This window comes from Primulina tabacum, chromosome 1, assembly GCF_025594145.1.
Source record: "Primulina tabacum isolate GXHZ01 chromosome 1, ASM2559414v2, whole genome shotgun sequence".
NCBI lineage: Eukaryota > Viridiplantae > Streptophyta > Magnoliopsida > Lamiales > Gesneriaceae > Primulina > Primulina tabacum.
In genome coordinates, this window is record NC_134550.1 from 36,440,203 (window position 1) to 36,512,291 (window position 72,089).

The 72,089-nt window shown below is 36.0% G+C and overlaps 1 protein-coding gene and 3 long non-coding RNA genes across 5 annotated transcripts; all 4 read left to right on the top strand.

Annotated features, from left to right (window-relative positions):
• The first annotated feature begins 21,564 nt into the window (after positions 1-21,564).
• LOC142544022 (uncharacterized) lies at positions 21,565-28,247 on the top strand. Of its 2 annotated transcripts, XR_012820001.1 has the most exons (7): positions 21,565-22,394; positions 24,351-24,462; positions 26,153-26,241; positions 26,326-26,439; positions 27,158-27,250; positions 27,577-27,763; positions 27,867-28,247. It is a non-coding gene; the product is annotated as an uncharacterized LOC142544022 (long non-coding RNA). The 2 variants fall into 2 exon arrangements; XR_012819995.1 differs by lacking the exons at positions 21,565-22,394; positions 24,351-24,462; positions 26,153-26,241; positions 26,326-26,439 and having other exon boundaries at positions 26,902-27,250; positions 27,867-28,245.
• Positions 24,473-26,004, top strand: LOC142544049 (uncharacterized). Its single transcript, XR_012820021.1, has 3 exons — positions 24,473-25,066; positions 25,209-25,248; positions 25,786-26,004. It is a non-coding gene; the product is annotated as an uncharacterized LOC142544049 (long non-coding RNA).
• Positions 28,248-38,181: 9,934 nt separating the features above from the next.
• On the top strand, positions 38,182-44,169 carry LOC142544038 (uncharacterized). The gene is made up of 3 exons (XR_012820011.1): positions 38,182-38,299; positions 43,788-43,875; positions 43,974-44,169. It is a non-coding gene; the product is annotated as an uncharacterized LOC142544038 (long non-coding RNA).
• On the top strand, positions 39,515-40,898 carry LOC142520871 (uncharacterized). Its single transcript, XM_075624027.1, has 3 exons — positions 39,515-39,944; positions 40,052-40,235; positions 40,351-40,898. The coding sequence occupies exons 1-3, from the start codon at positions 39,867-39,869 to the stop codon at positions 40,896-40,898; spliced, it is 810 nt and encodes a 269-aa protein (XP_075480142.1). The 5' UTR covers positions 39,515-39,866.
• Positions 44,170-72,089: the final 27,920 nt, after the last annotated feature.

Below are 72,089 nucleotides of genomic sequence, written 5' to 3' on the forward strand. Positions count from 1 at the left end.
ACCCTGATCCTGCCCCACCTGTTGTTATGCACACATACAGACATAACAACAGCCGGAAACTCCGGTGAGAACAAATCCCAGTATAAAACATGTATGCATGGTGATACATAATCATAAATCATGAATGAAAACAATAACAATAGGTTCCATAGTCTATGAAACAAATCTATATAAGCATACAATTCAAATCAAATCATGTCTTGACTCGACTCAACTCTAACTCTAGGGATCCCGGTGTGAATAAGACGTCACTGTCTGTCACCTACCCTCCCAATCGGGGTAACTGTACGTCTTATTCCTAGACTTCGGTCATGTCTGTATCGAATGTCTACAATCGGAGGATATCTGCTCCTATGCGTCGATACACCGAACGTCTAGAAGTTTGGCAAATCTGCCAATGACTCTCCTATCTCAAAAGCATGAATATAAATCTATAAAATGCATAATCATATCAAAAGATTTGAATATAATCTATAAACAAATCATAATCATATCAAAAGACAAGCAACTAATCTAGTATGTGATTTTGTTGGGAAACTCAAATTGAATCTTATTTGAGTTGTGTCTTCCCCAAACAAAACATGCATTATACCTTTCGTCGCACAATGTCTGTCGATGTCGAAATCTCGATGACGAATCTGTCACTATCAAATCTGAAATGGAAATGTTGATACATATTCTATCAATCTCTAATCTCAATCAACACATATCCAATTCAATACTTGACCTCGGTACCATTTGACGGCATAACAACGTAATTTCTCAATACCGATCAATTCAAATCTCAACACAAATCTATATCAATTCTCAACAATGAATAATCAACATCATATATACATCATACTCTCAAAATCTGCATATTCTAAATCAAGATATGCTAAAATTCATAACAAATGCATACGGTACTATTTCTTCTATCCGGTTGCGAATATACGACATCTATAATCTCAAGAATCTCTAATAGTAACCATATCATAATTTCTCCAACACATAAAATCTGAATCATGTTGGAATTGAACAATATTTACCTCTTCTTGTAGCCTTGGTTGAGAAGATCACAAATCTGAACTCTAATTAAAATTCTGATGAAGATATCTTATACACTCAATTTCTAAAAGAAATAGCGCATGAAGGAATTCTTGAAGTCTCTCTCTCTCTCGTTCCATCTGCTGAAAATGAGCCAGTCGATATGCTCGATCGCCAATCTTCTCAAGAATCTCGTATGGACCGATGTATCTAGGAGACAATTTCCCACGCTTGCCAAATCTGACAATGCCTCTGAAGGGAGAAATCTTCAAGAATACTCTGTCCCCTTTTTCAAATACAAGCGGTCTACGTCTTATATTGGCATATTTGGCTTGTCTATCCTGTGTTGTTTTCATTCTCTTCTGGATTATCTTCACCTTCTCAGTCATCTCTCGAATCATATCAGGCCCAAGTTCTGGTACCTCAGATATATCATCCCAGTACAACGGAGATCTGCACTTCTTGCCATACAATGCTTCAAACGGTGCCATCTCTATGCTCGTTTGATAGCTGTTGTTGTACGAGAATTCACACAACGGTAGTGAATCTTGCCAACTAGTGCCAAAGTCTAGCACTACAGCTCTCAACATGTCCTCTAAAGTCTGGATAGTCCGCTCTGATTGTCCGTCTGTCTGGGGATGATAAGCAGTGCTCAGGTGCAATGTCGTACCTAAAGCCTGCTGCAGACTGTGCCAAAAGTGTGAAGTGAATCGTGGATCACGATCTGATACAATAGACTTCGGCACACTATGCAATCTGACTATCTCTCTGACATATATTTCAGCCATCTGATCATGTCGATATGTCATTCTGTATGGAATAAAACAAGCTGATTTGGTCAATCTGTCAATAATGACCCAAATCGCATCACAGCCCCTGGGATGATCGAGGTAATTTCGTCACGAAATCCATTGAAATGTGATCCCATTTCCACTCAGGAATAGATAAACTCTGAAGTAAACCTCCGGGCTTCTTTCTCTCGGCTTTCACCTGCTGGCAATTCAAGCACTTAGACACGAATTCTGCAATATCTGACTTTATCTGTTTCCACCAGAATTGTGTCTTCAAATCGTTGTACATTTTTCTGCCACCAGGATGAATGCTAAACTGACCACAGTGCGCTGCTGACAATATCTGTTGTTTCAACTCTGAAACATCTGGCACTACAATACGGTTATTCACATACAGGACAAAATCATGTACGTGATATTCAGACCGATGTCCTGATCTGACCATCTGAATTGACTTCTGTATATTCTGATATGTTCTTGGAGCTTCTTTGATTTTCATAATCAAATCTGGCTCAACTTGAATCGTGGCAAGTCTCAATGGTCTACTATCTGTGTCAAATGCTAAACCAGACAAATAGCAGTCCTCAACTAAATTCGAAACACCTATCGTCGATAAGGATAGGGCACATACCTTTCGACTCAAGGCATCTGCTGCTGCATTTGACTTCCCTGGGTAATATTTGATCTCGCAATCAAAATCTTTCAGAAGATCAAGCCATCTACGTTGCCTCATGTTCAACTCTGACTGAGAAAACAGATACTTCAGGCTTTTATGGTCAGAGTAAATCTCAAATTTCTCACCATAAAGATAATGACGCCAAATCTTTAATGCAAATACGATAGCCGCCAATTCAAGATCATGAATGGGGTATCGAATCTCGTGTGGCTTCAGCTGTCTAGAGGCATATGCGATCACGTGACCCCGTTGCATAAGAACACATCCCAGCCCTCTGTGAGATGCATCACAATATACAACGAAATCGCCAGTACCTGAAGGAATCATCAAGACAGGTGCACTGGTCAGCCTCTTCTTCAACTCTAGGAAGCTAGACTCGCAATCCTCCGACCACACAAATGGTGTATTCTTTTGCGTCAACTGGGTAATCGGCTTCGCAATGCTGGAGAAATCTTTAATGAATCGTCTATAGTACCCTGCTAGACCCATGAAACTGCGTATCTCAGGCACCGAAGTCGGTCTCGGCCAACTGATCACAGCTTCCACTTTACTCGGATCCACAGAAATACCATCTTCAGATATAATATGACCCAAGAAGACAACCTGTCTCAGCCAAAACTCACACTTTGACAGTTTCGCATATAATCCTTCATTTCTTAGTGTTTGCAACACAATTCTCAAATGATTGGCATGCTCATTCAGACTCTTAGAGTACACCAAAATATCATCAATAAAAACAATCACAAATTCATCTAAATACCTCTGAAAGATACGGTTCATCAATCCCATAAACACCGCTGGAGCATTCGTTAAACCAAAAGGCATGACAACAAACTCATAATGTCCATACCTGGTTCGGAATGTTGTCTTCGGTATATCAACATCTCTAACTCTCAGCTGGTGATATCCAGATCTCAGATCGATCTTGGAATAAATAGATGATACCTGAAACTGATCAAATAAGTCGTCGATACGAGGCAAAGGATATTTGTTCTTTATCGTTGCCTTGTTCAGTTGCCTGTAGTCGATACACAATCTCATTGAACCGTCTTTCTTTCGTACAAAAAGTACTGGAGCGCCCCAAGGAGACACACTGGGTTTGATATATCCCTTGGCTAGAAGATCTTCTAACTGTGCTTTCAATTCTTTCAATTCTATCGGCGCCATCCTATACGGAGCTCTCGAAATAGGAACGGTACCCGGAATGAGATCAATGCTAAAATCAACCTCTCGAACTGGAGGTAATCCTGGAATCTCGTCAGGAAATACATCTGCAAACTCCCGTACTACTGGCAAATCTGCCAATGCCGGGCTCGTTTTCTGTAGATCCACAGAATAAATAAGGAACCCCTATGCTCCTTTTTACAACAATCTACTCATAGTCAAAGCAGACACTAAGGGAATCCGAGATCTGGAACCCTTACCGTAGAATTTCCACTCTTCTGTCATTTCAGGTCTGAATCTGACAATCTTGTGAAAACAGTCTACGGTGGCTCTGCACTTGGTTAACATGTCAATCCCGAAAACACAATCAAAATCAGATAAGCCAAGTACAACACAGTCTAAATCAATCTCATGCCCTTCAAACTGTAGTATGCAATGTCTAACTGAAGTCACAGGTATCAGACCACTTCCCAACGGAGAAGAAATAGACACTACAGTGGACAATGACTCGACAGGCAATGAATGCAATAATACAAAACGCTCAGATATGAATGTATGGGATGCACCTGTATCTATCAATACATATGCAGGATAACCGCAAAGAAAACAGTTACCTGCAATCACATCGTCTGGCGCATCTTGGGCCTGCTCTTCCGTCAATGCAAACACTTGAGCCTGTTGTCTGGGAGGTTGGCTCACTGTCTGGCCACCTCTGTCTCTAGGCTGGGACTGTGTAGGCGTGGGCTGGAAGGAATGGACAGACGAAGCTTGCCTCTCAGGCTGAGTCACTGAGGTAGATGACCCTGCACTCTGAAATCTCGGTGCACCTCTCTGGGGACAAACTCTGGCAAAATGTCCCTGTTGCCTACATATGTTGCATCTGCCCATCACTCCCTGACACTGCTCAGTGGCATGCCTGCCACCACAAGAACCGCAATAAACACCAGTATATTGTGCACTCTGGCCAGGACCTCTCTGTCGTGACCCACTGGAGCTCGACGAACTGCTCCCTGACTTCTTAAACTGTCTGCTCTTTGCTTTTAGAAAATCCTTCTTGCCACTATTACTGCTTCCACTATCAAATCGAGGAGGAGGTGGTGGAAACTGGGCGGCAGGCTGTGGCGGTCTCTGACTCTGAGCACTATAGGAAGCCCCTCGCTGTCTAATCAAGCCATCCTCTGCTCCTTTCGCTCTATGCAGTGCATCAGAAAAAGTGTTAGGTCGTCCCGTGTTCACCAAAGTAAAGATGTCAGGGTTTAAGCCGTTGATGAACTGGTCCGCGATCGCTTCGTCATTTCCTGCCACGTGTGGCGCAAATCGGAGCAAAGAAGAAAACTTGGCAACATACTCTTCTATGTTCCACTGCCCCTGTCTCAAGTTGGCAAATTCGGCCCCTTTGTCTTTTCGATACGACACTGGAAAGAAACGTTGATAAAATTCATCTTTAAATACTTTCCAAGTAATATCAATACCTCGATGTTCTAAGGCTCGTTTCGCCGTTAGCCACCAACTCTTGGCCACTTCTTGCAATTGATGCCCAATCAGCTTCACTCTACGTTCATCTGTATAGGCCAGTGATTCAAATAACATCTCTATATCATCCAACCAGCTTTCGCAATCCGCTACATTCTCAGTGCCTTTCAAAGTCGGGGGTCGGAATGACTGAAACCGTTTCAACAAAGTCTCCATCGGGGTAGCGGTTACGTCCATCTGGGTACCTGACGTACTCCCTTGTTCTGGCACTTGTCTTGCAGCTGGTTGCGGTATCCTTCTGGGCGGCATATCTGGTTATCAAACAAATTAGTACACAGGCTATACAATCTGTCGCAGCCCTCCTCTGATCATATACCTTTAATCCAGAATCGGTTCTGATTCAATCTTGGCAATTATATGCTGTAAATCAACTCAGATACAATACAACATATAATAAGGAAAGCAATAAATCATGCTAGCACATCAAAAGCAAGGAAGGAGACTCGATCTACCCCGCTCATTCTATTCTATCTCAGTCTACAGAATCTACGGCTCTGATACCACCTGTGGTGGGGACCCGAGCTCTAACTCAATTCTTTTCGGGACTAATCGGATCCTTGTTCAAAAATACGGGTCAAAATTTTGCTTTTAACATTAAATCAAATGTTTACAACTCAAGCACATTATAATTCTATATTCATTTTATTACAACAAACATAATATACATGCCTCGTTTTATTCATATTCTACAAACCAGTATTTAAGTACAGTACATGTCAAAAGTACAACTACTAGTGCCTCTGCTACGCCCGTGATCACCACGCTATGTCCATCTCTCATCTTTGTCGCGACCCTGATCCTGCCCCACCTGTTGTTATGCACACATACAGACATAACAACAGCCGGAAACTCCGGTGAGAACAAATCCCAGTATAAAACATGTATGCATGCTGATACATAATCATAAATCATGAATGAAAACAATAACAATAGGTTCCATAGTCTATGAAACCAATCTATATAAGCATACAATTCAAATCAAATCATGTATTGACTCGACTCAACTCTAACTCTAAGGACCCGGTGTGAATAAGACGTCACTATCTGTCATCTACCCTCCCAATCGGGGTAACTGTACGTCTTATTCATAGACTTCGATCATGTCTGTATCGTATGTCTACAATCGAAGGATATCTACTCCTATGCGTCGATACACCGATCGTCTAGAAGTTTGGCAAATCTGCCAATGACTCTCCTATCTCAAAGGCATGAATATAAATCTATAAAATGCATAATCATATCAAAAGATTTGAATATAATCTATAAACAAGTCATAATCATATCAAAAGACAAGCAACTAATCTAGTATGTGATTTTGTTGGGAAACTCAAATTGAATCTTATTTGAGTTGTGTCTTCCCCAAACAAAACATGCATTATACCTTTCGTCGCACAATGTCTGTCGATGTCGAAATCTCGATGACGAATCTGTCACTATCAAATCTGAAATGGAAATGTTGATACATATTCTATCAATCTCTAATCTCAATCAACACATATCCAATTCAATACTTGACCTCGGTACCATTTGACGGCATAACAACGTAATTTCTCAATACCGATCAATTCAAATCTCAACACAAATCTATATCAATTCTCAACAATGAATAATCAACATCATATATACATCATACTCTCAAAATCTGCATATTCTAAATCAAGATATGCTAAAATTCATAACAAATGCATACGGTACTATTTCTTCGATCCGGTTGCGAATATACGACATCTATAATCTCAAGAATCTCTAATAGTAACCATATCATAATTTCTCCAACACATAAAATCTGAATCATGTTGGAATTGAACAATATTTACCTCTTCTTGTAGCCTTGGTTGAGAAGATCACAAATCTGAACTCTAATTAAAATTCTGATGAAGATATCTTATACACTCAATTTCTAAAAGAAATAGCGCATGAAGGAATTCTTGAAGTCCCTCTCTCTCGTTCCATCTGCTGAAAATGAGGAAGAAATGAATGACAAATCATATATATATCTTGCATGTTGAGGGGCAAGTGTCATATTTTTCAAGTAACACGTATGACCGCGGGTGCGGTAGTTCATGAACCGCGGCTGCGCTCAAGCTTCGGCGGTCCCTCCACATTTGCATAAACGTCGACCGCGGGTGCGATCAGTTCTGCACCGCGGGTGCGGTGTCATTTCTGTAAATAATCTCCAACTCTCTGTCCATCAACCGCGGGTGCACTCTCTCTTGGACTGCGGGTGCGGTGACCCTACTGTAAAATGGCCAACTTTCTGCCTATCCACCGCGGGTGCGGTGCTTCTCTAGGCGCGGGTGCGGTCTCTTTCTTCAAGCAACACTTCATCTTTTCATTTTATGCACATACAATCTAGGGCATTACAGAATCAGATTTGATCGAGGAACTGAATTCATCTATCAAACTCTTTTAAACTTCCTAGAAAATGCTGGAATTAAGCATGAGCTCTCAGCAACCAGAACTCCTCAGCAAAATGGTGTAGTTGAGAGGAGAAATCGGACCCTTAAAGAAGCTGCTAGAACGATGCTTGCTGATTCTGGTATTTCTCAAAGATTTTGGGCAGAGGCAGTAAACACTACGTGTTACACTCAGAACAGATCAATGATTAATAAAAATCATATGAAAACATCATATGAGATCTGGCATGGAAGAAAAATTATAATTACTTATTTCAAAATATTCGGCTGCAGATGTTTTATTCTTGATAATGGTAAAAATTATTTAAAGCGTTTGATGCTAAATCTGCAGAAGGAATATTTCTTGGATACTCATCAGTTAGCATAGCTTCTAGAGTCTTCAACAAGAAAACCCTAAATGTTGAGGAATCTGCTCATGTTGATTTCGATGAAACTGAACTAACTGATAAGCCAACTGATCAAGTTGAGCTAGTTGATCGATTTACAGATATCATTTTGGAAGATGATGACAAAAATGAAAGTCATGGCAATCAAAACATACTTCAAACACCTGAAACAGAAGTACTGGACCAATCAGATGTGTAGGAAGTCGTTGCTGATGATCAGTTGATAGAGCATAATGTTAACATTCAAATACCAATTGACGAAGCACCAACTGAGACTGAAAACTGTGTTCAGTTACCAACTGAAGAAATTGCTGATACAACAAATACTGAGTACAGATGGAGAAAATCACATCCACCTGAACTAGTAATAGGAAATCCATCTGATCCAGTAAGAACTCGCAATCAAATGCTAAATTTATTTATCTATTCAGCTTTTGTTTCACAACTAGAATCGAAGAAAACTGATGAAGCTCTTGCTGATCCTAACTGGGTAAATGCAATGCAAGAAGAGCTAAATCAGTTCACTTATAACAATGTCTGGAACTTAGTTCCAAGAAAAATTTCAAAAACTATTATAGGTACAAAATGGGTATACAGAAATAAACTGAACGAGGATGGTTCAGTTGTGCGCAATAAAGCAAGACTCGTAGCACAAGGATATAAGCAAGAGAAAGGAATTGATTACGATGAAACATCTGCACCAGTTGCAAGACTGGAGGCAATCAGAATATTCCTTGCCTATGCTTCATTCAAGAACTTCAAAGTCTACCAAATGGATGTAAAAAGTGCATTCCTAAATGGCCAGTTGCAAGAGGAAGTATATGTTGAACAACCTCCGGGTTTTGTCAATCACAACTTTCCTGATCATGTATATCATTTAAACAAAGCCTTATATGGTCTTAAACAAGCTCCCAGAGCTTGGTACGAAACTCTTTCAAAATTTCTAACTGATCATGATTTTTCTGTTGGATCAGTTGATAAGACCTTGTTCAAATTTTCCAAGAATGATCACATTTTATTAGTTCAAATTTATGTTGATGATATCATATTCGGGTCAACTAATCCCAAATTATGCGAAAAGTTTGCTAAGCTAATGCAGGATAAGTTTGAAATGAGTATGATGGGTGAACTGACATTCTTTCTTGGACTGCAAGTGAAGCAACTGGAGACTGGTATATTCATCAGTCAAACTAAATATACAAAGGAGCTGCTGAAGAAATTTGGCATGGAATCATGTTCAGTTGCAAATACTCCCATGAGCTCATCAGTAAAATTGGACACTGATCAAGGTAGAATATCAGTTGAGGCGACATTATATCGAGGTTTAATAGGTTCATTGTTGTACCTAATTGCCAGTCGTCCTGATATTGTATTTGTTGTCTGTATGTGTGCTAGATTTCAAAAAAATCCTAAGCAATCACATTTCTCAGCTGCTAAAAGAATTTTGAAATATCTTAAGGGTACACAAAATGTTGGGTTATGGTATTCTAAAGACTCTACTTTCAATTTAGTTTGATATTCAGATGCTGATTATGCAGGATGTAAGCTTGATCGTAAAAGAACAAGTGGATCTTGTCAGTTTCTAGGAGACAGATTGATCTCTTGGTTCAGCAAAAACCAGACATCCATAGCTACCTCAAAAACTGAAGCAGAATACCTTGCTGCTGGTAGTTGTGCACAACTGATTTGGATCCAGCAACAACCGAGAGATTATGGAGTAATTACAAATGAATCGCCCATATTTTGTGACAATACGAGCACAATTGCCATCACCTATAATCCAGTTCTTCACTCAAGGACCAAGCATATAGATGTCAGGCACCACTTCATTAGAGATAATGCTTTGAAGAAGGACATTAGACTGGAGTATATTTCAACTGAGCAACAAGCAGCTGACATCTTCACCAAACCATTACCCGAGACTAAGTTTTCTTACTTTTGCAATATTCTTGGTTTAATGGACTTGTCCTAAAAATTATTATTGATGTTTTTTTACTAATAAAATTCTTTGCAAAAAATAAGAACACAACAACAAATTGGAAATGATACTTTATTAAGAATAAAATCGATTCCATCTTACAGAAGATAACTTAGGACCAACTGAATCTTGCTATTCTGTGATCCAATTATTCAACTCATAAATTCGGATTCTAGAAAATGATTCAGTTGTAGAAATCTTCTCAATCACATGCCATTCCTTCCATAGCATTGCTTGTAACAGAACATTGTCATCAACCAGGTTTGTAACATGCCTGACTTCAAAACGATCAATGTATTTTCTTGTTGTTGCTCTTTGAGCACGAGAAGGAGCAGCACCACTACTACTTATCCTCTGCAAATCATGAATTTTGAACCATGTTGACATCACTTTCGTCAAGATATATTCCTCCATCGTGTTCTTCAACTCTTCTAAATAAGGACTTAATTGTTCAGTAACTTGAATATGCGTACTGCTGCATGCATCAGAATTACTTGAATCCGGCATATTGAACTGTTATTGTCTCACATTTTATCTCTCTCGTCTTGTTTATAGACAGATGACATTAAATGTTGAAGAAACCAAAGAGTCTCAAGTCAACCGAAGCATTTTTCTCATTTACCCAGCTTCTTATTTATCAGTTGTTCATTATCAACTGATATCAGTTTGTCATTTATTACTCAATGCTTAACTGATTTCAGTTCATAGTCAACTTATATAAGTTAGTCTTTCATCAGTTCATCTGCTTAAGTTCGCAATTCATATATAACAACTGATGAAATTTGTCATTTGCAAGAAAGAGAAAAACAAAATTAAGCTTATATAAATACATCATTCAACCATAAACGTTTGCACGGATTACATCATCATATTTTTTCTCTACAACAGTTATCCACATTTTCAACCAAGTGGATAAAGGTGCGGTAGATGTCTTGACAAAGCTCTGAGAAACAGCTATGCGCTTAAGGATTTTCAGTTCCTTTCGAAGCATTAGCTGATAGATATGACCATCCTTAAAGATGTCCACCCACACAGCTATGTTCAAGTGCTCCCGCACTCTTTTCAACTCTGCCACCAGTTCGGGAGTGGTAGCATCTCCAGTATTATACAGGAACTCAAACTTCTGTAACTTTTCCCAGTAGTGAAGACTCTTATAGAAGACTTCATGTTCTATAACAGCCTTCCTGGTCTCCAGAGCAAACGGCGAAGCACTCGAGCTACTCGTATCTGCCATTTTTTTTGTCTTGAATATCTTCACCAATATGACTGAAACTAACCGTGTTACTTCTATTTATAGACGAAAATCATGGAAGCTGAAGGGCCGTCAACGTTTCAGCAAACGATAATCTTTCTGACCTTTAAATTTATTTTATATCGTCACTTTAATTATTCTATGCACCGATTAAGGGGGAATAATGGTTTCAAGAGGTTAACTGAGAAGACAAATGTTAGTAAACTCTCAACGGAAAGGACACAGTCTTACAACTGATCGTTCAGTTGGGTATTTAACTAATCTTCTCATATAAGTTAACTAATTAACCATATTATATTCCAAATCAAGTGACGTGACTGTCTACTATCTAATGATGAATCTTATTTTAAAAACGTGGAAGCATTTGAACCGCTCACTTTTTGCACACACGCTTACATCACACGTACACATATTTTTATTCAAATTTTTTCATGGACTGACACGTGTCCCGAATTTTAACAGTCACGTACAAATGTACTATGCCCGCTTCAATTCAGTTTTCTTTCTTACGAATACAATCAGTTCCTAAGAGCATACTAATTCCAGAGCTTATCTTTTACGAATTTAAGAACATTTTATCTTTCGAAATGGCGAATCAAATCTCAGCTCACGTGTTGAACGCTATGGCCATTGATTTTGACTCAGTTTTATAAGTTCAAGAAGCTGAAGTTAAGAACGTCTTTCTGAAGATTGAATCTGCTGGTCTCAGGATGTTTTTGGGACAATCTTCGCAGGAGATATACCCCAAGGAAGTAAATGAATTCTATCTGAAGGGGTTTGTCACTACTGATGGAAGTATCTCTGTAACTGTCAATGATCAGCTGTTGATCCTATCTTAAGAGGCCTTCGGAGAAATTTTCATTTTGCCAACTGATGGGTACATCAACTTCTCTGAAGTCAAAACATCTTACATTGAGGAAATGCAATCTTTATTGTCTGCTGATAGGCGGAAAATCAAAGTTTCCGATCCAAAGAAAGAGCTGAAATCAGAAATTCAGTTATTAGCCGACATTGTGGCGAAGGGCATATTGGCTAAGGCCGGCTCTTATGCTGCCCTTACTCTTGAAAAATTCCAAGTGATGACCATCATCTTGGGAGAGAAGAAAGCTAACTGGAGGCATATTATTTTCAATATTCTGAAGAATATGCTTCAATCTACCAAACAATCAAGAGGATTTGCTATTCCAATCAGTTATCTTCTGAAACTAAAGAGATTGGTAGCTGACAATGCTGGAAAATCATCAAAGTTCAAGGTATTCACTGCCAAGAACATCTTGCCGCCAAAGACCACTCTGGACATTTCTCCCAAACAGTTTTGAAAACCAAACAGGAGGTTAGGACGCAACCACTTGCTCCAACACCAGTCAAGAAGGCCAAAACTTTGGCCCAACTGAACACTGCAAAACGAAAACTTATTATCAGTGAATCAGATTCGGAGAAAACTCCTTCTCCTAAGCTTGTCAAGAGACCGAGGACGCAAAGAACTAAACCAATAACAGCGGTGGAATTCATTCCAACTGAGAAATTGACTCAATCACCTGCCCAACAGCCTATTCAGGCTATCCCTTTGCAGGTTGTTCCACCTGATGATTCAGTAACTGAAGAAAAGGCACCCACTAAAGTAAGAGCTCCCTTGACTCATGTAAATCGCCCTACCATTTTGCCTCCGGCCAGATCTAAAGGCATTATATTAATAGAACAAGTGGACACCACTCACTCTGGTTTGGATATTCCTCACATTCTCACTACTGAAAAAGGAAAGAGGCACGCTAGTTGAAGAGCCAAGACCATCTAATGCCATCCAAACTCACATTGACCTGGTTTGGGAATAGGTAAATGCATTTGCCACATCGAAACTAAAATCTTTTGATAGTTGGAAGAGGTTTAGGACTGAGATTTTTGCCAAAGAGCTGAAGCACAAATCCCAACTGAAAAAAAGTTTATTAAACTTGAAGCGATTGTGTTGAATATAGTCAAAGCTGCTACAATTGTTCAGGCTTTGGAGAGGAAAACCTATTTTTTTGACCAAATTCGAGCTAAGAAGCTATCTCAACTGCTTGAGAAATTGAAGGCAAACTACATTCCCACCAATCCAACTGCTTATAATGATCGAGCTGTGATCACCCAGCTAGATACAGATCTTACTAGCTTGCAAGTTCAGATAAAAGTGTGGGAAATGGATCAGGAGTTAGTTCTTCCTGAGGAAGCCTCTGAAGAAGAAGAAGAAGAACCCTCCTCTCAGCAGAAAGAGCCATCCTCAGAACAAACTATTGTTACAACTGAAGAAACAGTTCAGGATGTGTCACAATCATCTGCTGTGGAACATCAGCTGTACTCTGAAGCCGAGTTGAATTTTGTCAACATTGATGAAATTATTCAAGCAGTGGTGACAGAATCTGTTATTCATGAACCTTTATCAGTTGATCACTCCGCTGATCAAGCAGCTAAAGAGAATCCAATCTTAACTGAAGAGCCAGTTAAGGCCGCCATTTCTGAACCAAATGATCCAAGAATGATGCCTACTCAATCACCAAATCAACAGATTGCTGAAAATATGGAGTCATTGTTGATTTCTTCTGAAAAACTTCCAACTGATGAACCAGCACGAATATCAGAGGACTATCAAATAGATGTATCAGTTCATGACCCTCTCACTGAAGATCTTATTCAGCAGGAAAGCCCAATTATTGATCAACATCAATCCTCATCTCCTCCAGTCCAAGTAGCAGTAACTGAAACAGATGTTCCAGCACAGACTCTTTCTGAAACGATACTATCTGATAGGACCATGTTGGTCTTTGATCAAGTCTCACATGAACCAAGAACCTCTGATCAGTCACCTCGTCTTCAATCCACAGAAATGGATCTTGTCCTTGAAGAAATCCAGAATATGCAGAACAATATGCAGCAGATGATTACTGAAATCAAGAAAATTCAATCCACACAATTGTCTCGTACTGTCAAATTGAATTCTTCAATTGAATTTGATTCAGCAAAACTGAAAGCCATTCAAGCAAACATAGAGTCTCTTACCCGAACTGTGCTTAAGATGAAAAATAACAGAGGTTTGGCTGAGAGTCTCTCCATCACTCAAGACGTTATCAGCAAACGAGTTGAGCGATTGGAAACTTCTGTTTCTAATAAAATGAAATTGCTGCAGACTCTTTTACAATCTGCTGTCTCAAGTATCTCCTCAGATGTCAAAATTCTTTCCACTGACGTTCGAAGATTATCTGAGAAGATGGATTTTTTTGAAAAAAAGGGGGAAGAAATCAAAGAGCATCTTGAGAAACAGCAGAAGAAACCATCTTGTAAAAAAGCAGTTAATCAGATTATTAGATTCAGCTGTTATTGAATCAAGACCTCTATCAGTTCAAGAAATTCAGATCTTATTTTATCCACATAAAGTTCAGTATTCAGTTATTATAATTTGCTAAGTTTTGTCAAACACCATAAAGGGGGAAATTGTTGAAAACCAGACTCTAAATTTTGGGGTTTGACAAACTGATCAACCAACTGATACGCGCGATTATATTCAGCAACTAGACTTAACAACTGAAATCAGCTGATCTAATTAAGAAAACTGATCAGTTGGAAACCGATCAGTTGATACATTCAGCCGTATGCTTTTAAGCTAAGCATCCTTCAACTGAACATGTCTCGGAAAAGAACATTCAACCGACAAAGAGACATAGAAGACTGCAACTGAATATGAAACGCCGCACTTCAATCAATACAGCTTAGAACAACGCATTCGGCTAAAGTAGTTAAGATGCCGCATTACAATAAATGAAGCAAACAATAATGAAGTGGCAATCAATGGATACAAAGATTCAAATATATCTCAAGTTACCGTTTGAAGGGAAGCTTATAAATATGACAGAAGAACAGCTGAAGAAAAAGAAAATCATTCCATTCAAAGCTTGCTGTTATTCTGCCAAAATCTTAGCTCACTCTTATTTGATTTATTCGTAGCAGTCAAGGCTACAATTTGAGCTCACTAGAACTTTGTAATAATCGTTAAATTTGATAGTGCTAAGATCAGTTACGCACTGAGAACATTTTGTAATACTAAGAGTTTCAGCTTTTGGCAGTGATAGGTCCAAACTTAAGTGGGTCAGTACAAATCTTGTATTCGATCAAAGTCTTTTAGTGGAAATCCTATCCTTGAGATAGAAGGGGTGACGTAGGAGTAATTGAAATCTCCGAACATCCAGAAACAATCCTTGTGTATTTTATTTTTGTATTCTATCTCTCAGTTAGTTACTTTCCGCAACTACTTTAGTTTAACTGATTGTCATTGACCAACAAGATTCCAAGAATCAGTTTTTCACCAAACTGAACTCAAAATTCAAAAAGATCAGTTTTAATTGTGAGTGTTTATTCAACCCACCCCCTTCTAAACACTCTTGATACGTTAATCGATACTATCATAATGGATTGACGGTAATCTAGAACTTGCTTAAACACCTTTCTATGTGAAATAAGGATAACACGTGACACATGAATGATTTAGGCAATCTTTGGAACCATTTGAGCCTTCGAACTTACAAAATGAACATGAAATATCCATTGTGTCCCATTTTAAGTCTACTAAAAAACAAGTGGTGTGTGTCAATTACATGCAATTAACCCCTACTTGTGTCTATTTCATATCTAACAAAAACTACCAAATGAAGCTTATACACTTATTATCCTACCTAATTTTGAGAGGAATAAGTTCATGGGTGTTGAAATGATTCAAATACTCCTTGGAAAAAAAAAGAAAAAAACAAATGTGTATAAAAGGAGTTGAAAAAGAATCGAAACAAAAAGAAGAAAAAATATGAAAAGAATGAATCAAAAGTGCTAAAGAAAAAAAAATGTGGGAAAAGAAGGATATGAATGATGAGAAAACAATAAGTGGATGGTGAATGAAATAAGTGAAAATGATGAAAATTCAAATATTTCTCTCGAATTTTGATTTCCATACATTTTATAGTAGCCATGAGCCGTAGCCTAACGTTACAAGCCTACAAGACCTATTAACCTTGTCACATTTATCCAAATACTAGTGGAGAAAATATGTTCAAGTCAAGCCTATGGATACCTGAGAAACATGGTTAGCAATTATGAACTTGAATCATTTGAATGTAAGCATATCATTGTGTGACATCATTTTTTGTATTCTTCTGTTGAAAATCTTAAAAGCCAAATAATCACTGATAAAGTCATTTGTGATCTGTGTAAGTGAAGTTGTATTTTAAATCAAGTGTGAGTTGAACTGAACGAAATATTTCTTTAGTTTATGAGGCAAATGGGTGTTGTACATCTATTTGAGCGTTCTAATGGGTAAATGAGCATTGACATCTCACACATGCATGTGACTCTTGAGTGATTATGATTCTATGAATTACATGAAAATGGATTAATCGGAGGCCAAGATTAATGATTGCATATCCATGACTTATAGTCGTTATTATTACTTGTTGATTGAATTCCTATTTTTACTTTTATTTTATTCGGGACTAAAAAAAATTCAAGTTTGGAGGGTTTGATAAGTAATAGAATTGCACTTAATTTATATGATAATATATTTGAATTATGTTAGTTTAGGACAGAATTACGTTGGTATCTGTTGTTTTTGTGTCATGCAGGATATAAACCACTATTGGACATATGATCGCGACCAGAGATGTTTTTGAGCGTGAAATTTTTGTGGACAGGTGCCGCAGCACCAAGGATCAAGCGCTGTAGCTCTAAGGCTTCAAGGATCAGACCAAGCGCCTAGGCGCTATACATCAGCACCGCAGCGCCTGAATGACCAAAAGACAAGCACCTAGGCGCTGACCAGTAGCACCGCAGCGCTAGACCACCGAGCACCAAGCGCCTAGGCAGAGCCGCGACACCATATATTCGAGGATCGGGCGCCTAGGCGCTGCACAAGCAGCTCTGCAGCGCTAGTGGCGGCGAGAAAACATGAAATGGGCTTAAATTCATGGGCCGAACGAAGATATAAAAGAAAATAGTTCAGGAAAAAAAAGAGGAGCCGTTTTGGAGAGAAACAGAGGATAGAACAAGAGCAAACACGGAAACGATGATCTGGAGCGGAAGGATTGATTACGAAGAATGACAAATTTGGGGATAGAGACGCCACTTCTGATTTTTTATTTGATTCTTTATAATTATTTTCTAGTGTTGCAATGTCTAGACGATTAAACATGCTTTATTTTTGTTTAGATTTAGTTATGAACAAATTTTCCAGTTTAGAGGATGCTGTAGCTTTGTGGACACGATGATTTGACGTTGTTTTTTATATGATTGAATTCTTTTTGGTTTAATTATGTTTCTTGTTTTGATTCAATTGCAATTTACTGGCCATAAATTGTTGTCGACTGATTAATTCTACAACTCGGGAGAGGGACTAGGATTATAGATCCTTAGAAACATATCGTTGAATGTTTATATCATTCGGAAGGCATATAACATTAGCGAGGCCTAGGTAAAAACATTGTTTGCATTTAGATTCTTATTAGGAAAGTTTGGATCGAAGTTTGAATGATACAATTTATTCGTCACTTGAGAAATAGGAATAAAATAATTAATTGTTCTTGGTCATTAAATAATTGGAATTAATGAGTATAAATACAACTGAGAATAATTATCGTGGAAACTTAGTGAAATCAATCATCTAGATATTTTCTCGAGTCGGTGATTAGATTAAAATTTATTTGCGATTAATTAATTTTCAGCAAACCAAACTTTTTATTGATTTTTCTAGATAAAGTCGTGACTATTTTAATTACAAGCACTGATATATTTTTAGTTATACATTCCTCGTGGGCGATACTTTACTTCCATATATTAAAACTTGACAACCGTGCGCTTGCGATCGGAAAATACGCAACAATGTTGCCTCATGTGCCCCTGAAACAAAAACCACTGCATTTACCCAGGGATTACGGGAGGGGGAATTTTTCTGGTCATTAACATAGAAAGCGCCTGAAGACTTTGAGGATATTTTGGCTCGGGCAGAGAAGTACATTAACATGGAGGAAGCTCAGAAGCAGAATCGGACGCTTTGAAGAGAGAGAGAAATGATCGGGTGGTCAGGCCCGAGGAAAGAGTTCAAAAGAGAGTCAACCCCGGGCATTTTTTACATGATGTGCCTCTAAAAATTGCTCGAGACAGAGATATCCAAGAATGAAGTTCGGAGGGAGAATGTGGCTCAAACCCCAATCCACAATCTTCCAGACCTGAGAAGAAGGGATTTTGTACCCTTCACAAAGTTTGTTCCCACAACACCAATGAATGTCGGATGTTAAAAAGAGAATATGTCCATCTTGTGGCACCAAAACACAACCCCTCGATTAGAGGAATGAGATTGCCACCTTGGCAACTCAGCGTCCCGGACCCAGTTCATGAGAGAATTCGTGAGGTGACCCGAGCGGGAGAAGAAATCAGGAACAAGAGCGGAAGAAGGCCTCATCCCCTGCCCTACGGGTAATAAAAATGATTTCTGAAGGCTCCACAGATGTTGATTCTAACCGGGCCAAAAAGGCGTGGGGTAGGAGAGATTTCTTTGAAGTTGATGGAGTAAGGAGGAACGAAGTGGTCATCAGCTTTGGCCCAGATGATCTCCAGAGAGTCAGCCTTCCTCATAATGAAGCCCTGGTAATCCAAACCCGAGTTGACAACTACGATGTCATGAGGGTCTTTGTGGATTCGGGCAGCTCTGTTAATGTCATCTTTAAAAAAACACTAATAAAAATGGATCTACAAGGATATCAATTGAAGCCGATAGAAACAACCCTTTTTGGTTTCGCGGGTCACACCGTATATCCAGAGTGAGAGTATTTCAGTTATTCAGTTTACACAAGCTAAAGCTTTAAACTGTTCAGTTTTCTTAACGAAAGATTATTTCGAGTGTCTTCCACTTGGTTTGAAAAACAAACTCGATCTAATTCATAAGATTATTCATTCTTAGAGCACAAGCTATTGCAGCTTATGGAGAATATTATGTTTGAAGTACCTTCGAGATTGTCAAAATCGATCTTTCAATTGGTATCATAGCTAGATGATTTAAGAAAGACATTTAAAAAATGATTAAAATTTGTTTTCTTTAAAAATATTTTAATATGTTATTTAAAAGTACTTAATGTTATTTTCAAAATCTTTTTAAAAGTTTATCTAACACGCGTTGCAAAGAGTAGAGATGATTGGTTCTGTAACTAACATTGTGGCCACTACTCTAAACTCTGAGTTTTGGTGTTTTAATCAGCCCGCTGGGTTTTGAGTCCTACCTGTCAGAATTTCAGCAAAACTAATCAGCGGATTAGATTTCAGTTGCAAGCCGACCAGTTTAACTAATCAACAGATGAAACCCAACTTCTAGCTGATGTTGGATGAGTGGAGCTTAATCATCAGCAGTATGCCACTGACTCATTATCATATCAGATCAGATCAAATGATCAATGTAGTTCAGCATCAGTTGAATCCAGTTTACATCAGCTAGACCTGTTTGCAAGCACAGAGATCAAGTCCAAGGAGTTAGCTGTTCTTCTGGCAAAGAAACTCATAATCAATGCAATAAATTCAAGTGTTCAAGGCAACCAGTTGTTGGTATATCCAGTTTTATTATGTATAAAATTGACTTATACTTAATGTTGTTTAATATGTGCTATTATCATAACAATTTCACTTGCCTAAACTGCTTCAATGTCCAAGGCTGATAAAATTTATCTTAAAAGAGAGTTTATAATTTAGTTTTTAAGGGAGAGTTCCAAAATCTTTTCCAATTCAGTTTTTAAAGGGGAGCTTTTTGTTTATTCCTCAAACTTAGTTTTCTTCACTTGCTAAAAATTTTAATTTTACTCATTAAATACTTTAACTGTTAAAGCCTTGTTATCATCGAAAAAAAGGAGATTGTTGCAACATTTTGTGTTCGCAATCTTGATTTTGATCATCGAAAAGCAGGAGATTGTTGGAACATTTTATGTTTGCAATCTTGATTTTGATGTTAACAAAACTTGTTATTTTATTTCTAACAAATTCATCTAGTGCGCAGAAAAAGCTGAAATCGATCAGTTCACGAACTGATCAGCTCCCGAGCCAACTGAAGTTATCGAAACTCCAATTGATTGCCAAAACTGAACCAGTCCAAATTGATTTCACCAGACCAATTCAGAGCATCAGTTGTAACTGATCAATTCGGATATCAGGACAAGACTATCAAATGGAATCCAGCTATGCACAAATATACAAGGTACAAGCTACTTCACAGTCAAAGGTACGACAATGGATATTTCAGCAGAGCTAAAAGAAGAAAGCTTCCAGAACAGCGAATGAATAGACATATTATAAGGAAGCAAATGCAAATACAACATAATAATGAGTCTTCGTGTACGGCCAGCTAAGCGACTATAAATACCATATCAAGACCATTGAAAAACAAGAGGAACTACAGCAAAATACTAGTGTGTAAAGAAAACAGAGGGCACACTAATTTCATATCAGCTTATTAGAAACAATTAGCCCAGTTGTGTGAGAACACTTTCGTGTTGTATTGATTAGATCAGTTCTCACACATTCACACACAATCACTCATATATACAGAGAGTTGAGCTTATTGTTTAGCTAAGTGAGTCTTCATACAAAAACATTAAACATTGTGTTTGTAGTCTTAGCATAAGAGACGTAAACATTATGTGGATTGTCAGGTGCTACTTGCAATATTGAGTGCTAGAAGTTCTAGTTGGGTGCTGCCCTTCTGGAGTGGATTTGTACAAGGTATTGGTAAATCAAATTTTTCTTGTGGATCCTACCCGAAGTGGTAGAAAGGATGACATAGAAGCAGATGAAGTTTTCGAACATCCATAAACGTATCTTGTGTTTTTAACTGTTTACCTATTGTTTTAAAACTGATTTGATCAATTAAGCTGATATCGGTTCAATTCTTCCCATAACTGAGATACATACCCGAACTGATCCCCTTATTTTAGTTATTCAGTTTACACAAGCTAAAAGCTTTAAACTGTTCAGTTTTTTTAACAAAAGATTATTTTGAGTGTCTTCCACTTAATTTGAAAATCAAACTCGATCTAATTCATCGGTGTATTCATTCTTAGAACACAAGCAATTACAGCTTATGAAGAATATTGCGTTTGAAGTACATTTAAAGGTGTCAAAATCGATCCTTCACTAACGAAAAGACCACAAATTTGGAGAGTGAAACGGTCAAACCCCTATATTGGAAATTGATATCTTTAGCACCGCCCTCTAAAACCTAAAACCATGGATCGGCCCTCTTCAAACATGTATGTATATTAGATTTTAATATAAAATATAGTTCTTTATATCTTTTACTATTTATTAAAGTTAAGCATATTAGATTAACTAAATGGTGGTGTCTTGGTCTGTTTTTCAATCTCTCTAAATTACCCTCACTCCATCTCTCCACGTTTTCTCAAGATCCCTCTCCACGTTTTCTCAAGATCCAATCGGATTATTTCTTCCATCACAAGTGCCAAACGATACAAACTTCATTCTCAAATTGTCGCCTCTTCCCTTCCAAAACAATTACATTGAAGTGTAGTCGGTGGCCGAGGCCAGCGCCTATAGAGCACCCTGACGACGAACTCAAAAATTGTTGTCTCTCAGAAGATCTAAAAACAAGTCCACGTCGCCTCCGCTTATTCCCTTCCAAAACAAGAGAATTGAAGTGGAGTTTCAAATGCTCGCCGGAGAGCACGGCTGCCGAGGCCAGCGCCCGTATAGAGCACCCTGACAAACTGAGCAAATTGTTTTCTCTCGGAAGATATAAAATACGTCCACGATTTACGTCATCTCGGACGCCGTATATGTCTTCCTCGATACTTCGAGCAGTTGGTTGAGACGCTCGACGTCAGCCATCATCTCCTTAGTGTCCTTCGAACACGCCAACTCCAGCGCCTCCTCCATAGCGGCGGTGGTTTGGCTGCAACACCTTACGGCGATTTCAATTAGTTTCCTCTTTAAATTTATTTTAGTTTGATTACTGCTGTATCACCTCGGATGCCGTATAGGTCTTCCTCCATAATTCGATCAGTTGGTTAAGACGCTCGACGCCAGCCATCCTCTCCTTTGTATCCTTCGAACGCCCCAACTCCAGCCCCTCCTCCATAGCGGCGGTGGTTTGGCTGCAACACCCTACGGCGATTACAATTTTTTTCCTCTCTAAATTTATTTTATTTTGATTACTGTTGTAACGGCGTATTATTTTTCGTCTTTTATTCGCTTTTCTGTACGTTGTGTTGATGTGATACAACAAAATAATTTAATTTTGATGGATTTAAGTGGTCTTACATTTTTTAAACTTGAAATTATTGAAGATATATGGGTAAATGTTGAATTTATGTTTCGAAACTAAGCTTATTTGTACATATGGCTTGAAGTTATGCTGAAACATTTACTCATACTCTGTAGCAGTAGGAACATAGCACAACGATCTTCAATCCAACTTCTAATCCATCAAATTTTTGAATCTATGTTCTGCTATGGTTTTTTCCATCAAATCTTCAATCCAATTTCATTTACATCTATGTTCTGCTATGGTTTTTTCCCAATTTTATTTATTTACTGTCTAAGTGTATCTTTGATGTGGGTTTCATTATTTTATAGATTGGACTCTAAATTTTTTCATTTTATGTTGTTCATTTTACCTGCGAAGTCCACCTCGGCCATCAATAGTACTAAAGATATTTAGATACTTCTTTGAAATCCCACATAAGCTTTTCATTTACTTCAACAACAACTATCAATTGGAGGAAAAAAACCCCAATTGGAGGAAAAAAACCCTTTGTTTTCTTAAAAAATAAGTGATTTTTTTCTTCTGAAGGTAGTTATTACCTTCTTCAGCTCAACTTTGTGGGGAAAAAACACTTTGTTTTCATTTCCATGCATTTTACCTTCAATGAAACCTTGGGCAGAAGGGTATCTTGCAAGGCTGGCCATCGGCATCATAAATTTGTGAAAGTGACAAAGGAACTATGACACAGTGCTTGCCATCTGGAATAACATTTATGCTGGTTATGATCCTTCCAAGTTCCTATCAGGAGCATGTGCTTTTATAGTCCTATTAGCATATATTAAAGGAACTGTGCCATACTACCCCCCCTTAAGTTTTTGTACATCTACCACTACGTACGGAGAGAGTATTACAGAAATTACCTTAAACTCTTGGTATTGCATCCCTTTTCGCAATACTACAACATATCTATCACTATATAGTAAAGGCAATGGTGTCATACCAATTACCTTGGTCTCTTTCTATGTCAGGCGTCTTTTTCAATGGTAATCCTATAGTATAGAGCTATTTTATTAGATATTAAATAGAGCACATTAAATATTGTTCTTTTACAGTTTGGTATGTCACCAGTGACTATACTAAAGTAGACTAGATTATAAAAACTATCTGTCATATATTATTAAACAAAAAACATAATAGTTTACCAAATAGAATTAATTTTTTCGTATATCTTGATGAAGTTATGTGCTATCTAGCTGGTATTATGTACTAAACAAGATAAAGGCATACTAATTTAGTCTCTTGGTATGCACTCTCTCATCTTTCAAAAGGTAGAACTGAAATATGTGACAATAATGGTAATTAGCATCATGCTCAGAGGTTAGAAACAAGCCAAAAATTTTGCAAGTCAAATGAAGGACATTACATGAATCTGTTCTGCACCATTATACAACAACTAAAAGGAGTCAATGCCTCTAGGTTTGCATGTATTAACTATGAAGTGCTGTTTTATACTTAGCATACCTTGCTCAAGTTGGATTTTTTGTCACGTGCAATTATGTGTAAGAGGTCATACATTTTTTTTGCATTGTAGTCACGTCCGTAAATTAGTTGCTTATGCTTCAAGTATTTATCCTAATGTCACCTGTGTTATCCTTTTCGCTGTCATGAGGTTGTTATTGTTATTGTCTTATTTCAAGCTATTAAGTACCTGACGTAGTTTGGGATTTGGAAATGGCGTGCCTGCATGTTCAAATATACATGTTCATCTTATAGCATAGAACATTACATGAATCTTTTCTGCACCATTATACAACAACTCTGTCATCATCATTGTTAATTTGTATCTCTTCTTATGCTGCAGGACCAAAACCTTCGGAGTTATATGGAAAGTATACATGGAAGATTGATAAGTTTTCAAAAATAACCAAAAGAGAACTCTGGAGCAATGCATTTGAGGTTGGCTGATACAAATGGTATGTTCTATTGTCATTGTAATAGCCAAGTTTGGTGAACGCATCGTTGCGGTTTAATTCATGGTAATTCGTATGTTGAGCCAATTGGTATGAGGCCAATTGGAGTGGTTAGATAAGACATAGAGGTGCAACTTTCATGTTGAGAGTGTTGCCGAATTATGAGGAGAAGCGACGTTGCGATTCGATTTTAGATGCAAAGTTTATTGTTGGCTTCAGGTGACAGTGCACCCGGTCTGCAAAAAAAACCGCACCCGCGGTATAAAAGTTAGTGCACCCGCGGTGTCAGGGCAGAACCTTCAGCGCACCCGCGGTCGATAATGCAGCGCACCCGCGGTCGTAATTTTGGATTTTCGGAAGTGTTGCAGAATGCCTAGCGCACCCGCGGTGTATTTTGGAGCGCACCCGCGGTGTGTGAATAGTAAAAGCGTGTTTTCGGTTTTAAGTGATAGAAGACATGAGTTGGTTCACTTTTTCCCCATTTCTACCCATTATTCTCGGTTTCTTCAGAGCAAGGGAGCTAGGGTTCCATTTTCTTTCTTTGATTCTAGCATCTTGTTGGATTATTGAAGTGAGAACAAGGTCATTGTTGGTTCAAGGAGCTAAGGTAAGCTTGTGGTATAGTTTATTCTTGGTTTTTGATGTTGGGAAATCATGGGTTTGTTGATGGTGTTGGTTTTATTGATTTATTGGTATGGTTGTTTGATTATTGAGATGTTGATGGTGCAATTCATGGTTTATTGTTGTAGGTTTTCTACCAAGGGATTAGATTCAAGGTTTCCAAGTGTAGTAAGTGGAATTCATTTTCTTGTGCTCACATGATAGTATATGTATTGTATTTCAATGGTTTTAACATGTTATTCCCTTCCATTTGATTCATGTTATGTATGGATATACTTTGTTTTATATTAGAGGCATTTTTATGTCTCAATTATGAAAAAGGGAATGCAAAAGAAAAGAGTATTCAAAGTGTTTGGTTTAATGCCAAAGAGAGAGTTCAAATGATTTATTGGATTGATAAAGATATAGTCAGAGATTGCATGCAATTAGTTGATCAACGACCATAGGCTTATATCCCAACAGAGTAATCGATTTATATCGATGGGATATAGGTACATAGACAGAGATACTATTGAAATATCAATCCACCAGAGAAAAGAGAAATACCATCGTTATTGTTATTCATGCTATGATATTTATGTTTCTGAGTTGATGGTATTTAATGATTTCAAAGCCATGTTTTACAGAGTATGATATGTACAGATTGTTATGTAATAGTTCCACTTGCTGAGTTTTATACTCATTCCAGTTATTCATGTGATGCAGATAAGAGGGACGGGCCAGGACGTTGATTGGAGCCGAGGTCATATGCATAGAGATGGAAGGAAGAAGGCTATTTTGCTAGCATTTTGACATGATCAAAAATGATATTTTGTATTTTGATGCAACAGTTGATTGATCATGTTTATACTTTTGATTGTAAATGTTTTATGTCAAGAGAATTTTAAATCCTTCCTCCTTTCAAGTAAAATTTTTAGTATTCCGCTGTTATTTTATTAAATTCGGTCAGAGGTGTTACAGTCTAAGTTTCTTTTAGTTTTGATTTTCTATGTGTGTTTTAATAGATCGTTTCCGTGAAATAGTGAAAGTGAAGGTTTCTATGACAATAATATACTTTAAACTTGATTGATAGGTATATTTTGATTTACACTCAAGGCTGTGATGTTTGCAACCATCTCTCTTTGTTTCTTTGTGTGGCCAATCATGAGAAGCTTCTTCCTGGTATGGTGATGTTTGTGATCATTTTGTCTACTAAATTAATATGTGGTTTGAAGTTTGTATTATGCGTCGCTTCCGTACGAACAGGAAGGAGTCATTTTGCTGAATTCACTATTGCTGTGGTAAATAAAGATCCTAAAAAATCCAGATTAAGATCTTACACGGAAGCTAAGATCTATAATTTTATTCTCAATTAAAAAGGTAAACATATGAATTTCTTGGGTTTTTTATTTTTTTATCTTTTACTATTGGAAAAGTTTTCTATATTTTCTTGCTAGAAATACAACAAACAATATAATATATTTTCTTTATGTTTTATGTTTTTTATTCTTACTTTGGTGTTTATTAATGTATCCAATAATTAAATTCAAAAATTGACGTTTTCATTTTTTTGCCTAATTTGATATCTTTTAATTTGGTCTTCATCAAAACTTCTTATTGACCATTTTTCCTGATTATGTGGTCAAATCATTTCAAGGAGAATAATAGTTCAAGTTCTAATTCACCATCATTCTCGAGTGACTCTGTAGGCAAAAGTGCTGAGGGTATTGTGTGTACAAAAATGTTCGTTGATGTTCATAAACCACCGATATGCTTACATTTTTTAATTTCTTGCAGGAAAATGAAATGCAAGAAAATAGACATAAGTAAAAAATTATGCGAATTTTGGACCATTATTCATGATTCTGTCTTGCACATGTCTTTTACATCTTTTGTTTTAAAAAAAATTGACATTAATCTTCTGCTTCTCAAACCGTTTGTTTACTAATACTTCTTCACAACTTGCAATAAATTTATCATATTTTGTGTCATGATTTTCAAAATTCTTTAAATAGTTGAACTATTGGGTTTTAAATTCAGTATTTTAGGTGATGCTTTAGCTCGAATTTGATGGAATGATAATACATTTCTCTTGCAGATATATACACAATTAAAAATGGAAGCCACGAGTTCGGGAGAACATACACCAAACAACAATGACGTAACAAATCAACAACAAAGGTCTACATAGGTATTCAATTTTTTTTATTCATATTTTTAAGTAAATATTTTAATACTATACTGTGGAAATTTATAAAAAAAAAATATTTATATTTTCATATTCAATTACATTCATGATCAATCAACACAATAAAATAGCATTATATATATATATATATTTATATCTTTCATATTTAGACAAAAATGATGGCATATGAGTAAAATATAGCTTCAAATAGTTGACTACAATGACATGTACATGCAAAAAATATTCATTTAAATTTTCCTTAAATGTATTCCACTATTATTTTCTAATTTTCATGTACACATTAACTATTGGTCTGTAATTTTATGCAGGACATGACAAATTCTAACTCCATCTCTTACATCATTGAAAGGCAACAGATGCTAACGCATAACAAACGTGAAATAATACATTCTATGACCCAACAACGACGACAATCTTACATTGTTCGACGTAGATCAAATTACCAAATTAGAAGAATTGATTTGACCTCCTCCATTTCTACTTCAAACCAGCATTGTATAATACGTAGTTAAAAAAATATTTACAGGGTCTATAAGTGATAATTTTTTCATATTAAAAATGCACAAAACGCTTACAATATGCATATATTGTTCAACAGCTCAACAAATAAATTAGAGATTGGCCCAACGTACCAGACCACAATCAATGAATGAGGATGCAAGGAGCATGGAATTGGTTCGCCGTCGTGCAAATTATCGAAGGAGACAAGATAACGAGAGATCATCAATTCCAGAAGAGTTTTATCTTGGTAATAATAATGTTGTTGCACCAACTACAATGATTCAACAATCAACTCATAACATCGGTGAAAATTGTAAGTATCTTTTACAATATTTGGAATTATATCCTGAATGTAATGTTAAACAATATTTTCTTGGCAAAACAATCATTTATTTACTTTGATGTATTGTACAAAATATCCCAAATAGTTGTGATTCTCAAATACTACTACCAAGTTAAAAAAAGCTCCACATCTATTGTTCATGACAGTTGTCGATGTGACTGAAAGGGATCGTTTTAAGGTGTTCGAAATCGCAACGGAAGCTCAAAATATTTTGTATCTCATGAAAACCGAAATTTTGGCAAGAAAATTTTTTGAAAATCGAACACCATGTACTAGTGTGCAAGCATATACAAAAATCTTAACTTTCATGCATAGGGTGTTGAGAAAATATACCTATCAACCTCTTGAGGTTGATGAATGGCACCAACTAAAGTGTAAACACTTTAGCTCTTGAAAGGAATGACAATCTACAAGCTCTCCTCTTTCCTTCAAAATAAGGCCCACCACCAACTAGGTAGATCCCCTCAAATTTTACACTAGAAAAATTTGAGGATTTTTCAATGAGAAGTGTGAGAAGTCATCAACCAAAAATGAAGAGAAAAAATGGAGAGAAAGTGGTTCAATATTTCGGCCAAGTGAGGGGGAGGAGAGAAGGGTGGAAGACTTGTCTTGGTTGTGGGAAAAGTGAAAAAATTGTCTTGCATGCCATACAATATTTTAATCAAAAATAATCCACACCCCTTCACCTCCCAAGCATGCAAACCCTAGTGGGCTTGTAACTTTTACAAGGCCCATGGACTTTTTAATTGTCTCAAACATATTTGAGCCCAATCAGACTTTACTTGATTTTACTCAAGCCCACTAGTTAAATAATTATTTCCAATTGGGCTCTACAAGGCCCAATGTTATTTAATTAATCCAACACTTGAATTAATTTAATTATTTGGACTCTACTAGGCCCACTAGTGTTTAATTAATTCAACACTTGAAATAATTTAATTAAGTCCATAATAAAGTTTATGAAAATCACAATTTTCAAATACATTATTCACTTGGCCAAATTTTTAATTTAAGAACACTTCCATTAATTAAAATTTATATTTCTCTCATAGAAGTCATACTTCCATTTTTCTTTACGCTTATAAACTCATTTATAAGCCTTTCAACACATTGAACTATTTTAACTTCTCAACGGGATCTAGAAAGCTAGCACTTGTGTGGCCCTCAATGGTTCATTGATACAACTAGCCGTGGGTTCACATCTCCATGCGATTCGAACTAAACATGTCCTTATACGAGCATACCCCAATTGCTCTATTCTTACTTATCAACTCCTTGATAACAAGAACGTCAGAACTCAAGTCTGATAGTACCCAACCAATCATGTTAAACGCCTAGCAGCATCGCTTACATGATTCCCTAGGTATCAAATGATAGTGCCTGCAAGAACCATTCAATTATGGTTAGCGTACAGTACGGTCCCTTCAACTCATATATCCCGACCGATTCGACAACCATTGGTTTATCGAGAGTTGTCAATGAATCGATACTATGTGTCATGTCGTAGTTGCATCGATGGTGTAATCTATGAAACCCCTTTCATAATTACCACCATACTCTGATCAGAGATTTCAACCTACATACACATGATAACACATAGGATATCCATACCCAAAGGTAAGCGGTGAATCCCCGACTACAATGCATCGACTCCTATATGTTTCGACAGAACACCCAACCTTGCCACCTGATGACCCCATAAGAGTCGGTAAACAAGTCAAAGTGTAATTCTAGCATATAGAGTCTCAATGTTGTCCCGGGTCATAAGGACTAATGGTGTACAACCAAAAACTAGGACTTTTCCACTCGATAAGTGAGAACCACTTGGAAAGTCCTTTATGGAGGGTTGTTCAGTGCACTCTACAAGGAGCACCTATCTGCATGTTCGGACATCACAATGTCCCCTACCAATGAAACATGGTACTCACATCGCAGATACTAGTCTCTAACTCGAGCGGCCTGTATCCTTCTTAGTGGCGGCTGAATCGACTAGGAACCGTTTAGAATATACAGTATTACAAATATGAGTTTCATGATACTCATCATATGAGCATCTCATATTATTTCTACTATTTGTATATTCAAGGGCTTTATATATGCAACTACCATGGGTATACAGATAAAGAAGTGCCAAAACGATAAATTCAAATATTATTAAAATAAAGACTGCTTATACATAGAGTTTCATTGTGAACACTCGGCCAACACTTGGCTCGACGGGCACCTACTCTAACAATCTCCCACTTGCACTAGAGCCAACTACCCATATGCTTCAAACCCATCGATTCGCGATGCTTCTCGAACAATGGTCCAGGTAAATGCTTAGTTAGTGGATCAGCAACATTATCTGCGGAGCCGACTTTGTCAATCGTGACATCTCCTCTCTCCACGATCTCTCTGAGGATGTGGTACTTTCTCAATACGTGTTTGGACTTCTGATGAGACCTTGGCTCCTTCGCCTGAGCAATGGCTCCCGTGTTGTCACAAAACACCGGGACAGGAGCATCTCCATTAGGAATGACGCCCAACTCTTGGACGAAATTTCTTATCCAAACTGCCTCCTTTGCTGCAGCTGATGCAGCAATATATTCTGCCTCAGTGGTGGAATCCGCAGTACTGTCTTGCTTGGAACTCTTCCAAGAGACAGCACCACCATTGAGCATGAATATGAATCCAGAGGTTGACTTCGAGTCATCAATATCGCTTTGGAAGCTAGAGTCAGTATAGCCTTCCAATTTCAGTTCTCCACTCCCATAGACCAAGAACAATTTATTGGTCCTTCTCAAATACTTGAGGATGTCTTTCACAGCTTTCCAGTGTGGAAGACCAGGGTTGGATTGATATCTACTCACTACACTTAGTGCAAAAGCCACGTCAGGACGTGTAGATATCATCCCATACATGATGCTACCAATCGCAGATGCATAAGCAATGCTGGTCATCGCCGCTATCTCTGCATCAGTCTTGGGAGACATAGACTTGGATAGGGACACGCCATGACACATTGGTAGATGTCCTCTCTTGGACTCATCCATCGAGAACCGCTTCACGATGGTATCAATGTATGTGGACTGGGTGAGACCAAGCAATCTTTTCGATCTATCTCTATAGATCTGTATTCCCAATACAAAAGATGCTTCACCCAAGTCCTGCATCGAGAACTTACTCGCTAACCATATCTTCGTTGATTGCAACATTCCTACATCATTCCCAATGAGTAGAATGTCATCAACATACAACACCAGGAATGTCACAGCACTCCCACTGACCTTCTTATACACACAAGGTTCCTCAGGATTCTTAGCAAAACCAAACTCTTTAATTGTACTATCGAATCTGAGGTTCCAACTCATAGATGCCTGCTTTAGACCATAAATAGATCTTTGAAGTTTGCATACCATATGCTCACTTCCGATAGATGTAAACCCTTCGGGTTGAGACATGTAAATCTCTTCCTTAATATCCCCATTAAGAAAGGCTGTCTTAACATCCATCTGCCATATCTCATAGTCATACCATGCAGCTATGGCTAGCAAAACCCTTATGGACTTGAACATTGCAACTGGAGAAAAGGTTTCCTCAAAGTCAACTCCTTGTCTTTAAGTATATCCTTTTGCCACCAATCGCGCCTTGAAGGTCAATACCTTCCCATCCGCCCCAAGTTTTCTCTTGTAAATCCATTTACACCCTATGGGAACAATTCCCTCAGGTGGATCAACGAGATTCCACACTTGGTTCGAATGCATGGAACTCATATCAGATTCCATTGCTTCAAGCCATTTGGATGAATCGGCATCAGATAATGCTTCCTTGAAGGTCCTTGGATCACATCCAAGGTTAGGCTCATCATGGCCCTCTTCAAGAAGCAGACCATACCTCATAGGTGGTCTCGAGACTCTCTCGGATCTTCTAGGAGCTTGTATCTCCTCACTTAGCTCATTGGGTGTGGGTTCTACAACTGTGGGTGTCTCTCGAACCTCTTCGAGTTCTATCATCTCGCCTTTTCTATCCAATAGAAATTCCTTTTCCAAAAAGGTTGCATTCCTAGAAACAAACACCTTTGTTTCTTGGGGATGATAGAAATAATATCCAACGGAATTCCTTGGATATCCCACAAAGTAGCATAAAATGGATCGACTATCCAATTTATCTCCCACTGCCTGCTTCACATAAGCAGGACACCCCCATATTCTAAGATAAGAATACTTGGGAGGCTTACCCATCCATATCTCATATGGAGTCTTGTCAACTGCCTTTGTATGGACATTGTTCAACAACAGTGCCGCTGTTTCAAGCGCATATCCCCAAAAGGATGGCGGCAACTCTGTGAACCCCATCATAGACCGAACCATGTCCATCAAAGTCCGGTTACGACGCTCCGAAACACCATTCAACTGCGGTGTAGCGGGCGGAGTCCACTGCGAGAGAATCCCATTCTCCCTAAGATACTCTTGGAACTCGGCACTCAAGTACTCACCACCTCGATCCGATCGAAGTGTCTTGATGCTTCGTCCCAATTGCTTCTCTACTTCACTTCTGAATTCTTTGAACCTTTCAAAGGCTTCAGACTTGTATTTCATCAATACACATACCCATACCTCGAAAAGTCATCGGTAAAGGTGATGAAGTAGGCATGTCCATGCTTAGTGGTGATGCTAAGCGGACCGCACACATCGGTATGGATCAAATCCAATAACCCTTTGGCTCGCTCCGCATGGCCCTTAAAGGGAATTTTGGTCATCTTTCCTTTTAGACAGGATTCACAAGTCGTGAGAACATTAATATCGGACATATAAAACATGCCAACTCCCACTAGCTTGTTCATCCTTCTTAAGGAAATATGTCCTAATCGAGCATGCCATAATTGTGCCGAATTAAGAGTATCTTGTTTGCGCTTGTTTGTTGTTGTTACAGCTTGGACATTGTTAAGTGGAATATCTTTCAATTTTAAGGTGTAGAGATCGTTTTCAAGTTCTTCAATACCAATTAAACATTCATTCTTGTAAATATTGTAAACACCTTTGCTAAATAAACAAGAAAATCCATCTTTGTCTAACATAGAAATGGAAATAATGTTTTTCACCAAGTCTGGTACAAACAAAACATCTCTTAACTTTAACTTAAAATCATTGTTCAAAAGTAAACAAACATCTCCAACAGCTTTGGCAGCAACTCTTGCCCCATTGCCCATCCTCAAGAAGGTCTCACCTTCCCGGAGCCTCCTACTTCTTCCTATCACCTGCAAATCATTACAGAGATGTGAGCCACAGCCGGTATCCAATACCCAAGAAGTAGAGTTAATTGAAATGTTTACTTCGATATAGAACATACCGTTTCCAGAACTCTTCTGGGCCAGATATTCCCTGCAATTACGCCTCCAATGTCCAGGCTTCTTGCAGTGATGACAGACGTCAACAGTCTTGTCAGCCTTAACTAGTGCAGCTGCCACAGCGGGAATCGGAGTCTGCCTCTTCAAGGGCACGCTCTTCTTGGGACGTTGGAAAGAACGCTTCTTTCCTTTCCCAGGTGGACCGGTCTTCGTTCCAGATGAAGAGCCCACATAAAGAACCGGCTTCTCTTTCTTGATGGTTGACTCAAAGGTCACAAGCATGTTCACCAACTCCTCAAGGGTCGGCTCCATCTTGTTCATATTGAAATTCACCACAAAAGGATCAAATGATCTAGGCAGGGACAACAGCAACACGTCGGTGGTCAACTCCGAAGGCAAGATCAAATCCATGCCAACGAGCTTGTCCACGAGCCCAATCAACTTAAGGCCATGCTCATGGACCGAGGCCCCATCTCGCATGCGTAAAGTGATGAGCTCCTTGACTGTGGCATGCCTAAGAGGCCGAGTCTGCTCACCAAAGAGCTCCTTGAGGTGCATATGAATGTCAGCAGCATTCTTTGCATTCCTTAAAACGCCTCTGCAGCTCATCGTTCATAGAAGCCTGCATATAACACCTAGCCTTCAAGTCATGGTCACACCAATCCTTGTAGGTCTGCAATTCCTCAGGAGTGCAGCTAGTCGGAGCCTCAGCAGGGGGCGACTCAGTCAGTGTATATGCAATTTTCTCCGAGTTCAAGACGATTTTTAGATTTCTTAGCCAAGTGATATAGTTAGGTCCGGTTAGAACGTGTTTTTCGAGAATGGCAGAAAGCGGATTGCGAATTGAAGACATGGTCAAATTTTGTACTGAAAAGTAAAACAGATAAATGTTAATAACTATTTTAAAATATTTAATAAGATATAAAGTTTGGACTTTAACTATATAAATTTTCGCTCCCACTGTTTTGACATTTTCACTACCCTCTAGTGAAAACGGGAAACTCCTTTCCTCAGTAGGTACGTAAGGTCCAATTAGCGAATTATTATCCCGAATAATATCAGCCAATCATAATTCCTAAAAGGTAGTTTCCAATTGCATCACCATGCAACCCTCTACGTAAACTTTTGTCTCACGTTTGATTAGGACCCAATAATATGACGTCGTTCATCTTTACGTGTCAAGCCTAACCCATCGATATTGAACCTTAATGGACGATCGCCATGAGTTCCCTCAATAATATGAGCCGAAATCATGGGAGTTCCACGTAGTTCACATCACCATGTCAATGGATGTCACAGCTTTCCGTCACCCAAAGCTCCCCGAATAATATGAGCCGAGCCCCGAGTACGGGTAGCGTTCATCATGCACCCATTGTCGATGGAAGACAAGGAAATTATAAACAAATTTATAATTCCCCTTTTCGGACTTGATATTAATTTTGAATCTTATTCAAAATGAGGGTTTTTAATTTTGAAAGGTCTCATCATTAATTTTATTTTAAAAGCTCGCCATGTTTGATCGTATGTTTGCCGGATTCATGCAACTTTGTTATTATCATAATAATAACGCACATACTCATTATTTATAACATATCATGCATATATTATAAACAGTAAACAAACAAGGATGATCAATCGCCCCAAAACTAATGGCCCGTGTGAGCTAAACACGGGCCTAGGTCCAATCCTAGGGTAAATGCACGGGATGCAATGCAACTATTACATTAGCTTCCAATATTTACATGTCTTCGATCTTCATAATCATCATGGCCACCATCTTCCAATCTTAATCATCCACTATCCTAATATTTACAATTAAATATCCATGGTAAATAGGGATACATCTCATGGGGTGGGAACGGGCCATAAACCAAGCCCACTTTATAAATTGATAATTATTACAATCATTCAACATCAAATATCCTAGCATACACCTAGCAAGTTGGGCTTGGGCTTTTGATCATCCTTCATGCATAATATCACATATCATACACCATCAATTAATTATCACAATAATTAATTGATCCAATATTATATATCTTGAACCAATCACTAACCGCCACGATTATAAACTAAATTAACAAAATATACAAACACCTTTGTCTACTTTCCAATTAATTTATTTATAACCGAATTTCTTATAAATCACAATTTACTATAAATAATTAAAGTCCAACTTCAATTATTTATTTTATGAGAAAAATTTGCAACTTTTGTAATTTTAAACTTAAGGGCCCAAAAACTTATTTTTCACCAAAACATTTTGGCCCATTTAAAAATTCACAAATATGTTAGCCACCCAATGGCCCAACAACTCAAGGCTCATGACACTTTGATAATCCAAAACACTTTTGGAAACCCTAGTCGTCATCGACGTCGCCAGAGCTCCAACGCCGGATTCCAGCAACAAAAATTTTTTTTGTTTTATTTTGAAGGAGGGGTTTCGGGCAGCCCCTCGGGCTGCCCTAGCTGCCCGAAATGGGCAGCCCCTCGGGCAGCCCGAAGCTACCCGAAATGGGCAGCAAGTTGCTGCCCGGAAAAACCCTCTCATTGCCTCGATTTTTGTTGCAAATTTTCATCTCAATCGGTTAGAAATCGCCCTCAATATAATATTATGTATATGCTACACAAAAAACTAGTACCCTTAGCTCTGATACCACTTGAAAGGGATCGTTTTAAGGTGTTCGAAATCGCAACGGAAGCTCAAAATATTTTGTATCTCATGAAAACCGAAATTTTGGCAAGTAAATTTTTTGAAAATCGAACACCATGTACTAGTGTGCAAGCATATACAAAAATCTCAACTTTCATGCATAGGGTGTTGAGAAAATATACCTATCAACCTCATGAGGTTGATGAATGGCACCAACTAAAGTGTAAACACTTTAGCTCTTGAAAGGAATGACAATCTACAAGCTCTCCTCTTTCCTTCAAAATAAGGCCCACCACCAACTAGGTAGATCCCCTCAAATTTTGCACTAGAAAAATTTGAGAATTTTTCAATGAGAAGTGTGAGAAGTCATCAACCAAAAATGAAGAGAAAAAATGGAGAGAAAGTGGTTCAATATTTCAGGCCAAGTGAGGGGGAGGAGATAAGGGTGGAAGACTTGTCTTGGTTGTGGGAAAAGTGAAAAAATTGTCTTGCATGCCATACAATATTTTAATCAAAAATAATCCACACCCCTTCACCTCCCAAGCATGCAAACCCTAGTGGGCTTGTAACTTTTACAAGGCCCATGGACTTTTTAATTGTCTCAAACATATTTGAGCCCAATCAGACTTTACTTGATTTTACTCAAGCCCACTAGTTAAATAATTATTTCCAATTGGGCTCTACAAGGCCCAATGTTATTTAATTAATCCAACACTTGAATTAATTTAATTATTTGGACTCTACTAGGCCCACTAGTGTTTAATTAATTCAACACTTGAATTAATTTAATTAAGTCCATAATAATGTTTATGAAAATCACAATTTTCAAATACATTATTCACTTGGCCAAATTTTTAATTTAGGAACACTTCTATTAATTAAAATTTATATTTCTCTCATAGAAGTCATACTTCCATTTTTCTTTACGCTTATAAACTCATTTATAAGCCGTTCAACACATTGAACTATTTTAACTTCTCAACGGGATCTAGAAAGCTAGCACTTGTGTGGCCCTCAATGGTTCATTGATACAACTAGCCGTGGGTTCACATCTTCATGTGATTCGGACTAAACATGTCCTTATACGAGCATACCCCAATTGCTCCATTCTTACTTATCAACTCCTTGATAACAAGAACGTCAGAACTCAAGTCTGATAGTACCCAACCAATCATGTTAAACGCCTAGCAGCATCGCTTACATGATTCCCTAGCTGTCAAATGATAGTGCCTGCAAGAACCATTCAATTATAGGTTAGCGTACAGTACGGTCCCTTCAACTCATATATCCCGACCGATTCGACAACCATTGGTTTATCGAGAGTTGTCAATGAATCGATACTATGTGTCATGTCGTAGTTGCATCGATGGTGTAATCTATGAAACCCCTTTCATAATTACCACCATACTCTGATCAGATATTTCAACCTACATACACATGATAACACATAGGATATCCATACCCAAAGGTAAGCGGTGAATCCCCGACTACAATGCATCGACTCCTATATGTTTCGACAGAACACCCAACCTTGCCACCTGATGACCCCATAAGAGTCGGTAAACAAGTCAAAGTGTAATTCTAGCATATAGAGTCTCAATGTTGTCCCGGGTCATAAGGACTAATGGTGTACAACCAAAAACTAGGACTTTTCCACTCGATAAGTGAGAACCACTTGGAAAGTCCTTTTATGGAGGGTTGTTCAGTGCACTCTACAAGGAGCACCTATCTGCATGTTCGGACATCACAATGTCCCCTACCAATGAAACATGGTACTCACATCGCAGATACTAGTCTCTAACTCGAGCGGCCTATATCCTTCTTAGTGGCGGCTGAATCGACTAGGAACCGTTTAGAATATACAGTATTACAAATATGAGTTTCATGATACTCATCATATGAGCATCTCATATTCTTTCTACTATTTGTATATTCAAGGGCTTTATCTATGCAACTAGCATGGGTATACAGATAAAGAAGTGCCAAAACGATAAATTCAAATATTATTAAAATAAAGACCGCTTATACATAGAGTTTCATTGTGAACACTCGGCCAACACTTGGCTCGACGGGCACCTACTCTAACAGTGACTACAGTGCGACAAACATGTCGCTCAGAGCCAATATCTTTTCATACTTTGACATCAAATTACAAGCGTGGAAGTTCTAGCACACGTCTACCAAGGTCAAATTCTGTTCATCAAGGTATTCTACTATATCCAAATAAATAGCCGATGTAATATATATGTTTTACATCTTTATCCATCATCAATGGGTTCAAATAAAAATAAATAATTTAATCAAAATATGTTGGATTAATTGGTATTAAATTGCTAAATAATTGTTTAACCAAATTTTTCTATTTGTGACATACATGTGTATTTTTTTTTATATAAAAACAACTTTTTATTGATAAAACCATCAATTTCCTATTTAATGTTATACATTTAATATTTAATGACTTCAATGAGAGTCCATCAACTAGGTGATTGATTTTTATTTTTTGTTTTAAATGTCAACATATTGTATATTTTTTAATGTCTTATTTCATAGTTTTGTACAACAAAATTTAATTTATTTAAAATAATTATTCATATTTTTCAAAAATCCATATAAATAAAAAACATATTATTTCAAAATATGGCATATTTTTTTAACATAAAATATGAAATATATGATTTTATTATTAGAGCTTATATGCATTTCATAATTTCAATTAACATATAGGAGAAAAAATAAGTATTTTGAAATTTTTGCAATATACAGTATACATCGTCATATATTTGGAAAATGGATTACTTTTAAAAACAAAGTTTACAAATAGTTTAGAATAACAAATTTCCACTATATAATTTATTGGTTCACTCTTCCAGCAACGTCTCTTTTTAAAATTGTTAGTTTGAAGATTAATTTGAAAATTTTTGCAGGAAACATTTTCGATGAAAACAATGACCTTACTTACATACAACGATATCCACGTCCACGTCGATTTCGTAACCTAGCAAGAAATTTCAGTGAAAATGAGATACATTATCGGTGGCAATTATCTGACCCAATAATTTGTATACATTGCCAAGCTCTACTGTTTCATGGTGAAACATCACAATTCTGCTGTAGAAATGGGAACACAAATTGGATCATATCTCTTTTCCCATTTAATTGCAAGAGTTGTATTCTGCGGATAACGAGGAAGGAAGACATTTTCGGCGGTTCATAAGGGCATACAATCATGTTTTCTCTTTTACATCAATGAGAGTCAATATAGACGAGTCCTTAACAACCGGTACACATGGAATATACACATTTCGTGCCCAGGGATCAATATATCACTTGATTGGAAGTCTTATACCAAATGAGAATTGTAGGCCACGGTACATGCAGATGTGGATTGTAGACACAGATCATGATATAGACTCATGATATAGACAATAGACTTCATGAAAATCCAGAACTAAGGCGAGAATTGCTGCTTAAGATACAAAACATTCTTGATCAACACAATCCATTTGTGCACGTGTTTCGACAAATTGGCAAACGTGAAGACATACCTAACTGTAGGCTCATCATCAGGCAGCAACAACCTAATGAACATCAATATAGTTTACCAACAACATCTAAAGTAGCAGCCGTCATTGTTGACAACGAGTGTGAAAAAACTTTGAGCAGTCGAGATATTACTATACAAGTAATCAGTGGAAATCTTATCAGCATTCAAGATGTAGTTGGCTATTATGATCCTTTACAATATCCCATCCTTTTGCCATATGGACATATGGTTGGGGACTTAAATAGCCGAAATATCAATGGTACCCGATTACTATGCTTAAATTACTATGCGTATATGCTACATGTTAGTGAAAAAAACATTGTACTTTATGCTTTATCTTTTTTATTAAAAAAATGTCAAACTTATATTTACATCAATTCTCATATAGTGTAAATCATCTTCTTAACCAGATACGAGAAAATTCACTATCTTTGATTCTTAGAGGAGGTCGTCTACTTCAACAATATGTGGTTGACAATTACGTAAATATTGAAACACAAAGACTACGATGGATACGTTCAAATCAATGTGATATACGTTCAGAACTTTACCAAGGATTGCAAGATTGTTTACATGGAGGTGAAAATAATGCAGGTACGATAACTTACTGATTTGAATATTGTACGATAACTTTATGATTTGAATATTATTTTTCACATTGTATGCTACAACTCACATCTAATACATATCTATCATACACATTATGCAGGAATTGTTGGTACCAGAATCGTTTTGCCATCATCTTTCGGTGGTAGCCCACGTGATATGTACCAACGGTATCAAGATGCCATGACTTTGGTACAAACATATGGAAAACCAGATATAATGCTTACAATGACATGCAATCCGAATTGGAATGAGATAAAAAATCAACTACCTCCTGGGCAATCGCCTCAAGACCGTCCAGATTTGATTACAAGGATATTTCGGTCAAAATTTGTGAAATTTAAGAAAGACATTGTAAATATAGGGGTTTTAGGTAAGGTCCGCTCTTATTCGTACGTCATTGAGTATCAGAAAATAGGGTTTCCTCATGTTCATATGTTGGTCATATTTGAAAATAATGACAAGTTGTGTACTCCCGACCACTTTGACTCAATTGTTCGTGTTGAAATACATTTACAAACAGAAGAACCAAACCTACACAAAGCAGTTGTCCACCATATGATACATGGGCCCTGTGGATCGATGAATCCTAATTGTTTATGCATGGTAAATGGTAAATGCAAGAAGAACTTTCCAAAGCCATTTGTGTAATACACATCTCGAGGAGATGATTCATACCCTTTGTACCGAAGACGTGAAGGTGGCCAAGTATCAATTCCCAACAATGATAATGTTTTCATGGATAATGGTCGGGTTGTTCCGTACAATTTTTAGCTTTTATTAAAATACGATTGTCATAATAACATTGAATTATGTGGAGGGATTAATTGTGTCAAGTACATATACAAGTACATCCATAAAGGTCCTGATCGGGTCGCACTAGAGTTGCGAAATGGACAAAATTGTGATGAAATCCAACAGTACGAGGATAGAATATGGATTTGTGCGCCTGAAGCATTGTGGCGAATTTTCTCATTTTAGTTCAGTAAGATGTTTCCTACAGTCATTAGGTTACAACTACATATACCAAACCAATATTTGATTTATTTTGACCCCCAACAACGCGTAAGTGATCTACTTGCAGATGATGACAACTCGAAGACTATGCTTACAAAATTTTTCAAAATAAATTTGATCCTGAACTGACTGGAAAGTATTTATATCGAGAATTTCCACAATATTACACATGGATAAAATCTGGAAAAAAATGGATTCGTCGAAGAAGCAACAATAAAGTGGTTGGAAGAGTATATGTTGTGTCGCCATATGAAGATGAGAGGTTTTATCTCCGTATCCTTTTAAATCATGTCAGGGGCCCGACATCTTTTGAAGTTTTGATGACTGTGAATGGGGTAACATATTCAACATTTAAGGAGTCTGCTCAAATGAGAGGACTTCTCAAACAGGATGATTATGTAATACAATGTCTGCAAGAAGCACGATCTGTTAGAATGCCATCTTCATTGAGAAGGTTATTTGTATCCATACTGGTGTTCTGTCAACCAACAATAGTTCGAGAACTCTGAGATGAGTTCCATCCTAGCATGTGTGAAGATTATGGTAGAGAAATTTCGTCAAGTAACTTAATTATCAATAAGTTATTGCTTGAGATACGAAGGTTGTTGCATCAGTACAAAATGAAACTTGATGATTTTGATTTGCCATCAATAAGTGCTGAGTTTTTAGAAGACGCACCACTACCAAGAATAATTCAGGATGAGCTTTGTTATCATATTTATGATGATGATTTGAGATCTATTGAATGTTTAAATGCTCAACAGAGGATTTCATTTGACACCATCATAGAAAGTATTATGCATAACCAATCAAAACTTTTCCTCATTGATGGTCCTAGAGGGACTAGTAAGACTTTTTTATACCGCTCAATGTTGGCACATTTAAGAAAAATGGGTAAAATAATATTTGTAGTAGCAACATCTGGAATAGCTGTGACATTGTTGCCAGGTGGAAGAACTGCACATTCACGTTTTCAAATTCCACTTAGACCAACCGTATCAACACTTTGCAAAATAAAAAAGCAGACAAAACTTGTAGATCTAATAAAGCGTGCATCAGCTATAGTATGTGACGAGGCTCCAATGGCAAATCGCTATGCTTTTGAATCTGTCAGTAAGAGTTTCCAAGATATTATGGAAATTCAAATAGATTTGGAGGAAAGACAATGGTGTTTGGTGGCGATTTTCGACAAGTGTTACCGGTTGTTAAACGAGGGTCAAAGGCAGAACAAATTGCTGCAAGTATTTCAAGTTCAACATTCTGGAATTGAGTAAAGATAATACACCTTCAACAAAATATGAGATCTGCTCAAGATATTGAGTTCTCATAATTTCTCTTGCGCGTAGGTGATGGATTGCAACATACTATAACTCGTGATTTCATAAAATTACCAGATTCAATTATCATACCATGGGAAGGTGAACAATCAATTCAGATGCTGATTGATTCTGTTTTTCCTAATATGATAAATCATGTTAATGATGTAAACTATATGGTTGATAGAGCAATCATCACACCAAAAAATATTGATTTGGACAATATTAATCAAATGATCATTCTCAAGTTTTTCGGAGAGGAAAAAGAGTATACCTCTTGGGATAGTGTAGAAGACGACAATCAAAACCTTTTTCAAGAAGAATTTTTGAAGTCCCTTAGTCCAAGTGGTTTGCCACCACATAAAATCATATTGAAAGTAGGAAGTCCTGTCATGCTCTTGAGAAATGCTCTTGAGAAATGTTGCGTCTGAACTTGGTCTATGCAATGGAACAAGATTAATATGTCGCATTCTTGGTAGAAATTTTATAGATGCTGAGATCATAACAGGTCCTCACAAGGGTACCAGATTCTTTCTACATAGAATGCCCTTGAAAAGTCAAGATAATTCTGGATTACCATTTGAGTTGACACGTCGACATTTCCCATAAGGCTTAGTTTTGTTTTGACAATAAACAAATCACAAGGTCAAACAATCCCAAATATTGACATATTTTTGCGTAACCATGTGTTCAGCCACAGTCAACTATATGTGGCACTTTCGAGAGGAGTCTCACAAAATTCTACAAAAATTTTGGTAAAGATGGGAATTTAGAGCGTCAATTTGGTGTATTCACAAGAAACGTGGTTTTCAAAGAGGTATTCATACCTAATATAGAATGATAAAGTGTAAATCAACTCTCTTTATTGTAATTTTTTTCAAAATACATTATGTACAAATATTTACAATAATCGTTAAATACATGATATATGTTTCAACATTAGAATTTGGGGGATGCTAATAAATTCGATTTATCTTTATACCTGTTTTCTATCCATGTTTATTTATTTCTCATCCTCTATCTTATCACTTCTCCCAAATAACCATTTTTGGCATGGATATTACAATTTCTATATTTATTGAATCAATTTTAAAAAAGTACTTGGTTAGTGTTTAATGGAAAAACAGATTATTTATGATTTTCAGTTTATTGGTTTAAGTTTAATTTTTTTTTTTTGGTTTAGACTTTGTGCTTTTTTTCTCAAAAGTTGAAGGATGCTGGTTGCAAACAAGTTATTTGTAGAAATATCATACTCAATTCAATGGATCAGATCTACTCGCTCCCATCTTCATCTGGTTTGTTTTAATAATAAGTAAGTTTATCGTCTATGATTTATTATGTTGCTTTATATTAGTAATCATATCAAATTCGTTTGTTTGTTTTGATATTGCAGGTGATAATGTATTTATTACGAGCTTCACGGTCTTATGCTATTATCTCTCGCATATTGTCAACAGAGTCACTAAATCATTATCTTAAGGCTTCTTAAATATTGTTTTATTATAATCTTTACAGACAAATTTACATTTTGGTTGGTAGATTAAACTAAAATGTTTCAAGATCTAGCAGAGTTCCGATCTCAAAATATGAACTTTCTCTGGCACATTTTCATCATTATTAGATCTGAAATATTTGAATCATTGCTGCAAATGTAATTAAACCTGACGATTCATACATGAAAAACGCAGATGATGGAGGCAGGAATCTAACCAATAGTCTCCATAAATAGCCAACGCCGGAGGTTTTTAAAATTCTTAGTATTACAATAATAAACTTGACCTTAGCATGAATTACAAACTTATTATTTCCATTATTCTATCTACTTAAATTATTGATTTCTATTTCAACTTAATCAAAACATAATATGTGTCTTTCGGAAATGATTGAATTCCATCACTATTGCTAGAATTTGTATTGTTCATCTTTGTGAAATAATCTACTTACAATATTTTAGTTTTTTTGGCAAATAAAAGGAGTTTGTCAATTTCTATTTTATTTTCCATTTATTTAGTGAAATTCTTGCAGTAATTTATATTTTGTTATGTCATGTCAATTTTTTTATAGCACGCTTAAATAGATTGCTCTATTTTTTTTGTACATTTATGTTGTATTTGGGTGTGATTCGATAAAATAAATATTTTATTATTAAGCTAGAACTGGGAGGGTTTAACTTATGCATACAATGTTTAAAAATAAATACAGTTTTAATTGTTTTTGTTCAATTTATTAGCTTAATTTAGGAGACAAATTTGAGGTTTTTATATTCAATAAATTTAGTTCAATGATGTTATGATATTTTTTGGAAAATCATTTGATTATTTGTTTATTTCTTTTACGTTGAAGTTTATCATATATTTCACATGAGATGATATTGCGGCTTCAAAAAAATATTATTTTTTATTCTCAAAACATATATCATGTAAGGTAAAAAAATTGAGTTTGACAGATTTATTTAAGCTTTGGAATCCATTGCATTTCATGATTCAAGTACAAAATATTTCGGAGTCATGCTGTTGTAATATCATAATATTTAATATATTAGCTCAATATATTCATGACACACGCAACGCATGTGCCTCGTTGGCTAGTATTAAATTATAATTACTTAAAAAAGTATAATCCTATTGAATTAACTTTTTTTAAATGTTTATGTTTTTCTAAAAATAATATTCATACGGAAAGGGATACTTTGAAAAGGAAAATTGGTTTATTTTTAAAGAATTTTGTATTTCTTCCTCGGACCTAAAATTAGGAAATAAGAAAAAAACAACAGTATTTTCAGCAAAAATATAATTTTCGAGTTATAAACATTTTACGGCAAGTTATATATGTACGTTTCTTAAATCCACGATCTCCAGAAGTAGCATTATTAATTTATAAAGGACATTATTGGCAATATTACGTGATGAAAATAAGGTGCGAAAATAAAAAAAAAATATTTGCAATTTAATGAAATCTGGCAACAAAATAGTGTAACACGTAGACCATAAAACTCAAGTGAGGATTCTTCAAAAAGACGTGATTCATGTTGAAAAATATATTTAAAATATGTGTATTGAATATTTGAATGTTGAATATTTGAATGTTGAAAATAAGAGTTGTAAATATTGAAAATTAGTGTGTGATGATGTAAGTAATGATGTATTTTATTTTTAGATTATTTGTAAAGATTTCCTATAAATAGATCTCTCATTTGTGAAGAAAATCACAATTGAGTAGAGAGAAAAATATTATAAAGTGTGTAGTTTGGTAAATTTTGAGAGTTTGAGATTTTTACTTTTTACCATAAATTTTTACTTTTTCACAACACGTTATCAGCACGAAGCTCTAAAAGTCCTCCATCCTTTTCCAAGCTCCAAACAGAAGAAAAAGGTAACAAAAGTAATAATATTTATTTTACTGTTATTTATTTATCATGTATATATTTAATATATAATATAATGTTATTATTAATAATAAAAATAAATTTTTTAAAAACATGTTATAAATCCTGGGAGGATGTTAAGACGACATCCCACACTCCCGGTAAGGGATACGACAAGTATAAAAGCCTATAAGATTTTTAAATAAAATATCTTATGACACATCATTATAATAATATGATATGATATACATAATTATTTAAATATGTTGAATATTATATACATCATATTATTACCATAAAATTATACAAATACATACATTTAATTTTTTATACACCAACGGTAACAAAACGGCTAGTTTTTGCCCTATAAATATGATCTCATAAACACATTCAATCACTCCAACTTTCTCTTCTTCTCTAAAAGTTATTCTTCACTAAATTTTCGAAGAAAAAAGAAGATGGCTTTCTCAAGGTTATTTTTAATTATTTTGGTTATCATACTCCCGAGTCTTTTATTTATCGGAGAATATCCTCCTCGTGTGTTTTCTTTATTTTTACAAATGCTTGTACTTGTTGTTTATCCATTACTTTGTATTGCAATATTCATTAACTAATAAAATGCATCGTAATTTTTTTTAGTACCACCATGTCAAATTTGACAAAGCTCGAATTTGTTGCGCTCGACATCACGGGAAAAAATTATATGCCATGGACTCTTGATGTAGAAATGCATCTTGAGTCATTGGGTCTAAGTGAGACAATAAAAGAAAATGGCATATCGACATCACAAGAAAAGGCAAAAGCCATTATATTTTTGCGTCGACATCTCGACGAGGGATTGAAATGTGAATATTTAATTGAAAAAGATCTCATGGCTTTGTGGAAAGGATTGAAAGAAAGATTTGAACATATAAGGGAAGTTATACTTCCGACCGCCCGTGATGAATGGAATATGTTAAGATTCCAAGATTTTAAGAAAGTCAGCGATTATAATTCAGCGATGTATCGAATAATCTCGCAGCTAAAATTTTGTGGACATGAGGTCACAGAATCGGAAATGCTTGAAAAAACATTTTCCACGTTTCATGCATCAAATATTATTCTACAGCAACAATATAGAGTACGTGGATTTGCGAGATATTCTGAACTCATCGCCTGTCTTCTTGTGGCGGAAAAAAACAACGAGCTATTAATGAGAAATTATCAGTCCTGACCCACTGGATCAACAGCATTTCCAGAAGTAAATGCTGTAAGTAAAAATGAATTTAAACCTGGAAACCAAAATCAAATTCAAAGACAAGGTTTTGGTCGAGGTCGAGGTCGTGGACGTGGACGTGGACGTGGACGTGGAATTGGCCGTGGTCGTGGTCGAGGCCGTGGTTTTGAAAACAATAGAGATAGTTATTTTTATAATTCATCTCAAAAGAGCGTCCCAAACCATCCACAGAAAAGGCAACATGAGAATACAAGTGTTAATGAGAATCACTCAAAAAGATATGAAAGTTCTTGTTTCAGATGTGGTACTCCAGGACATTGGTCCAAAATTTGTCGAGCCCCTGAACACCTTTGTAAACTTTATAAAGAATCATTAAAGGGGAAAGAAAAGGAGACCAACTTCACTGAACGCAGTGACCATTTGAGTGATTCAACTCATTTTGATGCTGGTGATTTTATGAATGATTTCTCTGGAAATGATCAATATGTTGGTGGGATAGAAGTGAACAATATTGATGCTGCAGATTTTCTCAATGATTTCTCTGAAAATGAACAATATAGTGGTAGAATATAAATGTACAATAATTTATTTTTCATGTATCCATATAATGTTTTATTGTATAATTATGATATGTGTTATATTTAAATATATATTGCCAGTAATTTTATTTCATTGCATATTTTTTTGAAGTTCAAAAAATGGAAAATGCTATGAGCAAAGCTGAAGTTTGCATACCCGATAGTGGTACAACGCACACTATCCTCCGAGATAAAAGATATTTCTTGGAACTAAAACCAACAAAAACAACGGTGAATACAATATCAGGTCCTGTAGACTTGATTAAAGGATGTGATAAAGCACAATTTTTGATCAATGATGCTTTATATTCACCACAATCGAAAAGAAATTTGTTGAGTTTTAATGATATATATTCCCATGGGTATGATACTCAAACAATGAATGAAGGGAATAAGAAATATATGTGTCTTATCACATATAAATCAGGAAAGAAATATGTGATTGAAAAACTAGCAATGCTCCCTACTGGATTGCATTATACACATATAAGTCCGATTGAATCAAACATGGTAGTTGATAATTCTTAAATATTAACCAATTGGCATGATCGATTGGGACATCCTGGTTCAACAATGATGCGAAGAATTATAGAAAATACACATGGTCATCCGCTAGAAGACCAGAAGATCTTTCAGAATAATAATTTTCAATGTAAAGCATGTTCTCTTGGAAAACTTATTATAAGACCATCACCAGCCAAAATCCAAACTGAATCATCAATGTTTCTTGAACGTATTCAGGGTGATATTTGTGGACCAATCCATCCACCATGTGGACCATTCAGATACTTTATGGTATTGATTGATGCCTCCAGCAGATGGTCACATGTATGTTTATTGTCAACTCGAAATGTTGCATTTGCAAGATCACTTGCTCAAATAATAAAATTGAGGAATCAATTTCCCGATTATACAATCAAGAAAATTAGACTTGATAATGCTGGTGAATTTACTTCCCAAACTTTCAATGATTATTGTATGTCTATGGGAATCATTGTTGAGCATCCTGTTGCTCATGTACATACACAGAATGGATTGACTGAATCATTGATTAAACGTCTGCAAATGATCCAATGATTATGAAAACAAAGCTCCCTATTTCTATAGGGGACATGCAATTTTACACGCTGCTTCATTAATTCGCATCAGACCAAGTGCATATCATAAATACTCCTCATTGCAGCTTGCATTTGGTAAAGAACCAGACATTTCTCATCTGAGAATTTTTGGATGTATGGTGTATGTGCCTATTGCACCACCGCAACGAAAGAAAATGGGACCTCAAAGAAAGGTTGGAATTTATATCGGTTATGATAGTCCATCAATCATTCGATATCTTGAACCTCAGACAGGCGCAGTGTTCACAGCACGTTTTGCTGATTGTCATTTTAATGAGGAAATCTTCCCAATGTTAGGGGGAGAACAGAAACATACCGAAAAGGAAATTACATGGCATGTATCATCATTGTTACATCTGGATCCAAGAACAAAACAATGTGAAAAAGATGTACAACAAATTGTACACTTGCAAAGAATAGCCAATCAAATACCAGATGCATTTGCTGACACAAAAGGGGTAACTAAATCATATATACATGCTGCAAATGCCCCTGCTCGAATTGAAATTCCAAAGAAACAAATTGAAGATACTCATGATGTCATTAAACGCCTGAAGCGTGGAAGGCCAGTTGGTTCCAAGGATAAAAATCCTCGAAAAAGAAAATTTATAGAGAAACACGATGATCACAAAATAAAGAATGATGTTCCTGAAGAAACACATGATGATCACAAAATAGAGAATGGTGTTCCTGAAGAAACACATGATGATGAAAATATTCTGTCAGAACCACAAACTGACGAGAATCATGAAATCTCTATCAATTACATTAATACTGGAAAAATATGGAACCGAAAAGATATAGAAGAAATTGATGATATATTTTCTTATAATGTGGCAATCGACATCATAAATGATAATGAAGATCATGAACCAAAATCTTTTGGTGAATGTAAAAATCGGCAGGATTGGATAAAATGGAAAGAAGCCATCCAAGTTGAATTGGATTCGACAAATAAACGTAATGTTTTTGGACCTATAGTCCTTACACCTGAAGGTGTAAAACCTGTTGGATACAAATGGGTTTTTATTCGAAAACGAAATGAGAAAAATGAAATAGTGAGATATAAAGCTCGACTTGTTGCACAAGGTTTTTCTCAAAGGCTTGGAATTGATTATGAAGAAACGTATTCTCCCGTGATGGATGCAATTACGTTTCGGTATTTGATTAGCTTGGCGGTATCTGAAATTTAGAAATGCGTCTTATGGATGTTGTTACAGCTTACTTATATGGATCACTTGATAGTAATATATATATATGAAAATCCCTGAAGGATTTAAGATGCCTGAAGCACAAAGTTCAAAACCCAGAGAATGTTATTCTGTGAAATTACAAATATCATTATATGGGTTAAAGCAATCTGGTCGAATGTGGTATAATCGACTAAGTGATCACTTGATGAAAAAGGGATATGTAAATAATTCAATATGCCCTTGTGTTTTCATTAAGAAAACAACATCCGGATGCGTAATTATTGCTGTATATGTTGATGATTTAAACATCATTGGAACGAACAAGGAAATTCAAGAAGTTGTGTCATACTTGAAGGAAGAATTTGAAATGAAGGATCTTGAAAAAACCAAGTATTGTCTGGGTTTACAAATTGAACAAAAAGAATGTGGAATGTTTGTTCACCAGACAAATTATACAGAAAAGATCCTTAAACGTTTTAATATGGATAAATCAAATCCTTTAAGTACTCCAATGGTTGTTAGATCATTAAACATAGAAAAGGATCCATTCCGACCATGTGAAGAAGATGAAGATATTCTTGGTCCAGAAGTACCATATCTAAGTGCTCGGTGCCCTTATGTATCTTACAAATTGTACAAGGCCTGATATATCTTTTGCCGTAAATTTGTTGGCAAGATTTAGCACATATCCAACAAAGAGACACTGGAACGGAATTAAACATATATTCCGTTATCTACGAGGAACGACAGACTTGGGACTTTTGTATTCAAAAGATGCTAATCCAAGTATAATTGGTTATGCCGATGCTGGATACTTATCTGATCCACACAAGGCACGTTCCCAAACTGGATATGTTTTTACTCGTGGAGGCACTGCAATTTCTTGGCGTTCACAGAAACAAACGCTCGTAACAACTTCATCAAATCATGCCGAAATTATTGCACTACATGAAGCAAGTCGAGAATGTGTGTGGTTAAAATCAATGACCCAACATATCCAAATCTCATGCGGATTATCATTCGACGAGAAGCCTGTGATACTATATGAAGATAATGCTGCATGTGTTGCTCAAATGAAAGAAGGATACATAAAAAGCGACAGAACTAAACATATTCCTTCTAATTTCTTCGCATTCACCAAGGAGCTTGAGAAGAATAAATGTATTGATGTTCGTCACATTCAATCAAGTGAAAATTCATCAGATCTCTTCACAAAGGCGCTTCCTACGTCAATATTCAGAAAGCATATATATAATATTGGGATGCGCAATCTACGAAATTTGTGAAGAATTGTTCGTGTCAACATGAGGGGGAGTTTACGTGACTGCACTCTTTTTCCCTTGCTATGGTTTTTATCCCACTGGGTTTTTCCTAGTAAGGTTTTTAACGAGGCAGTATAAAAACACGTAATGAAGACAATCATTATAATCATCATCACAAGGGGGAGTGTTGAAAAATATATTTAAAATGTGTGTATTGAATATTTGAATGTTGAAAATAAGAGTTGTAAATATTGAAAATTAGTGTGTGATGATGTAGGTAATGATGTATTTTATTTTTGGATTATTTGTAAAGATTTCCTATAAATAGATATCTCATTTGTGAAGAAAATCACAATTGAGTAGAGAGAAAAATATTATAAAGTGTGTAATTTGGTAAATTTTGAGAGTTTGAGATTTTTACTTTTTACCATAAATTTTTACTTTTTCACAACAATTCATTAATTTTGTCTGACTTTAATTATATCGACTCTATGAGGTGACATGTTTTTTTTATATTTTTATTTATAAAAATTTTTGTTTAATCGAAATAAACTATCGTAATTTTTAATTCGGTTAAGTTAATTAATAAGTTTTTCATTTAAAAATAAATATTAGTTAAATCGATTTTATTTTGGTTATGAATTTAAAAAATCAGTTAAAATGATTTAACTTTTTACTAAAGAAAATATTATTGTGAGGCCCTTGAATAAAAATTTCAAAATTTTACTGTATCTTTTATTGGTCCTTGTTTTTAAGTTTGGAATTGGGCCTACTATGGTTATGTGAAGATGCGTGCTTTTACTTCCTTGTTTTTAAGAGTGAATTAGTTACCACGTTATGATTTTGTAGGTTATATATGTGATGTATGAATGTATGAAACGTGTGATGCTCTAAACCTTGATACGGGAATGATATTTTAAGTTTAATCAAAAATATGAAACGCAGAAAGAAGAAAATGAAACAACAAACATGATGTCAACATTATCCTCTAAAATAATTACTCAATTTTAAATATTTAACGACTCGAGTTGAAAAACTCAGAACTGAAGGTTCTTGAGGAACACGGTCAAGGCTAGGCTAAATGCTCTCTCTCAACGCCCGCCCGCCATTTTTTGCCAGCCAGTGCCACCTCAGTCTTTCTCACTTTTATCGATGAAACCTAGTGCGCTGAGAGGTTCAGCAAGTAGTTCCGGAAGTAAAAAATAATACAAAATAGAAATGACCTGCATTTAACATGTTAGGATCAAACTCTTACTATTATGCCAAAAGCTATAACTTTTCTCCAAACCCCAACTTTATTTCATTATAGCACAGAGTGCACCTACTTGGGTGCTATGATTCGGGCTGTTAGGCCCATTAGTCCGTGGAGATGATTGTCTATCTGCTGGCGGTATCTCATATCCTAAAATATCGGTCTTATCATTTTCCTACCGTCGGCCCAATCCCCAGAAGATATTGTATTACCTGTTAAGATCTGGTGTCACTCTTTTTTGACTCACCTAGCCAACTATAACAAAAGGTACAAAACAATCACAGCTTGATGCACCAGAACTTCTTAGGAGGTCACTCATCCCAGTAATACTCTCACTTATGCATGCTTTATCCAAATTCCCCCAACCTCCCTCCCCCCACCCCACAAAGAAGTATAGAAATATGCTTCTTGGGAGACTTGAACCCATGACCTTGCTTCAATACCAATTGTTATGATCAAGCGCATATCACTAGGTCAAATACTATAGCTGTTAGCCAAGACGCAAATTTATTTCCTTACACTTGTGGCAATGCAGAGTGCACCTATTTGTGTGCTAATAGGTCTGCATGTTGGGCTTATTTATTCGGAGAGATGTGTGTCTATCTGCTGGTGCAGTCTCATATCTCTTAGAGATCAGTCTTACTCTTTCCTTACAGCCGGTACAGAGACATTGTTATCCATTAAGATCTGTCTTCGCTTAGACAACCAAATCATGCGACACAACCTCAGTCGCTTGATGACGTGAACTTTCCAAGAGGTCACATATCCCAGTACTACTTTCACTCATGCAAACTTCAAACTCGGTCTATTATTTATGAACTCAAAATTTTGTACTTGATTATCAAATATTGTATTTAATAATAATCCATATTATTTAAACTGGTATGTGATAATTAAATATTTGTGTAAAAAATATCCAAGGAGTTCAAATTTCAACCGATAAATATTCCTAATTTTCGATTTTAGTATATAAATATACATGTCAAGATTAAGCAAGATTAAATGAATTAGATAGAGAGATATTGGATATATACACACTTGTATATATGTATTTCAAAATTATGGGTATAATTTCGAAACTAATAAATTAAAATACAAGATAAAGATCTAAGATAGATAAAGTAAATAAATTGATACTGTAATATCATATTTTCGAAATTATCACATATCTATGGATATTATATTTCGGAAATATATACCAAGATGATGGATAAAAGCATATACGATAAGGAGATGTATGCATGAATTTCAAAACATGCCTAGCAAGAAATAAAGAATTCATGCTCAAAAAGATAAAAAAATCAAGATTTGCTTATCGAGATAAAGAGAAATATCAAGAAAATCAAGAATCCTATCTTGAGTGCAATTATCGTCAAGAATTCAAAATTTCATAGGGAAAATTTTGAATTTTTAGAATGCATGGATTAAACGTATATTGCAAAATAAAAGGTATAATGAATATTGGAAACTAGACATGAGATTCGAATTTCATGCCTCGCAATAAGACATTTAAAAAAATCTTATCCAGGAGATAGATAAGAGATGATAATCTATCTTAGATTCAACATTTAATTTAAAAGTTTAAACGATAAGATAATACACGATTTGGATAAGATCCACCTCTCTATAAATAGAAGAAGCTCTCATTCAAAATTTAAACATCATATTACACTCAAATTTTTGAGAAAGTGCTTTCCGTATTTTCGAAAATCCTCTCCCAAGTGTTGCTATAGTCATTGAAATTGTTCACGTTCGGAAGATTATTTCAATCACTCAAATGCTCAGAATCTAATCTCCACCATTCAGACTACTCTATCATATGTTTCGATAATATATCCAAAATTCATCCAAATCCAACGGTTAATTTTTTGTATATAGCTTTCACAAGAAAATTGCTGAGATTCTAGGCCAGAATAACATACGTACAGTTTTTCATCCATAAACAGGCCATTTGCTTCCAAACCAGATCTCTATCATTGATAATTTAGTTCAATTACTTGTGAACATAGTGAGAAATTTAAGCTCGATCCAACAGTTCAATAAGTCTAAAGGAATCCTAAAAGGAGACTGATTTTGTAGTCAAAGTGTTGTTACGTTTTCAAAATGTCATTTGTATGATTATTATATGGCTTTCTATTCTTCAAGTAATACCAAGTTAAATAGGCTTGTTTTGAAACTATAAATTTAGTTTATGACTTCGTTCGTTTTTTAAAATTTCGGTCGAGCATTATTATTATTCTTCCCCTTCTTTAGATATGATACCTATGTTTTGGCACTGTGATGATTCAACCGAATATGAGAGAGAATCCCAATGTATAATAATTTTATGACCCTTACACGGTGAGATTATAACCGTTCTATGGTTTTGTTCCCTTAGATGAGTAAAAATTAAGGAATGATATCAGTAAACTATGGAAAGTAGAGGAATCTAAGTGTCTAAGCAAAGTTATTCTTATGTTTATGCTAATGATTTATGTTACCTAAATATGTTATACATGAATGTTATTTCAAAGATTATGTGTATTTGGTATGTATGTGTTCGAACAGCCCCACTTGCTGAGCGAAGAGCATATCACTCAACCTTTATTCTACCATCCTAGATAAGTCAGAAAAGGATATCGAGAAACATGGATAAGACCAGTTTTAAGGCTGCTAATAAGATGGATCAAGAAGTTTTTTTTTTGTTTTTTTCACATATTTAAGTTTTAAAATTCAAATTGTAAACACTTCCGCAGATTTTTATCATTTTCAGAGTTTATGTTGGAAATGTCACGCCCCATGTCCGAAGCGTCTGTGACATCCGGCATTGTTTAACAATTACTTGAAAACAATTAAGCCTCGTATCAAAATGCCAAAAACCAGTCTTTTTCATAAATAAAACATTGTCTTTACATTGACAATAAAAATACATCAGAGTTGTAAATGCGGAAACTGAACAAAAGGAAAATAAAGTCTTGATTTCTTGTATCTTTCTCATCGGCTACCATCCTCAGAAGGCTTCTTGTCCCTCCTCATTCAGTTGCTCTTCATTTTAATCTGAAATTTGTAAGTGGTGAGTGTTATTGAAAACACTCAGCAAGTGGGGGTCGATCGATTTCCAATGATACATATAGAACTTAATCTTTAAAACATTTCCTTAACAAACTTTCAAATCTTATTACTTTTAACTCATCATAACAGAAACGAAACAAATATGAGACAGAGGTTATCAGATGATTTAGAGCAGTTCAGAAACAGATAAGAACAATTCAGAACAGAACAGATCGGAACAAACAGAACACTGTTACTCATCTCATTTCCATGGTCAAATTTTCCCCAATATGTTAGTCCTCTAAGGGGTGAGGCCACAACACGGTTTTATACCCACTGATGGGGGCCAGACAGAACATGGTTTTATACCCACCAATGGGGCCAGACAGAACATGGTTTTATACCCACCAATGGGGGCCAGACATAATTACAATTCTCGTCCCATTTCAAATTCGAATCGTAACAGTGCAACAGAATTCAGAGTTTACCAGACAGAACGTATCAGATTTTCAGATTTCAGAGTTTCAGACGGATTCAGCGGAACCAAAGAATTTTGAAGCGTAGAAGAAAACACATAATCGATCGAAATTTTAAAAGACGGACATCATGCTGTTTTCGAAAATGAGGACACACATTCATGCATGTCATAACTTATATATTCAAGATTTAAAAATACAAACACATATCAAAAACCCACTTACCGTATTTTGGGAGTAGAAGCGAAATTTGTAGATGTTGACACAAAGTTTCCTCTCGGATTTTGGGCAGCATTTCGACTTATAATTTGAATAGAACACGCTACTATTTCAGCAGCACTTCGACGCGAGTCTTTGATCGCCTGCACTGCAAGAATTTCCTTCTCTTTCCTTGCTCTCCTTTTGGCCGAAATTCGGGAGTAGTTTTTGGTGTGTTTTTCATAAACCTTGAGGTGATATTTATAGGTGGAGAATGTGGCCTTTCCTTACCCTCATGGCCGATTTCTTGATCTCCAAGATTGGAGTAATGGTGCTCATTATGATGGTCAAAGGTAATCTAAGCACCAAAGGTCTTTTCCTACATTATTAATGTGTCCTGGTCTCTCATCTCTTCCCTTGGCTCATTCTTTGATTAACGCAAATGTCATTTCTTGCACATTAAATTTGTCCAATCCTTTAGCTCTTCTTCTAGCTCCATTTTGGTTCTTTTTAGGACAAGAAAGGATGAACTTATTTGAGCTAGGATTTTGAATTCATGAGCTAGGGATTTCCTCCCCGACAATCAACGAGCTTCCTTGAGCTGAAGGTTTTAGCTTATGAGCTGATGGTTTCTTTTCCAAGAATCTTGGAGCTTCCTTGAGCTGAGGGTTTCTTTTCCAAGTGACGTACCCTCAATTCTCAAGGTTTTGCATTGCCTCGGCTTCTTTTTGAGCTACTTTCCGAGCTTTTTGAGGTGCTTTGCTTCGAAAAATCTGGGTTCTCACATTCCACCCTCCTTATTGGAAGTTTCGTCCTCGAAACTTTAGTTAGCTAGATCTTTAAAGTGATGCGGGTGCCGAGTGCGCATACTTTCTTCAAATTCCCAAGTTGCTTCTCATTCCATATGATTTGACCATTGTATCTTGACATATGGAATTGTTTGGCATCTCAGCACTTGGTTTTTGGTGTCCACTATTCGAATAGGGACTTTTTCATATTTCATTTCCTCGTTAACATTTCCTTTGTTTAGTAGCGGTTCAACTTCAAGAATGCTACTTGGATATGAGACATACTTCCTTAGCTGTGAGCTGTGGAAAACGTTGTCAATCCTTGACATGCCTGGTGGTAAAGCCCGCTGATAAGCTAGGTTTCCCTTTTTTTCTCAGTATTTCGAAGGGTCCGACATATCTTGGAGTTATCTTTCTAGATTTGCTGAATCGAACCACTCCTTTCATAGGGGAAACTTTAACATAAGCTTTTACACCATTTTCAAACTCCAACGGTCTTCACTTTAGATCAGCCCAGCTCTTTTGTCGATCATGAGCTGCCTTGCGTTTTTTCTTGATAATAGCTACTTTATCAACAATTCAAGTATCATGATAGCTTTCTTTCTGATTTCAATACTTCCATGATAATTACTGTTATCGGCAAATTCAATCAAGGAAGGTTTTTATTTAATTCCTCCGAGGTCCATGGCACACGCCCTAAAATATCTTCAATAGTTCGATCCACCATCTTTGCCTCATGTTTAATTCCTTTTGTGTGAACAGTATTTGAGACTTTGATGATCGATAAATTTCACACATTTTCCACCAAAGAAATTGGTTCTCTGGATCTTTGGCTCAAATATAATTGTGGCTAATTCACTATCATGTGTTGGATAATTTTGCTCACATGATTTTAATTTCATCGTTGCATAGACAATTTCTTGCCCTCTTGAATGAGAACACATCACAATCCTCTTTTGATGCATCATTGTAAATTGTGAAATTTTTGCCTTCTTCGGGAAGTACTAATACTAGCGTAGAAATGAGTTTCTTTTTCAAAATCTAAAAACTCTTCTCACATTCTTCACTCTAATTGAATTTAGAGTTCTTCTGAGTGAGCTTGGTGAGCGGAAGAAAATCCTTCAACACATTTTCTTAATAGCCAACTAATCCCAAAAACTTCAAATTTCTATTCCAGTATTCGATCAAGGTCAGTCTATGATTGCCTCCACCTTATTGGTGATCCACTGATATGCCCATTTCAGAGATTATATGACCAAAGAATGTGACATTTTTTTGATCAAAATTCACATTTCTTAAATTTAGTATTTAGTTATTTTCCTCTGAGCATCGGTAGAGCAAGACGAAGATCTTCCTTGCGGTCTTACTCACTTGTTGAATATACAAGAATGTCATCAATAAATGCTACCACAAACTTCTCGAGAAATTTTCTTGAACACACCGTTCATGAGTTCTATGAATGTTGCTGGAGCATTGGTCAGGCCAAAAGATATTATCGTGAACTCATAGTGTCCATACCCTTTTCTTTTTCAGGCTGTTTTAGGAATATTCTCTGCCTTGGCCTCCAATTGTGGTAGTCTGACCTTAGATAGAGCTTCGAAAAGATCTTAGCTCCTTTTAACTGATAGAAAAGGTCATCTATTCTTGAAAGAAGACATTTGTTCTTGATCCTATTGAGTTCTTTGTAGATCGATATACTATCTTGTGCTTTCACCATTCTTTTGTGTCAATAAGACTGAAGCTCCCCAAGGAGAGGCACTTAGTCAGATTTGTTTTTGACTAACAAATCTTGGGATTGATCTTTTAGCTTCTAGAGTTCAACTGAAGCCATTTGCAAGGGTTTCTTAGATTTTAGAGTAGCACGAGCTATCAAGTTACTTTCGAATTCTACTTCATAGTCTGAGATAATTCAAAGTAACCTTTCCGAAGCTTGCTACCACAGGAATATTTTATATCTTGAGCTTAATTCCTTCTTTTGCTTCTCTCATTATTGCTAGTTAGACTTCTTCGCCATACTCCATGCCTTTCTAGATCTGAGAAGCAGAAAGGAAGGATTTCTGTTCCTTATCCTTGCCAAAAAATATGATTTGTTCTTGGATTAGAGTTTGGCATTCTTACCCCGACCATCTACCATTGCATGATTCTTGTCCCATCAACCAATTCTCAGAATGACGTTGAAATTTACCATTGTACACTAAATAAAATCGGCACTGAATATATGCGTATCCATACTTATTTTATTTTATCTTTAAATTATCACGATTAATATCTCAAAACTTAAAGCCAATATAGAATCTTATAACGTAACTCGTTATCAGCTTATTGACTTAAGTCCCAATAACCTAGTTAAAATTTCTTACAACAATGTACGAAAAAAACTAAATCCTCAAACAATTCTTCTTTTACTAAATCTGTCTTTAATCAAAACTACGAGCCTAACATGCTTTAATACAAACAAGTTTCGTTGGATGTCTTTCTCCACAAATCTTTCCCCTATTTTTCTTTTTACTATAAGAAGAGTCAGAACCTATTATGCATGCTACATTTCCCTAGTTGTCCACCAATATCTCATAACTCTTTTTATTTACCTAAGGTAATGACCTTAATTTCTTAACTTAAGTTATTGTTTCTTACCCTGATTAAATATTCCAAAATTTTACATATTTAAATTTATCACTTAATATCCCAAATTTAAATGTCCATACCGTTAATTATTGACAAAAATCAACTTTTATATCTGAATATCAAAACTTATATCATTCTTATCTCATATTTTAATAAATAATTTATTATCCCCGAATCAAACATTTCATCTTAAGTCGGAAGCTTTTCTTCGATAAGTAAATTCCCAAATGTAATTCAACTTATATCAGAGTATTTGTATTCCCAAAAATATAAGTCAAATTATTTCTGATAGGTATTTTCCCAAAAATATAATTCAACTTATATCTGTATATTCTCAAAGAAATGTTGCACTTCTTTCTTTCTATTCATTTAACCATAATACCAGTCCAACCTACCTTATCATATCTTCATCATCACTGTTCTTTTTCCACTACTTCCATAGGTGCTTCTTCTTCTTCTTCTTCCATGTTTTCCATGACAAGGTGCATATAGTTATGTTATTCTTGCATTCTATCCATATCACCATGAAGCTTGGAGATGTAACGTTCTTGCTTGCTAGAAAGGTCTTCATGTTGATTAAGAGAGCGGTGAGCAAGATCATTCTCAGTTTCAATCTTTACTATCAACTTTTGATTAGGGGTCGTATCACGTGAGATGGGTTAGGTAGTGTTAGGGCGAGCTGGCTCTTTGATCTATCAAGGCAATAGGTGAGACGTTGTATATCAGTTTGAAGTAGGTTTTTAATCTTTACGAGTTCTTGTTCTCTTGTTTTTCTATAGCGAGTTGATCCTTTAGGGTTGCAATCTCTCATGTTTAGTTTTCAATGGTATGTTGACGCTTGTGAAGGACGGATTGAGCACGAGCACGAAGGCATCCGTTGAGATAAAATTTCAGAATCGAATAAAGGATAGAAAGGCACAAACAATGTTGTCGTGGGATTTTCGATACTAAGAGTTTGTAGAACGATCGAAGGAAATAGATTTCGAATTTCTCAAAGAATTTTGGAAAGAGTGAGAGTTTGTTTCAGAATGTACCAGGCTTTTGCCAAAATTTGACTTCTTCAAATTTTGTCTGTAAAAATCCCAGCGGGATTATGAACCTGGCGGCTCTGATACCACTTAAATGTCACGCCCCGTGTCCGAAGCGTCTGTGACATCCGGCATTGTTTAACAATTACTTGAAAACAATTAAGCCTCGTATCAAAATGCCAAAAACCAGTATTTTTCATAAATAAAACATTGTCTTTACATTGACAATAAAAATACATCAGAGTTGTAAATGCGAAAACTGAACAAAAGGAAAATAAAGTCTTGATTTCTTGTGTCTTTCTCATCGGCTACCATCCTCAGAAGGCTTCTTGTCCCTCCTCATTCAGTTTCTCTTCATTTTAATCTGAAATTTGTAAGGGGTGAGTGTTTTAGGAAACACTCAGCAAGTAGGGGTCGATCGATTTCCAATGATACATATTGAACTTAATCTTTAAAACATTTCCTTAACAAACTTTCAAATTTTATTACTTTTAACTCATCATAACAGAAACGAAACAAATATGAGACAGAGGTTATCAGATGATTTAGAGCAGTTCAGAAACAGATCAGAAAAATTCAGAACAGAACAGATCGGAACAAACAGAACACTGTTACTCATCTCATTTCCATGGTCAAATTGTCCCCAATATGTTAATCCTCTAAGGGGTGAGGCCAGAACACGGTTTTATACCCACCAATGGGGGCCAGACAGAACATGGTTTTATACCCACCAATGGGGGCCAGACATAACTACAATTCTCGTCCCATTTTAAATTCGAATTGTAACAGTGCAACAGAATTCAGAGTTTATTAGACAGAACGTATCAGAGTTTCAGATATCAGAGTTCCAGACGGATTCAGCGGAACCAAAGAATTTCGAAGCGTAGAAGAAAACACATAATCGATCGAAATTTTAAAAGACGGACATCATGCTGTTTTCGAAAATGAGGACACACATTCATGCATGTCATAACTTATATATTCAAGATTTAAAAATACAAACGAATATACATATCAAAAACCCACTTATCGTATTTTGGGAGTAGGACTGAAATTTGTAGATGTTGACACAAAGTTTCCTCTCGGATTTTTGGCAGCATTTCGACTTATAATTTAACAGAACACGCTACTATTTCATCAGCACTTCGACGCGAGTCTTTGATCGCCTGCGCTGCAAGAATTTCCTTCCCTTTCCTTGCTCTCCTTTTGGCTGAAATTTGGGAGTAATTTTTGGTGTGTTTTTCATCAACCTTGAGGTGATATTTATAGGTGGAGAATGTGGCCTTTCCTTACCCTCATGGCCGATTTCTTGATCTCCAATATTGGAATAATCGTGCTCATTATGATGGTCAAAGGTAATCCAAGCACCAAAGGTCTTTTCCTGCATCATTAATGTGTCCTGGTCTCTCAGCTCGTCCCTTGGCTCATTCTTTGATTAACGCAAAGGTCATTTCTTGCACATTAAATTTGTCCAATCCTTTAGCTCTTCTTCTAGCTCCATTTTGGTTCTTTTTAGGACAAGAAAGGATGAGCTTATTTGAGCTAGGATATTGAATTCATGAGCTAGGGATTTCCTCCCCGACAATCAACGAGCTTCCTTGAGCTGAAGGTTTTAGCTTATGAGCTGAGGGTTTCTTTTCCAAAAATCTTGGAGCTTCCTTGAGCTGAGGGTTTCTTTTCCAAGTGACGTACCCTCAATTCTCAAGGTTTTGCATTGCCTCGGCTTCTTTTTGAGCTACTTTCCGTGCTTTTTGAGGTCCTTTGCTTCGAAAAATCCGGGTTCTCACAGGAAATATTATTCTTTTTTATGGTATTTATGAAATAAACTGGTTTGGTTTATACTATAATACGAGACTTGTTGTTTGGTGATTATTTGATTATTGAACAACGCCAATGTCAATTAACCCCGGTCTCGGGGTGTGTTATTTAAGTGGTATCTGGCCGCCAAGTGCATAATCCAGTTGGGAAAAATGTTAATAAAAAAATCGATAATATTATGGCAAAGAGTCAATGCAATCCCCTTTGAAACTGTCCAACAAGTAATATTCACAAAATTATTGTGATGCATCGTCCGAAAAAGAAAAATACCTTCGTTTAGGCCTCTGAAATCATGTTTTTGTCGTTTTAGAAAAGATTCGTAAAACCTATAACGTTTTGTAGGAAATTCCAAATTCGATTCCTTCAGTTGTTTTGGGCTCCTCTCGATGTATGCTTTAAATTCATATGTTTATATCGAAATTTTCCATTTCCAGAAAAAATATCATTCAACATATTTTTTGTACTACTTGACGAATTTTTATAGAATTTTATTATAGAAACAATTAGTATTGACATATATTTTTGGGATTATACCTATCAGAGATAAGTTGAATTAAGGTTCCGACTTAAGATGAAATATTTGACTCGAGACAATAAATTATTTATGAAATACTGGTATATGAAAATCTGATATAAGAATTATAATAAGTTTTTAGTATTCTAATATAAAAGTTGATTTTTTTGGCAATAGTTAATTGTGTGAACATTAAATTTGGGTTTTTAAGAATGTTAATCACTAATTTTAAATATGTATTATCCTGGAATATGTTAATTAAAATTAATGTGAGAGACAATATCTTTATATTAACAAATTTATATTATGGGATAAAAAGTAAGTGATGAGCTTATGTGAGTAAAATAAGTAATGAGATATTATTGGATATTGAGAAAAGTATAACATAATAAGTTTTTACACTTGTTACAGTACTAAGAATTATTCAAGGAGAAAATCCATTCAATGAAACTCATTTGTGTTAGAGCTCTCTAAGCTCAGTATCTTGATGAAAGTAAAATTTAGCACAAGAATTAATTGAGTTAATTTCTTTCGTGCCTCAGTTGAATAAAATTTTATTTTATACAACTAGATTATATTTTTTGAAATTTAAGTTAACAGGCTATAGATTGATATTGAGTTAAGTTCCACGATTCTATATGAGTCTTAAGTTTTAAAATAGTAATCTTAAAAATTTCAAGATAGAATAAAATCAATATCAATTCGCATATATTCAGTGCCTACTTGATTCAACTCAATTTGCTAGACTTCGACACCATCCTAGGGATGGATTGATAATCTAATAGTCATCTGATAGTAGATTGTCGGAGTTTTAATTTCAAACTCAAAACCACGAACCAAGAGAAATCACGTATGATGGAAATTTCAAGAAACATAAATAAATTTTTTCTCCTTCCCAGACATGGAAAACCATAAAATTGGGAGAAAAATTTTACCTAGCAATAATGAACAAAGTGCAGAAAGAAGTTCAACTCAAGCTAGAAGACAACCAAATAGTGCAGGACTTCCCGGACGTTTTTCTGGAAGAATTATCTGGGATAGTCTAAGACAAAGAGGTTGAGTTCGAAAACAAGCTGGTTTCCTATGCTGCTCCAATTTCAAAATCATGATACGAATGGCGTCAGCTGAACTCCAAAAGCTAAAGAAGGAAGTCCAATAAATGCTAGACAAGAATCAAGTTCAACCGAGTGTGTCTCCATGGGGAGCTCTAATAATGTTTCCGTAATTCCTTTTGGCTTGACGAACGCGCCATCAACCTTCATACATCTTATGAACAGAACGTTCAAGTCATTACTTGACAAATTCATAGTGATATTCATCGATGACATCCTTGTCTATTCTCTAAGTGAGACACTATCTTTATGGTGCAAAATGTGAAATCTTCACGGACCACCAGAGCCTCGAGTATTTGTTCACTCAAAAGGAAGTGAATATGAGACAAATACGGTGAATAGAGTTACTCAAGAACTACTACTTGAGATTAAAATACCACCCGAGTAAGGCAAATTAGGTAGCAGATGTTTTAAGCTTAAAAAACATGGGTAAGATAATATTAGCATCACTCTCCATGCAATCATGGCTTCGGAAAATAATCAAGTTAAATCAAAGTTGAGACACGAAACTAGAGAATTTCAAAGAACAAGATAACGATGGAAAGACAACCGATTTTGACGTTGACTAAGATGGAGTCCTATGATGAGAGGAATATTGTGCGTATCAAACATCAATAATATTCTAGAAGAAGTGATGTTAGAAGCGCGTAAGTTAAAATTTTCGATCCATCCCAGTAGTACCAAGATGTATAGGAACTTGAAAGAAATCTTCTGGTGGGGCGAAATGAAAAGATATATCGCAGAGTTTGTCTCTAAGTGCCAAATATGCCAACAATTGAAAGTCGAGAACAAACAACTGGGAGGATTACTGCAACCGTTAGAAATCTTGGAATGGAAGTGAGAAATTATTTACATGGATTTCGTAGTAGGTTTTCCAAAGTCAAGATAGAGTTACGATGGGGTATAAGTGATTGTAGATAGACTCACAAAATCTGCGCACTTTCTACCCGTCTGCATGAATTACAATCTTGAGAAGTTGGTTACTCTATACGAAGATAACATTGTGTGGCTACATGGAGTGCCAGCAAGAATCTTGTCGGATAGAAATCCAAGATTTGTGTCATGTTATTAGAAGAGCTTTCAAAAAGCCATGAATTAAGGTTACACTCAATATGAACTATCACCCCAGAACAATGACCAAACTGAAAGAACGATACAAACTCTAGGGCATATGTTGCCGTCATGTGCACTGAATTTCAATGGGAACTGAAGCAAACATTTATCCTTGATAGAGTTCGCTTACAATAACAGTTATCATAGCAGTATCAGAATGTCGTCTTATGAAAATTTGTCTAGGAAAAAATTTCGCTCACCCTTATATTGGGATGAAGTGGGACAAAAAGCCATAACGGGACTTGAGATTTTCCAAGTGATGTTGGACAATGTAACGTTCATTAAAGATAAGCTCAAACTGCTCAAGAATGGCAGAAAATCTATGGTGATCTAAAAAAAAGGCTTGTAGAATTCAGCATTATTGAAAAGGCATTCGTGAAAGTCTCTCTATTGAAAAGAGTTTTCCGATTCAAGAAAGTTGGAAAATTGAACCCCGATATGTTGGACCTTTTGAGATCCTAGAAAATCTGGATTATGGATATCAAGGACCAAGTATTAAAGATGACGCATCATTCCCTACGTCAAGATACAGTGGCCGTGTCACACTAAAAGATAAGTCACTTGGGAATTGAAAGAGAGAATGGAAGAACAATACCCTTACTTCTTCGAAGACCAAGAAAACTCAACTTTCGATGAAAAAACTTCCCATGATGAGGGAGGGATATAAAACCCACAAATTTCAAATTCTGTGTATTATTTATGTACTCAAAATTTTGTACTAGATTATCAAAGATTGTATTTAATAATTATTCATATTATCTAAAGTTATAAATGATAATTATATCTTTGTGTAAAAAATGTCAATGGAATTCAAATTTCAAGTGATAAATATACTAATTTTTTATTTTGGTATATAGATATACACATGTCAGGATTATGCAAGATTCAAGAATTAAGATAGTGAGATATTGGATATATAAACACACGTATATGTGTATTTCGAAATTTATGGGTATAATTTTGAAACTAGTAAGATAAAATACAAGATAAAGATTTAAGATAAATGAAGATTTGATAAATTGATAGTGTAATCTCATATTTGCGAAATTATCAATTATTTATGTATATATATTTCTGAAATATATACCAAGATGAGGGATAAAAGCCTTCACGAGAAGGAGATCCATGCATTAATTTCAAAACATTCCTAGCAAGTAATCAAGAATTTGTGCTCAATAAGATCAAGAAAATTAAGATTTGCTTATCAAGATAAAGAGGAATGTCAAGAAAATCAAAAATCTTATCTTGAGGACAATAATCTTCAAGAATTCAAAATTTTCATAGGGAAAAAAATTGAATTTTTAGAATGCGTGGATTAAAAATATATTGAAAAATAAAACATCTTCCAGATATTGGAAATTAGATATGAAATTCAAGTTTCATGCCTCATAAGAAAATATTTTCAAAAATCTTATCCAAGAAAATAAATAAGATATGATAGTCTATCCTAAATTCAAATTTTAATTTAAAAATTTTAAACAAGAAGATAATACAAGATCTGGATAACAGTCATTCCTCTATAAATAAGAAAAGCCCCCATTCAAAATTTGCACCTCATATTACACTCAAATTTTCGGGAAAGTGCTCTCCAAATTTTCGAAAATCCTTTGTGAAATGATGTAGTCATTAAAGTGTTTGTTAAAGAAATTATTACCCAAAAGGTTTTGGTGATCGACAAAATAAAAATAACACTTCACTATTTAAAGAGATATCTGCTTATCTTTTGTAACAGATTTTAGATCAACCGTGTAGCTCTCAACCGGCTTCAGCCAAAAGATTTCTAACGACTCTATCAAAGGATATGCTAGAGAAACTTGACCGCCTGACTTTCAGACCGTCAGTAATTCAAACGGCTCAGAATTAAAGAAGATGGAACTCTCAACCGATTGATTAAAAGACATCATTAAAGAAGGTTATTTATTGCCTACTTAATGAAATACATTCTCTGACCGGTTCAGGACATTCAAGAGCTTGCACCGGTTTTATAATCAACGAATTCCTACATCAGTCCCGAGAATGATATGTTTTTATATCACTATCCCAGAAAGGAAAGATCGTTTATCTTTGAAAGGTCCGAGGATAAAAGCAGTCACCATAAAAAGAAACTCTGTAGCAAAATCTTCAAAATGAGAAGGAAATGCCAGCAAAGAGAACATTTAATGCATATCTGAAGAACATTAAATGCGGTTGGAGCTGATGGTGACTCAACCATTCTCTATTACAAAGTTAACGTTACTCGATCTTCCAGACCGTTGGAACTATCGCCTATATTAACAGAGAAGGATATCTTGCAAGGGTAGCGAGATATACAATATCGAATCTACGAAAGTAAAATCATCATAAGCTTGCATACTTTGAAAGTTTCAGAGAGCACTTAAAAGCCTACTTACTTCATCGCTCATAAGCACGCACTGAACATACAGATATCTGATCATTTTATGATCATCTTCGAGCTACCAAAATAAATTTACTTGTATCAGTAACCTTTCACTTGTTTAGATTAAGTTGTGGTGTCTGGTGAACAGAGTGTTCTTAATATCCAGAATTGTAAAGTGATCGATCAATAAGAGTTCCAAAACAGGCAGTGTAATAAGTCCTGATTGGAGTGAGTTGTTGTAGAGAGTTTTGTAAAGCCAAAATCTTTTAATGGAATCCTTCTTAAAGAGGAAGAAAGGGTGACGTAGGAGCTTTCAATCTCCGAACATCCATAAAAATATTGTGTTTTTATTTTTTGCAAGCACTTACCTTTCTAGCTACATTTTGTTGATAAGCCTGCCAATGTTCTTTAAGCTATCATTGGACATTGTGAATCGTTTTCTGCACTTAACAGTGGTTCACATTTCTAACAGTTTGAGAAGAATTTTCAACCGCCTCAAAACGTTTGAAAAACAGAATCTTGAAAAGCAAATATTTTCAAAGAGTTTATTCACCCCCCTCTAAACTCTTTCTCGATCCCAACAAGTGGTATCAGAGCAGGGTTTTCTGAAACATTGATATATAATAATTACTCGTGGCATTTGATAGGATCGATATCAAGAGTGTTTAGAAGGGGGGGTTGAATAAACACTCACAATTAAAACTGATCTTTTCGAATTTTGAGTTCAGTTTGGTGAAAAACTGATTCTCGGAATCTTGTTGGTAAATGACAATCATTTAAAATAAAGAAGTTGTGGAAAGTAACTGACTGAAAGATAGAATACAAAAATAAAATACACAAGGATTGTTTCTGGATGTTCGGGGATTTCAATTACTGCTACGTCACCCCTTCTATCTCAAGATAGGATTTCCACTTAAAGACTTTGATCGAATACAAGATTTGTACTGACCCACTTCAGTTTGGACTTATCACTGCCAAAAGCTGAAACTCTTAGTATTACAAAATGTTCTCAGTGCGTAACTGATCTTAGCACTATCGAATTTAACGATTATTTCAAAGTGCTAGTGGGCTCAAATTGTAGCCTTGACTGCTACGAATAAATCAAGTAAGAGTGAGCTAAGATTTTTGCAGAATAACAGCAAGCTTAGAATGGAATGATCTTCTCTTTTTTTTCAGTTGTTCTTCTGTCATATTTATAAGCTTCCCTTCCAACGGTAACTTGAGATATATTTGAATCTTTGTATCCGTTGATTGCCACTTCATTATTTCTTGGGCATTGTTTGTTTCATTTATTGTAATGCGGCGTCTTAACTGCTTTAGCCGAAATGCGTTGTTCTAAGCTGTATTGATTGAAGTGCGACGTTTCATATTCAGTTGTAGTCTTCTATGTCTCTTTGTCAGTTGAGTGTTCTTTTTCGAGACATGTTCAGTTGAAGGATGCTTAGCTTAAAAGCATACGGCTGAATGTATCAACTGATCGGTTTCCAACTGATCAGTTTTCTTTATTAGATCAGCTTTTTTCAGTTGTTAAGTCCAGTTACTGAATATAATCGCGCGTATCAGTTGGTTGATCAGTTTGTCAAACTCCAGAATTTAGAGTCTGGTTTTCAACAATTTTCCCCTTTATGATGTTTGACAAAACTTAGCAAATAATAATAACTGAATACTGAACTTTATGTGGATAAAATAAGATCTAAATTTCTTGAACTGATAGAGCTCTTGATTCAATAACAGCTGAATCTAATAATCTGATTAACTGCTTTTTAACAAGATGGTTTCTTCTGCTGTTTCTCAAGATGCTCTTTGATTTCTTCCCCCTTTTTGTCAAACAAATCCATCTTATTAGATACTCTTCGAACGTCAGTGGAAATAATTTTGACATCTGAGGAGATACTTGAGACAGCAGATTGTAAAAGAGTCTGCAGCAATTCCATTTTATTAGAAACAGAAGTTTCCAATCGCTCAACTCGTTTGCTGATAACATCTTGAGTGATGGAGAGACTCTCAGCCAAACCTCTGTTATTTTTCATCTCAAGCACAGTTCGAGAAACTCCATGTTTGCTTGAATGGCTTTCAGTTTTACTGAATCAAATTCAATTGAAGAATCCAATTTGACAGTATGAGACAATTGTGTGGATTGAATTTTCTTGATTTCAGTAATCATCTGCTGTATATTGTACTGCATATTCTGGATTTCTTCAAGGACAAGATCCATTTCTGTGGATTGAAGAGGAGGTGATTGATCAGATGTTCCCTGTGTTTGATCTTTAGAGGCTTGATCAGAAATTACTAGAATCATGTTCTGAACTTCAGTTTCAGCAGTTGTAAGATCAGGGACTTCTGATTCAATGAATTCTTCTGCAGTCTGAGTTGTAACTACAAAAATTTGTGCCTCTTGTTGTTCTTGCACCAAATCTGGGGCTTGATCTTCAGTTGGAAAATTTTCAATGATTAATTGAGTTTCCTCCGATTTAGTTAGTTCTTTTTCTGAAGTTTGGATTGGCACTTCAGTTTGTTTTTCAGTCTCAGCAGATATTTCTTGCTGAATTAATTCTTCAGCAACAAGAGGCTCAACTGGTTCTTCAGATGATATCTTAACCTCTTGTTCTTGTTTCTCAGTTGAAGGAGCAACTGATTCAGAATTTATTGCTTCTAGCTGAGCTTCCAGGGCTACTGTCTGAATGATTTCATCAATATTGGCAAAATTTAATTCAGCCTCGGAATACATGTGTTTATCAGCAGATGATTGTGGCACATCCTGAACTATTTCTTCAGTTGTAACAATAGTTTGTTCTGAGGATGGCTCTTTCTGCTGAGAGGAGGGTTCTTCTTCTTCTTCTTCAGAGGCTTCCTCCGGAAGAACTAACTCCTGATCCAGTTCCCAAAATCTGATTTCCCTTTGTAGGCCTCTAAGATCTGTGTCCAGTTGGGTGAACACAGCTCTATCATGATATGCAGTTGGACCTATGGGACTGTAGTTTGATTTCAGCTTTTCCACCATTCTAGTCAGGTTTTTGGCTCGAATTTGATCAAAGAAATATTTTTGCCTCTCCAATGCCTGGGCAATAGTAGCAGCTTTGACTATATTCAACACAATCGCTTCAAGTTTAATAAACTTTTTCAGTTGGGATTTGTGCTTCAGCTCTTTGGCAAAAATCTCAGTCCTAAAACTCTTCCAACTATCAAAAGATTTTAGTTTCGATGTGGCAAATGCATTTACCTGTTCCCAAACCAGGTCAATGTGAGTTTGAATAGCATTAGATGGTCTTGGCTCTTCAACTAGCGTGCCCTTTCCTTTTTCAGTAGTGAGAATGTGAGGAATATCCAAACCAGAGTGAATGGTGTCCACTTGTTCCCTTAATATAATGCCTTTAGATCTGGCCGGAGGCAAAATGGTAGGGCGATTTACATGAGTCAAGGGAGCTCTTACTTTAGTGGGTGCCTTTTCTTCAGTAACTGAATCATCAGGTGTACAACCTGCAAAAGGATAGCCTGTATAGGCTGTTGGGCAGGTGATTGAGTCAATCTCTCAGTTGGAATGAATTCCACCGTTGTTATTGGTTTAGTTCTTTGCGTCCTCGGTCTCTTGACAAGCTTAGGAGAAGGAGTTTTCTCCGAATCTGATTCACTGATAATCAATTTTCGTTTTGCAGTCTTCAGTTGGGCCAATGTTTTGGCCTTCTTGACTGGTGTTGGAGCAGGTGGTTGCGTACCAATCTCCTTCTTGATCTTCAAAAACTGTTTGGGAGAAATGTCCAGTTTGGTCTTTGGCGGCAAGATGTTCTTGGCAGTGAATACCTTGAACTTTGATAATTTTTAGCATTGTCAGCTACCAATCCCTTAGTTTCAGAAGATAACTGATTGAAATAGCAAAGCCTCTTAATTGTTTGGTAGATTGAAGCATATTTTTCAGAATATTGAAAATAATATGCCTCCAGTTAGCTTTCTTCTCTCCCATGATGATGGTCATCACTTGGAATTTTTCAAGAATAAGGGCAGCATAAGAGCCTGCCTTAGCCAATATGCCCTTCGCCACAATGTCAGCTAATAACTGAATTTTTGATTTCAGCTCTTTCTTTGGATCGGAAACTTTGATTTTCTGCCCATCAGCAGACAGTAAAGATTGCATTTCCTCAATGTCAGATGTTTTGACTTCAGAGAAGTTGACGTACCCATCAATTGGCAAAGAGAAAATTTCTCCGAAGGCCTCTTAAGATAGGATCAACAGCTGATCATTGACAGTTACAGAGATACTTCCATCAGTAGTGACAAACCCCTTTAGATAGAATTCATTTACTTCCTTGGGGTATATCTCCTGCGAAGATTGTCCCAAAAACATCCTGAGACCAACAGATTCAATTTTCAGAAAGACGTTCTTAATTTCAGCTTCTTGAACTGATAAAACTGAGTTAAAATAAATAGCCATAGCGTTCAACACGTGAGCTGG

Coding starts and splice junctions, on each gene's coding strand:
- LOC142520871 (XM_075624027.1), top strand. CDS start 39,867: ATGGTTGGGGACTTAAATAGCCGAAATATCAATGGTACCCGATTACTA. Junction 39,945..40,051: donor ACTATGCGTATATGCTACAT/GTTAGTGAAAAA, acceptor CTTCTTAACCAG/ATACGAGAAAATTCACTATC. Junction 40,236..40,350: donor TGGAGGTGAAAATAATGCAG/GTACGATAACTT, acceptor CACATTATGCAG/GAATTGTTGGTACCAGAATC.